The sequence below is a fragment of the Myripristis murdjan genome, chromosome 23 (assembly GCF_902150065.1).
Source record: "Myripristis murdjan chromosome 23, fMyrMur1.1, whole genome shotgun sequence".
Classification (NCBI taxonomy): domain Eukaryota; kingdom Metazoa; phylum Chordata; class Actinopteri; order Holocentriformes; family Holocentridae; genus Myripristis; species Myripristis murdjan.
Window position 1 is genome coordinate 24,070,618 of NC_044002.1, and position 50,778 is coordinate 24,121,395.

A 50,778-nucleotide genomic window follows, 5' to 3' on the forward strand; every position below is an offset into this window, starting at 1 on the left:
GTGACTGCTGAGCGACTGTTTGCCTTTCGCTAATTTATTCTGATAAGATTGGAAATGGATCGGGCGCCTATTGTACAGCGTTAACGCTGCGCCTGTGACTCATGCTGATAGGCTGCACAGAGTGTGTGTGAGCTGGGTGTTTCGTTCTCTAAAACACACACCGAGTACAACCTCACACAGGGACTGTGGTAATAATTAACCCTCTCCTACACTTAAATGAACTTAAACCTCTCCTTAAGTGTGGTAGCACTAAATCCTATCACTGTCATGTATTTGTATCAATTTTTCCACGTTTTTTTCTTGTGAATTTGTGAGGTTTTTCTTGCAATTTTTTTTTTTAATTTTAATCTCAGAGGACATCCAAGTATTTTTTCTCCTATATTTATGATTTTAATCTGGGAAAATCTAATGTTTTTTTCCGGTTTATTCCCCCTCCCCACAGTGGCCCTAATATGCCGCCGTAGCTTTTGAACACAAAGTCTAAAGATTTCACTGCATCTCTGTGATTCTCCTCTCTTCCCACTGAACTACTTCTATTATCTTCTATTATATATATTTTTTTGCTGTTTATTGCTGTCTGTGCTGTTGCAAACTGGAATTTCAGGTTGTTGTTTTGTCATTGTTTGTGATTACTTGACGTGATTTTGGGTTGTTGTTTTTATTCTGTATGTAATTATCTTACGGCTGCTCCATATGAAAACCTGAGTGTATTGTCTTGTGCGGGGACCTCAGCAGCAACAGCCAGTGCTCCTGTAATGGATCCAAATAAACTAATAAACTAATCTACAAAGGGGAATCTGGGAAAATCGGACTCAAGTCATAAATAAATGTTTCTTTTGAAAGCCAGTTTTGCGGCTGAGGAAAACTCAGGGGTCAGGGTGAAAGCTGCCTGCAGGACGTGGCTCACCGTCCGGCCGGGTGACTCAGTTTCCCTCTGATAAGAGCTGCTCGCCTGCTGAGCCGAGCCTGTCGTTTATTTCCTGGTGAACGGAAACTTCGGATCCTCACACAACCATGGCTGATTTCTACATCGCCAGATTCAACGGAGGGTTTCTTTTGTTGCTCCTGTTCCTGGCAGGTAACACAAGACAGTTGAAAAGATGCATATTTTTACTTGTTTTTTTTTTTTGAGAAAAGGAGTCACAGTGAGTCACATCCTAACCAGGAAATGCGGTCCTCTGGCACGGTGCATCACTGCCTTTCATAAAAGTTTGACGTTTATTATCATTAAATGTGCTTTTGCCTGTTAAAAATGTAACTCAATGACGATGTTGGAAGCAAATTTTCTCGTTTCTTTACCTTGACATGGCACTGTTGTCTGAATCTTTTGATTAACAGCTATAAACCAAAGCAGATATTCACCTTTGACAAAAAAAAAAAAAAAAATCTGATCCTGGCATTAATGGATAAATTCACAGTTACAAGTCAGGTTACAAAACTGTGTGCATTATAAAAATTTGGTTTAAGTTCAGGTAGGGAAATTCCTCCAAATATGAAGTTTGCAGTGTTTGGGAGGAAGCCAATTTAATTAAAACAGGCAAACTTAGTTATTTAAAAAGACAATTAAAAGCAAAGAAAAGAATATTTGACCCTGGTTTTAGACAGTGGAGGAAAAATAAAACTCAACGGTCCGAGTAAAGGAACCTGGACAGTCAATATTAACTGACCCATGAGGATTTGGCAGAAAGAACCCAATAATGTTGGATTTACTGTGGCAAAAAAACATTACAGCAACATCACACCCTATTCAAAAGTGAAATAATACACCAAGATAATACTGTGTGATGTTTTTATGGACCATACAGGCTTGCAGATGGCGCCTGTACTGTGTGCAGAGGAAGAGAACCAAGTTTCCCCAGAACCAGAAGACGACGAGAACGGTCAGCGATTTTTCTGTCTGCATTAACTGAGTTAGGTTTACTGTCGCTGGTGAATTAATGGTGGATATAATTCACGAAAACCAATGAGATCCCGGTGCTCTATCCCATGGTATTTGCATCTCTCCACATTAAAACCACATTTCCCATCAGCCCTGTCGCTTCCTCCTCCCCCCCTCCTCAACATGTTGGAAGTCATTTTGCCACAAACTCTGGAAGAACAGCGCCCTCTTCCTGCCGTGAGGCAACACAGCAGATTTCCTCACTGACAAACATCAGAATAATTATATCAATCATGAAGTTAAATACATCAGAAAACAGTGTTGGGAAGGTTAATTTGAAATGTAAGAGTCTAAAAAAACACTAGTTACCCTGTTAAAAATGTAATAATTACTTCACCCAAGTAATGTAACTTATTGCATTTGATTACTTGTTGATTATTTTTTTTTGATTATTTTTCTTGCTGGTAAACGAGCTGCACAGTGATGATAGAGCCTTGTCAGATTTCAGAGGGAAAACATCCCTGAATCTCCCAGATCTCGTCTGATAACATGGCAAGCTGCCTTGACGTGGCCGATGTGCTTTGATTTGATTGGCCGATGAAAAGGCGGTGCAAATCCAAACGAGAACCAATTAAAAATAAGCTTTTCTGACCTGCGATGTCTGGAAATCGGCCAAAAGAAAATGTTCCTGCACAGAGAAAAGATGCAAAGAAACAAAATAATATTGTTAGTATATTCATATAGAATAATATACTTTGGCACGTCATGTTTCTGAGTGTTGACAGTTGTTTTCAGACGGGCCGGAGGTGGACGTGGTGGGTCCTGACTTCGTGACGGTGGGCGTGCCGTGCAGCTTTGTGTGTGAAGCCCGCTGCCTCTCCTCCTGCACCTACGCCATGTCTCTGGACCGGCAGAGCGCCACGGGCCAGGGGAACGTGCTCGCCTTCACCGTCAACCAGTGGCTGGAGGCCCTAACGCTGACCTGCACGGCCACAGACGACGACACGGGGGCATCCAGCACAGTAACAAGGAAGCTGCAGGTGTTGGGTGTGTGCATCCGCTTGATTTGGTTGCATGCATTGTGGGGTTTCTGCTGCAGTTTTTCCAGACAGAATCTCAATTCATGATATTGCTTAAAGGAATACTCCAACATCTTGAGCAAAATATCCTTTTTCAGACTTTCCCAGACTTAGACCAGATGTTGGACACCATTTTCACCTCTGTACGTCCAGTGGTTCAGTTCCTATGGGTAGCATTTCCTGTTAGCTTAGCATAAACACTTGAAGTCTATGGGAGTCGTTAGCCTGGCTGCATTAAAGTAACAAAAAAAAAATAAACCTTACGGCAACTCCTAAGCTAAGATGTGTATTTCAAATCCACATGATCCTCTGTGTAAATATACCGGCTTTGGAGTTGCTGTAAGGTTCATTTTTTCATGTTGACAGAGCCAGGCTAACGACTCCCATAGACTTCAAGTCTTTATGCTAAGCTAACATGAAAAGCTACCCATAGGAACCAAACCACTGGACGTACAGAGGAGAACATGGTATCAAACATCTTGTCCGAAAAGGGGCGTTTTGTCCAAAACATGGGAATATTCTTTTGAGCAGCTTTACCTGAAATACATACGCAGACAAACATGTTTTCAGAAATATTATCATAAAGATTCCTTATGACTTGAGACATGTCTTTAAAGGTAACGTGCATTTTTGTCTTCTATAGCTGGACCCGCCAATGTCTCCGTCTCAGGTCCTGATCTGATGCACCCCGGGATGAACCACAGATTCAGCTGCCACGCCTACTGCCGGCCGTCGTGCAACTACAGCTGGCAGATCGATAAGGGCCCATGGATTCGGGGACAGGGCAACGTCATCTCTGTAACTTCTCAGGAGACAAACACCTACAAAATCCTCACCTGCAAGGCCACCCACAGCGTGTCGGGGCTCTATGCCATGGCAACCCGAAACCTAACAGTGTCATGTGAGTCACAGTTTCTGCAACAGTTCATCAGGGTTCAAGAGCCACATCACACACCTGTTTGGTAGAATTTTACACCCCCGTCTGAGATTTTCGTCCACGGCCAGCAGCTCTGTAGCTCTGTCTGTCTGTCGATCGGTAGGTCGGTCCACAAATGTGAAGTCTGAAAAAGTGGGTTTGATTCTGAATTCCTGAAGTTATATGTTGTTAAAAATAGTTCCTATCAGTTCAGAGCCGTCGCCAAATTCTCTCCTGGCCTTCCCTGACATGGAAAAAGTTATTCATGTGCTCATTTCATTACAACTACGACCTTTACTTTAGCCTCTTCCCTAGTCTGCATTATTTCACCTGCAGATGCTCCAAAGTGCAGCTGCAGGGATGTTGACTGGCACTAAAAAGCGTCACCACCTGACCCCAAAATCCCCTTTTTCTGACTTCCCCAGACTGAGACAAGATGCTCGATACCATTTTCTCCTCTGGATGTCCAGGGGTAGCATTTGGTGTTAGCTTAGCACAAAGACCTGAAGTCTATGGGAGTCGGTAGCCTGGCTCCGTCGAAATAAAAACAAACGAAGCTGTCTTACTTACACAGTGTACCATGTGGATTTGAAAGACGGAAAGATAAATATGCTCAGGAGATACAGTTCCGCCATCTAACTATTCCTTAAAAAGATTTAAAATATTTCAACATACTGAGATGACAATGGTATCGAACATCTTGTCTAAATGTTGGCGCATTCCTTGAAGGACTGTGCAATGAAAATAAACCCTGAGTTAAAAACATTTTGCTCACTAACGGTGTATCTTCTCTTCTTTCAGCCGGTCCGTCGCAGGTTCACATCAGGGGCCCGGACTCTGTCGAAGTGGCGAGAAAGGCCAAGTTTGTTTGCTCGACCGAGTGCACGCCGTCCTGTCGGTACCAGTGGTTCGTGGACGGTCAGACGGTGAAGGGCCAAGAGATCGAGCTGATGGTGGAGCATCCGCTGAAGTCCCTCACGCTCAAGTGTGAGGCGGAAAACACGGCGACGGGGAAGACGGTCGGGGCCTTGAAAACAGCACGGATCGGAGGTAGATCACCCTGAACTCACAGTTTAAAGTTTTGTTGTGTTGTGAGTTGTTGTTAACCCTCCTATTATGTCTTCAGTGTTTAACGTCTCTAAATAAATGATCAACATCATTTTTTTTTTTGCTTCATATTTAATGAGTTTTCCTAATGTAATGGGTACTACCGGGTAAACATGAAATTCACATGATGAAGTTTAGTAGTTCAGTAATTTTAGGCCAAAATTATAGGTTACTATATATATAGTAACCTTTTAATTCACTGTTTAAATATCTGTTCTGGCATTTATTCCTTATATTCCAATTAGCGCATATCAAATCAGATAATGTGTGATATGCATGTGTAAACAGAATAATTCAAAGAACTGGTAATTGACTTTTTTTCTTGTCTTTGTGTGTGTAATCAACTTGTGAATTTTTATAGTGATATCTGAAAGTAAAATGTTGACCCCCTTTCCCCTGTGTGTTAAAAACAGTGTTTTTTGGTAATATGTGGTCATAAATAGGTGAGTTTCAAAACTTTCCACCAATGGGATTCCTTGGGACTTTTTTCCCCTCACTCAGGACAAACTGAGGATCCAAAATCAGTTGAGTTTGCTTCTCTTGCATTTTGTCCTAGGTTTTTTCATAAAATGACTGGACTAAAGATCTTAGTAAAGATGTTAGTAAATTTGAACATAACAGGAGGGTTAAAGTGGCGTGTTGTGATGTGTTGTGAGTTTAAAGTGGCATGTTGTGATGTGAGTCTCAGCATGGTGTGTGTCATGTGTGTGTGTCATGTGTGTTGTGTGTTGCTGTCCAGCAGACGCAGCTCGCAGCACGGCGACTCGGCCCGGGCGGACCGCGGCGCTGCTGCTGCTGCTGTTGGCCTGCATCACGTCCAGAGTGACGTCACTGTGATCCACCTGTGGACACCTGTCCACCTGTGAGGTCAGCCTTTTTCATTTATGCATTTATTTATCTTTTATAAAGTTTCATTGTTTCTCTGTTCTCTTTTTTGCTATAGTATCAACAACATTTCATCAGCTATTCATCCATTCATGACTGCAATAGCTTTGTTTCTTTTTATTTTCTAATTAATGAATTAATGAATCAATGAATTAATGTGTATTTTATCTGTTTTTGTCTTTTTAAATTAATTTTGATTGATTTATGGGTAACATTAGTCTGTTCATTCATTAACCTTTACTTAACCAACTAATTTTTGTTTTTCATACATTTGATAATTTTTTTTAAATTTAATACTGACACCACTTTGTCTGTTTGTCTGTTTGTTTTTCGACTCCAGCTGTCAAGAACCTGCCATGATAAAAAAAAACAACGTAATTCTCCATGAAATCACTCACATGAAGTGACGTCTACTTTTAATTTTTTTCCCATGTGTCTCATATGTCAGTAATAAATTTGTTTGCTCTTGATAAGTGAAAGAAAAGGTCCAGTAACATCAAAGCATGTGAGTGTACACACACGATTATGATTTATGACTCAATTGTTTAACATTTTAATATATTTACACAAGATGTTTTTTTTTTTTAATTATCATTATCATTATTATTATTATTGTTCCCAGCTGTTTGTAATCTTTGACATTTTTAGTTGTGGAGAATTGAGAATTGATTGATAATGTCTGAACTTTAATAAAAATGCACTGAGACATTTTGACCCAAGGGACTCACATTTCTTTCTTCATCATTGCCAAAAAACAAAAAAACATGTACCATCTCATTCTTGCAACAGTTACAATATTTTATTAATATCGAACACAAGGTCTACACTGCAAAAACTCAATCTATATATTTATAAGAATATTTGTCTCATTTCTAGTCAAAAAATCTCATTACACTTCATTGGCAAAATTTGCCAGTGGAAAAAGTGAAAATTCACTTAAAACAAGTGAAAATTGTCTAAAAACAAGTTATTTCTTAGGTGATCATGTCTTATTTTAAGTGTAATGAGATATTTTGACTAGAAATAAGACAAATATTCTTGGTAAGATTTTGAGTTTTTGCAGTGTAACATTATAATTGCATGCGTCACCACCAGTGATATTCCCATTTTAAAGCGCTTGCTGTTGTAAGAATCTCCCTGTGAACCACAAGCATACAGTACATTGTTGCTGTATTATATTGCGGTTTTCTTTTCTTTGCGGCTGAAAGGCTCGGCCTGTTCCACGTGCTCCGCAGTTTTTGTTTGAAGGCGATTCAGGCGCTTGTTTGCTGAGCTCTTTTATTCGCAGTTAAAGACCCACCCGTCTTTCATATCAGACTGATGCAATTATTTAATTACACTGGTAAACACTTGTGGAGAGGCACTTCATCACAACTTCAGCAAACCTCTGTCTTGCAGTTTTGACAGATTTGTTGCCCCCGTGTTTGCAGGACTCACAGTTTGACGTCCATCAGGCCGCCCAGGTCCGTTTACTAAATCAGGGCCGGCCCAAGCCTTTGTGGGGCCCCATGCAGAATTTGATTTTGGGGGCCCCCCCCCCGCCAATACAGCTGATTGTCAATGCTCGATCATTCACACACCTGCACACAAAATAAAAGCTTAGTGTTACTTTAATAACCCAAATGCCGGGATGAGGCTGGGGGGTCCCAGGTTGGGTGGGTGTGATGTGACATGAGGTTGAAAATATTGACCGACAACAACGTGCGACCCGAAACTGAGGCTCAACTTTCTTTGCAGTCCCTTTCCATGCAGACGTGACCTGAGCTGACCTTCAGCCCTCTTTGTTCCAGCAGGAAACGGTAAGATGCTAAAAGCAAAGCTCTCACACACGCATTTCAACCCGTTCACACGCCACACCTTGTATTTCTCACGCAGAGAAATTACCAGGAAAACGCCCACCACGTTGCGCCGCTATTTTTTATAACAGTGGAACAGGTAGAGGAATCTGTATTTTCTGTATTTTAATATTTGACTGTATTTTCATTTTTGAAAATACAGTCAAAGTGGCATGATGAGAAAACCAGCAGACATCCACAGAGTGTAAACTGGTTAACCACTGTCGTTGCTTTTGGTTTAAAAAAAAAAAAACTGCCCATTGAACTAATTTTCATTGGGATATGTGCGAGGCCTTTTGAAAATGCTAGTTGTTCCCTCGACAAATGTAGCCCTGCTTTGGAGTGATTGGAGTGATGTTTAGCCCCTTTGCAGTTGATTCCTTCAGTTGTCCAGTTTCAGATGACACCAGTATCTTCCTGCTTTAAAACTGAGCGAACCCCTGAGCCCGACACCACTCTTGGGGGCCCCCTGGTGGCCGCGGGGCCCCTGGCAGGCCCTTGGTTGTCTTATGCGTAGGTCCGGCCCTGCACTAAATACAAACAAGTCAGTGTTTTGAGGTTCCTGTGGATTTATCAGTTGGTTGCTTTTAGATTATAATGTCTACAGCTTTGTGCTTGATTTAAATTGTGCAGCGTACCTTATTTTGATTTATTGTTTAGTTTTGTGCATGTAGGTTTTTGTTTATGTGAGTTATAGTGATATGCTGTGTGAAACCTCGGGAGGACCAGCTTGTCGTCTCAGCATTAGGATAACAGGCATCCTTAAAATAAAAAAGACATCTTTGATATGCAATATTTTGTATTTTAGACATGTATGATTGTCTCTTCTGTTGCTGCTGAGATTATCACAGAGGAATGGAAAACTGTGGTGTAAAATAGCTATTTTTACATATTTTCTTAATCAAGGAAACTCAGGTTATTTCAGTCCCAGAGAGTCCCGGTCCACAGTTTGGAAATCACTGGAACAAGTTTAATTACAGTCAGTCTTAATTAATTAAAAAAATAAATTATAATCTGCAGTAAATGACTCTGACTGCTCTGAACAGATTAATGGGACGGTTATGAGATCCTGTCAGTGATCTGGCAAATGAAATAAATCCACTCAAACTTTATAAGCTCAAATTAAAGACACAGTTCACCCAAAAATGAAGATCGGTAAACAGTTCACGCCTTAGTGTTTTGCTGTTTTTTCCTAGGATGGCAAAGTCAGCCTGGCCCGAGCGTAACCCTGACCCTGACCTGAACCTGAACCAACAAGCCCAAATGACCCCTCAGGTGACGCTGCCATCTTTGGAAAACAAATTGTAGAAATGGGAAGTTTTTCTGTGTTTCAGTCTCAGTTTGTGATTCAGACCATCAACACGTCTGTGGATCGTTACATAAAGATCCTGTAAGGGTGTAAGAAAGGTTAACACGTTCAACAAAACAGCAAAACAAAAGACGCTGCGATAAAGCGGGAGCGAGCTCTGGCGTCTGCGGGCGCAGGCAGATATGAAGAAGAAAAGAGGAACGCTCCTGAAGCTGAAAGAGCGGAGCCGGTACAAAAGAAACGAGCCCAAACCGCAGGAGAACGCCCTGCAGAGCACAAAGAGCCGGCTGATAACCCACAGCAGGCCCAGCGCTCTGTGTGTGTGTGTGTGTGTGTGTGTGTGTGTGTGCATGTGATGGATAATGCTCCTGCCTGCTATAAGAGCGAGGCCGGCGTCTCTCAGGTCAGTGCAGACGGTCTGACGGCAGCATCATGGTTCTTCTCCCCGCCTGCCTGCTGCTCACCTGCCTGGCAGGTAAGACTCCCTCCTGCATTCAGGGGCTTTAAACCAGAGCTCGGACGGCTGCTGGAAACCCTGGAAAATACTTGAATTTTATGTAATACTGTAAAGGTTTGAGGAGTGCTTGGATTTGGAAGAAAGTGCTTGAAAGTGTAACTGTGTCACTTCAGTAGTAAACGGCTGGGTCGATGACACATTTTGAAAATTTGTTGTTTTCCCTTTAATTCATCTCCCCTCACTACAGCACGATAACATCTGATTTAATGAGATAAAGAACTGAAATAATAATTTTGCATATAAAAATATAAATATAAATAAAAAGGCATACTGTGTGTATGTATATATTTTTTTCACAGCTGTAAGGTGCTGGAAAATGCTTGAAAAGTGCTTGAAGTGAAAAAACGTGCTTGAAATTGTAACTGCATTTCTCTCCTAGTGAACAGCTGGGTCGATGACACATTTTGAAATTCAAAACTTTGTTGTGGTTTCCTTTAATTTGTCTCCTTTCTGTAGAATAAACATAATTAAACATAATTTTGGTTGTTTGCAGCACAGTAACAACTGATTTAATGCGATACAGACATAATAATAGTCATTTTGAGCATATATATAAATAAATATACATATTGTATGTATGCATATAATTTACCACAGCCATAAGGAGCTGGAAAAACTTAAAAATGCTTGAAAAACTAATTTAATAAAAGTTGTAGGAATCCTGTAAAGTATTAAAATACATCATGGTTACTAAACTACCAAACTACAAAACAGTCATTTGATTGTTTTAAATTATTTAATTGAAATTGGCTTTAATTTCATTTTAAATATATATTTAGAATAATTATGAGTTTGCTTTGCCTCAGGGATTTTTTTTCCTTTCTTCCTTTTTTTTTTTTTTTTTTGCTAATCCGCTAATTGCTTTTTCAACCAACCGTGTGACTTCACTCAGGTTTCAAAGGGTTAAATTCATCTCCCCCATGTGGGATGAGCTGCAGGAAGTTAATACTGTGAATTTATTCTCTGTTTGTGTCTCTCTTCATGTCAGGAGTTCTTGCCAGTGAGAGAGAGCAGGGAGGAGCCGAGCTGGAGACACCATGTAAGATCCTTCAGTTGCTACTGAAAAAATAAAATTACAAAAATATAATTTGTTAACAAATGTTTCCTTTTTGTTACTGATCATCAGTCAAGAAAAATCTGCCTAACTTTGCTCTGTTTCATTCTCAGTATATTTGTTTTTTTTTTTGGCAAAAATCCAAACTGCAGCCACAGCGTGAGGCTGAATAAAGCCTGAGGTCTAGTCATCCTCATTCACTTGATCCAAATTGTAAACCGAAATTTTAATTCTCATAAAACAGAGCTTTCATTCCTAACAAGCTCATTCTGAAGTGGCTACAAAATCTGTTGAATTGGAGACATCAGCAGCAGTGGTAAGGCAGTAAAACTGATGGGATCTACTGTGTTGCATCATATTGAGTAAATAAAAAGCAAAACTCCAAGTGTCACTTAAATTAAAAAAAACAAAAAACAAAAAGCAAAACAGGTTAAACAACTGCAACGAAAACCAAAATGGAACAGGAAAAGGCACCAGGTTGTTTTAGGAAAGTGTCTGGTGATTTTTTAGAAGGAGTCGGTGTGAAAGTGAACGCTCTTTATTTAATCTTTTGCAATGTAAGAACTGATCATCTCCAAAGAACGACTTAAAGGGGCTCATCTCGTCGCCTCTGTCTCGTTTTTTTCATCTTCAGAAAGTGCCCCCGCTCATCAGCTCATCCCCTTTAATCCTTTATCCTCCACTCTTTTTATTGAAGAAATTAATATGTTGGTGTATTCCTCTGCAGACGGGCCGTCCTCGGTGCAGATCAACGGCGTGGACACGGTGACGGTGGGCGTCCCGTACGGGTTCGAGTGCGGGGCCAGCTGCTCGCCACCCTGCCGCTTCAGCTGGACCAGAGGCGGCCTGAGCTCCCAGGGGCCCGAGCTGGACCTGCTGCTGAGGGAACGAACCGCGCCGCAGGTCCTGAGCTGCACCGCACTCAACCCCGCCACCGGGAAGTCGCTCACCGTCCGCAAGACGCTGCAAGTGACAGGTGACGTTTCTGCAGCTCTGTTCACACCGCAGCGCTGAGCTGTCCTCTTACGGGACCCGGACCTCAGCTTTTACAACCAGCAGCAACAGTGAGAAGCATTACCACAAAACATGACCAGAAAATGACTGGGGAAAAAAAGGAAATAAAGATGAAAATCGCCATAAGAATGCCACAAAATGACCAGAAAATGAAAAAAAAAAAAAAATCACCTAAAAATATCAGAATTTAAAAAACAAGAGTACTACCTAATAATGACCAGATTATCCAAAAATTTGCAAAAAAAAAAAAAGAAGAAGAAAGAAAGAGGAAAGAAAGAAAGAAAGAAATTAGAAAAAAAATAGGACTGGAAAATTAGACCAAAAAAAGAAAGAAAAGAAAAAAGAAAATTACTAGAAAATTAGCCAAAAAAAAAAAAAAAAAGAAAGAAAATAGAAAAAAAACCAAAAGGACTAGAAAATTTGAAAAAAAGAAAATTAGTGGAAAATCAGCAAAAATGCCCCAAAAATAAGACAAAAAATGACTCAAAAATGTAAAAAAGTAATAGAATTACTAAAATTATATATTTACAACTATTGCAGTTCTTACACAAAGAAATACAAACACTGCAGGATAGGGATCACAGGCTAGAGGACAAATATGAAAAGTCATGGAAAACAATCAGATTTGAGGATGCAATCTGAGTTTAGCGTGACAGCCTGCAGTGTGAACGAAGCTGAAATGAGTTCCTCTTTGTCCCAACATTCCCATCGACTCACTCTGCTCCCAAACTTTCCAGCGGGACCGTCCCACATAGAGATCAGCGGGCCGCCCATGCTGACCGTCGGGGCCGAGTCTCGGTTCGAGTGCCGGGCCGACTGCTTCCTGCCCTGCAGCTACACCTGGAGCGTCACGTGGCAGGGCGAGACGCTGCGGACGGCGCAGGGCAACACGACCTCGGTGCTGCCGCCCGAAACCGCCAACTACGAATCTCTGATCTGCCAGGCTCAGAACCCCGTCTCCAAACTGTTCATCACCAAAACTCTGCAAGTGTGGGTGGCAAGTGAGTGGAAAGAGTACTACAAACTGCTGCTCCAGTAGAAGTAGAAGTACTGGTCCTCTGCTTTTATTGTGAAAGGCTCCACAACTGAAGTAAATGTAATTAGTTACTTTCACTGCTGGAAATAAATTACCTCAATTAGCTAGGTGAGCAAATTATATTATTCAAGAAAATCAACTAGACTTTGGTACATTTCCTGCAGAAAATGTGTATTTGTGTGATACCATTTTCACCTCTGTGCATCCAGTGGCTTGGCTCCTATGGGTAGCAACGACTCCTGGCTAATGACTCCCATAGACTTCAAGTGTTTATGCTAAGCTAACACGAAATGCTACCCAGTGCTACCCTGAGAAAATGGTATCCAACATCCTGTCTCAGTCTGGGGAAGTCAGTAAAAAGGCCCAAAATGTTAGAATATTCCTTTAAAAAAAATGAATGAATATCCTGCAGGTAGCTTTATAGCTCTACTCTTTGCTTTGCCCATCATAAGCTCTCCATCCAAATTATTTACACTTCCTAATGACATTTTTTTTTAAACTGAGCATTCTGCCAAGCCTGCAGTTTGCCACAGCTATTAAATTCTGATTAAATTCTACTGTACCTCATCTCAAAGCCCTCAGTCTGCTCTTTTTAAACTCCCGCTTTAGGGTTACTTGACATTTACATCACGGGCCCGAGCACAGTGACCATCGGAGACAAGTACACCTTTATATGCTTCGTCACCTGCACGCCGTCCTGCGACTACACCTGGACCTTCGACAACAAGACCCTGTACGGAGACCAGATCCAGCTGCCCGTCTTCCACAAGGGAGAGAAGCCCAAAGTCGTCAGCAAGCTGCAGATCAGCATCAGCGACTCCGCCAGCCGGAGGGCCCTGACCTGCCGGGCCAGAAACACGGCGTCCGGGGCGACCGTCAACACCACCAAGATCCTCACCGTCATCGGTGAGTCTGCAGTGCGTCTTTTACTAAACCCATCACTCGACTGTGGTGAACATGAACCGCTCTCTTTCTGAGGAAGAAACTGGAAAATTAACTGTTAAATTTGCAGCATGGACCAGCCCTGTTTACTAAAACTTCTGTTCCCATACAAATAAATCCCATTCTTACTTACATTTTGCGGTAAAGGGGTATTTTGTCGCAGATTACATTTGTTTCTGCCAAATAATTTCTAATCAACATATCTTGTGTATCATTTCAGGTGGCATTTTAGCCATTTTTGTTCCTTTAGCCACCAAAAAAGAAAAAAAAAAATCTCTGAAATTAGTATTCAGAGAAAAAAAACCTCTGAATTTCAGAGATTAAAGTCAGAAGTTCACAAGAAAATAAACTCGGAAAAGCAGTTTTCTCGTATATTTTTTTGGCCAAGGAACCAAATTCTGATTCTGGGCTCAAATCAGCAGGATTTTCTTGTTACCAAATCCCATAGTACAAGAACTATTTTTCTCATTTTTTTTCTCGCAAATTTGTGAGTTTATAATCTCAGAATTTCTATGTTTTTTCTTGCAAATTTATAACTTTATGATCCCAGAATTTTCTAGTTTTTCCATCATAAATTTACCAGTTTAATTTTGAAAATTCAGATTATTTTCTGAGAACATGTATTTTTTTTCCCCTTCAATGGCCCTAATACACCGTCGTAATCGGCTGGTGTTAAACTGACACAAGACAGATTTCATATCCACCCAAAGTGTCAGGCGTATTTATGAAATAAACAGACAAAGATGAAAAGTAAAGACATTTTCTCAATAATTTTAGTTATTTTGGAAAAGAATAGTTTCATAGTTATGTTTTTTTGTAAAGCCTTGTTTTTGTTTTTATTGCAGTTGATGAAAATGTTTTTTCACACCTTGTTTTTGCTATTTTGTTAACAATAGTGACTTACAGAACTAACTCTGTTTTCCTAACTTCCTCTGTCTTCCTAGACCCCATCTCTGTGCGTCCCATCTCCGAGGCGCCGCCGGTCGCAGGGCGGCCTCTCTCCCTGCAGTGTGTCGGCTCTCAAAACCCCGCCTCCATCAAATGGCTGCACAATGGCCTCCCCGTCGCCACGTCCCAGAGAATCTCTGACTCCGCCCACAACACCACGCTGACCTTCAGGCCCCTCCTGCAGGCCGACGCGGGCCTGTACCAGTGTGTGGTGTCAGAGGGCGGGGCCTCCATCACGTCCTCAGGTTACCAGCTCAGTGTGAACTGTGAGTGCATCAACCTGTGTTTTCATAAATCCATATCCTGTTGGCTCGTTTACTCAGCACATCTGACGTTCTGCAGGGAAAAGCCTCTTCTGCTCAGAGACTCCAGCCGTCAGATAAATGTAGAGCAGGAAAAAGTACAAGATTTCCCTCTGAGCTCCTCCCTCAGTTTAGTCCCATCTTCAGTGTTGAAATTTTGTTTTTCTTCATACAAGGTAAAATAAAATCTTTTATCCCACTTGCTTCCAATGCAGTGTCACTTGTTCCAGGATTTTTTCTGCGTGGGAAGAAGTATAAATGTGTTGAATCAAGGCAGAATAAGGCAGATGAGAACATTAGGATCAAGAAAATGACCCTTGATTCAAGAAAGTTCTAGAAACAAGTTAATCAGCGTCGGAAAGAATTGGGATTATCTCATCCCACTGACAGATTTTGTACCTTGTTTGAAGAAAAACAAGATTTGAACAGTGAAGATGAGACTGAATGACTTGTTAACCCTGAAGGTGTTGCAGTTTAATGTGAAAGTTCAACATCCTTTGGAAACCGCAGTGGGCTGAGGGGGCAGCCCTGCCTTTTTCCACAAAATGACGCTTCATTTAAGAAAACATGGAAACGAGTGGGATTATCTCATCCCACTGGCAGATTTTTGACCTTGTTTGAAGAAAAACAAGGTTTGAACACTGAAGATGAGACTGAGTGACTTGTTAACATGGATATTTTTGTTGTACTGTGTGAAATAATGAGCGCATTTGCTGTCCAGTCAGATTTGAGTTTTGGAAAGAAGCCGTCTGACACCTGCTCAGCAATATTCCACGTTATGTCTTGCAGTCGGGCCGGATCATGTGGTCATGGTGCGAGCCAACGGGAGCCTGGTGGGTGAGCAGCTGTACGTCCTGCCAGGATCCAGCACGGCGCTGCGCTGCTTGGCCGACTGTCACCCCGCCTGCTCCTTCACCTGGTGGTACAACGGCCGGCTGCTGGCCAACAACGCCTCCATACTCTTCTCACCTGCGAGCCTCCAGGACCGGGCGGCTCTCACCTGTGTGGCGTTTAACTCGGTCACCAGGAGCAACAGCACTACCGAGACTACAGTGGTACTACCTGGTGAGCCAACAGCAATGGTAGACGTCACAAATGCCATTTATAACAATAAGAATAATTTAATTGTTTTAAATTTTGGTGGAACCTAGACCAGCGACAGAACCAAACAGTCACAAGAACTCAGGATGTTTTTACTGTTGCTGTGTCACCAAACCCATATGGAACATTTCCAAATGATGACGCTATCCCTGTTCATGATTTTCACTGGATGGAGCTATAAAACAGCTCAGCTGTTTCACATGTGATCTCAGCCTTCTACTTCCGCTTAGTTAAAAGTCAGTCAAATTAAAATGTTTAGACAGGGACATTTGGACTGGTCTCTTTCCACTCCTGACCAATCTAATGGTGACGTTCAACTGTGAGCTTTTTCATGAACAGCAAAAGCTACTGTGAACGTGACAGAGGAGTGTAAAACACGTTCACCAGGCGTCTAAACATGTTGTCACTCAAATTGTCACAAATAGGACAAACCTCACACGTCTTGATTCGAAAAGCTTGGACTCTCGTCGCTGTCGCAGCAGGTTTTACGCTTTCGGCAGAAAAGTTGTTGCATTAGCTTTAAATTCAGAAATTAAAGGTGTACTACATGCAAAATTGCAAAGGGTCGATTTAAAGGCAGAATGAATAGTAAGTGACGATGCTTAGACTCAGCTGACTAAAGCACATAACCCTGAGTAGTTTGGTGTGATGCAACTTTAAAAAGGTAGAAAAATGGTGTTCGGTTCTTTGGTAAAGCTGTTTGCACGTGTTGCAGTGGGACCGGACAACGTGACGGTGTCGGGGCCGGGCTATCTGGAGGTCGGGGTCCAGGCCAGCTTCAGGTGCTCGGCCAGCTGCGTCCCCGCCTGCAGCTTCACCTGGAGTGTCTACGGCAGGGAGGTGAGCGGCAGCGTCATCGACGTCACCCTGAACCGCTACGTCTCCACCGAGTCCATCAGCTGCCGGGCTCAAAACATCGTCTCGGGGAGGACGGCGGCGGCCAACGAGACTCTCAGTGTCTCAGGTAGACTGCAGTCTGTGGTTTGGATAAAGCTGTCTCGCAAAACACTTTTCAATACAGCCATTTATTACCTCTTAACACAGTACGGTTTACTGTTTTTGCCACTGTACATGAGAGAGGCATGGTGGACATTCCTAAAGACATTTCATGATTTAACATATTTCCTGTTGAACCAGGAAGTTTGGGAAGGATCATTCACGAGTGCAATCCAATCTTGAATTCAACAGGATCTGGTCATGTCAAAATCAGAGCATTCAGTGCTTTTCCCACCTGTGGGCCAAGACCATTGGTCAGCTTTAAACCAATCACAGGAGGTTAACTTATTGAATCATCAACACTCACAACAACAACAGCAGCTTTTACACCAGCTAATTATTCATCTTTTAATGTATCAATATCATAAAATGTCTCAAATGGATGAAATCACCAAATTTCGCTCACTGTCTGTGACATTTCAACTCTTCTACTCCTCAAATCGCTACCCAGGTATACAGTGATGATATTTTGCTGCAGTAGAAGTAAAAGTACCGCTGTAAAGATCCACTGAAGTGAAAGTAAAGACCAACTCATTAGAAATGTAACCAGAGTAAAAGTTGCCGAGCTACATTTTTAAAAACAATAGCTTCTTTGTTTGATGTGATCTTCGCAGATGAAATTGAAAAAGGACGAGGGCACAAAGTTCGAACTCGATTCTTTTATTGGGAAAATTAAAAATAATGAAGTGAATTAAAAACAGAGAGACAGATTGATTACTCTTCTAATCTTTGCTGATAGTTTACAGTGAAAGACATTTAGTTTCTGAAACATCTCACAGAGACCTGCATTGTATTTCAGCTAAATCTGGTCGGTCCATCATGGCCTTAATTTCAAATTGGGCTGTGTTCAGTCCATCTGATTCGGACCTTATTAGCCCAAACACAGATGGTAGATGGTACAGGAAAGTCGTTTCAAGTAATTTTTGCTGGGTGGGAGTATTAAGAGTTTATTCTCTGTCATGGATGTGATTTAAAATGTCGCAAAGCACACTACTTCACAGAAATGGACTTAATTCAAAGTAAAATAACGGAGTGTTAAAACGTACAGGAAATGCTACTCAATTACAGTAATTTGAGTAAATTAATTACTTTCATCTTTGCAACTCCTCACCTGCGGCTGCCATGTTTGTGTGATTACTCCTTTGAAGTGAAGGCGTCATCACAGAATTTGTCAACCAGCCAATCAGAACATCTCACACAGATTCCTATCAGATCTTACATTGGTGTGTTTCCCTTCATGGTCATTAGTTTGTCAAGTTGATAACTGAGCCGTGCTGCCTAAAGGGCCACTTTAATGTGTGTTTTCATGCCGTGTCAAGAGGTAATAAGTGATGATGTGATGACAAAGACATTTTTGGACCCACCGGGCTTCCATACATGCAGGTCATATGCAGTCAATCTTCAGTTCAGGTCAAATTTTCCAACTCGATGTTTCTTCTTTTTCTCTTGCAGAGCCTCTCTGGTGTGGATGTTGAGGCTGGACGGACGACTCTGGGCTCAGTGCAATCTTTTTTTTTTTTTTTTTTTTTTTTCCTGTTCTACTCTGTAATGTGACGATGTGAGATGGCCACTGCTTTGAAGGGGAGGTCATATCCTGAGAAAAAAACCCTCAGAATTTCCAAGATTGAAGTCATAGATTTATAAGAAAAAACAAAAACAAAACAGATATTCTCTGAGATGAAAGTGGCACATTCACGAGAAAAAAATCTGGAATTCTGAGATTATAAAGTCCCAGATTTTGGAAAAATAAACTGGGAAAACTAGTTGTTCTTCTGCTGTGGGATTCAGTCAGAAGGAAATCCTGCTGGTTTGAGTCCAGAATCACAATCTTCTCCTCAGCATCTGGACTTTGAAGAGACACTGCTGTGACTTGAGCCGATTCAGAAGAAAACAATAAGAAAACAATACTGTGATTCTGGGCTAAAATCACCAGGATTTCCTTGAAGTGTAAGCTTCCTTAATTGGCAAAAAAAAAAGAAAAAAAAAGAAAAAAGAAAAATAAAAGTCCAGCTACTTGCCTAGATGTGACTATTTTTCTGAGTTATTTTCTTGCAAATTTCTGATTTTAATCTTGTACATTCTGGGTTTTTTCCCCCTCTGATTCCCTTCCCTCCCCCTGTGCTGTAATTTCCCCCCTTACAGTGGCCCTAATGCTGTACTAACACTAAGAAATGCTTTGGTAATGTTTTTTTCTTTATTCATAGTGTTCCTCCATTAATCCGCTCTCTGCTGCTCACCACACAAACTTTATCTTGTTTGCTTTGATAATGCAGACGCATTAATCTTGTACAGTACACACTGTAATCTCCAATAAAGAACCAACCACCTGTGATGCTTATCCACATCGTTTGTCATCGCTGTGGCAGAAATGTGGTTACCTTCGTTCATTGTTCTTTTTTTTTTTTTTTAAACTTTGATAGCAACTGACTCGACGATAAATGTCAAAATATGCCCTTTGTAATTTGTAGTTTAGGTTTTCTGAAATAAAGCCCACATTTACCAAAATGTTCTGGGCCCATCCCGTCGTCATGCGGTCCTGTGCAGGCATTCAGACGGCGGTGTGTGTGTGTGTGTGTGTGTGTGTGTGTACAAAACAATTTGAATCATCTTCTTATGTGAGGCTCTGTTTCACCCCCTTGACAAAATTCACTTTATTTCTTTTTATTTTGAATTTTTTGGAGGGTATTTTTTGTCAGTTCATTCCAATTTGAAAAGAAATCAAGGTAATTTTGTACATTATTTGATTAGTAATATATATTTATAATTTTTTGGGGGGGCTACTTTTAGTTTATTAGGTGTGTGTGTGTGTGTGTGTGTGTGTGTGTGTGTGTGTGTGTGTGTGTAAACATCTAGGTCCAGCTATTTGCCTAGATGTGACTGACATTATTCCCATGCAACAGAGAAACTGAGTTAACAACAGGATGGTGTCGCCTCCTAGTGGTAGAATCAGGAAATATAAAAAGCAATTCCTTCACAAATCTGTCCACAAGAGACGTTGCTCATTAGTTATACATAATGCACATACTTTATTTTTTATTTATTTATTTTTTACAACTGACGTTAATGTAAATATTTATTCATGCATAATGCACACACTTCAAGTCTGTAATGCACTTTTTTTTTTTAAATTTATTTTGTATTTCTTTTTCCATTTCTTATAATTTCAGTGATGCTTATGATTTAATTCTTCTCTTGAGAATTTGAGCAACTGCAACTGACCCAGTTCCCCTCGGAGATCAATAAACTATTTCTGATTCTGGATTCTGGGGGAAAAAATGCATTTGCAAGAGGGGAAATCTGTGCCGAAGAGGCTGGAAGGTTGAGAAACCGCAGCCGTGCTTATGAAAGCAACTTAAATGGCCTTAAATGACACTGAATAAGCGCTTTCAATGAATGTGATGCAGCTGAAATGAGCTGTGTGATCAGTGAAGTGACGGATAAAGAGAAACGTAAAATCAATAAATAAACCAACAAATCTGGGAATAAATTGCCTATTATAGACACGTGATCTCATATGTATTCAGTGTTTATATATTATTTATAGCTTACGCAGTATCTAGCAGATGTACTGCCTTAATATACTTTTTTTTTTTTTCTTTTTTTTTTGGAGATGAATTTGCCCTAACAGGCAACTCAAATGAAGTCCTGCGCTTCGCCCTCTGAAACCTGAATGACATTCCCTTTATTTTTGTTCAGAAATATGTTTTTAAAAACTGCAACTTTAGCCGACGAAGACGCATTTTTTTGCCAGAAGGCATAAGGCATACCGTCTTGCATTTTAAAAAAATATATTTTTTTTATAGATTTTTATGCTTTTATGGCAATATTATAGGTTCGTATGTTTCGTATTTCGTTAATATTTTATAGCATTTTTATATATTTTGTTTATACTTTCTTTGACTTTTTCTTACTGTCGCATAATACATAGGCCAGAGTAGGGCTTTTTGTTTTTGAAAAGACACATTCAGGATGCAGGGAGTTTAACAAAACCAGCCGCTCCTTGTGTCTGCGGGTTGCGGGTTGCGGGTTGCGGTTCAGCTGGAAGCGCCCGGATCTGTGATCCCCGGTGATTTAAAGGCCCTGCGGTACCGGGACAGCCTGTCCAGCACCAGAGCTGGACAGGTGTCTCTCACCTGGACGGGGATAGAGCCGCTGGCAGCGGACTGGACGGGTCCACAGTCCCCAGCTCCTCTGCCGTCTGAGGTCTTATGGGGCTCCGGTTTAGAAAAGTTTAAAAAAAGAAAAAGAAAATTATTTTATCATCATCAATCATCATCATAATTACTTCAGTTGTTGAGGACGCGGTTGGTCTGCTGGTGATCTCAGTGATTCTGAATTCTCGATGTTGTTGCTCTCGAGTGGGCGGAGCTTATTTGCGCTTCATGTCAATTCTAAGTTCGATGCGCTTACGTCATCAAGTCTATGACGTCAGAACAGGGCATTCAGAACAGTATAAACAGGCAGCTGATGCAGCAGACACCGCCCCCCAAACCATCAACAAACAAGTCACACTAAGCAGCTTTCCCTCCTGCGCCTCCAGATGGACGAGGAGGCTCAGCCCCAAACCAGCTCCCAGGGATGTGGAAACCCCGCCCTGCTGATCAGACCGGAGACCCTGCTTCTCCTGGTCCAGTCCTTCCTCCAAGAAATCAGCGACAGCCAATGGAGCATGATCGCAAACGGCACCGTTGATACAGAGACAAAGTTAATCCTCGCCAACATGTGCATGAAGATCATTCAGATGGTGTCCACAGAAGTCCTGGAGGCCGTCCTCAACTCGCCCAACAGGGTGGATGACTCCGCCCCGCAGGCCGAGAGGAGACCCAGCACCTCCGGGTGCATGGATCTCTCCGTGCCGGAGGAGCACATCCACGCTATGCTCGGCAGCTCACCTGAAATGTGTGGTGCTGCTAGCCTTGGCGTGCAGGGGGAGACCTCTGCACGCTCTGATAATATCTCCGAGCTGGTTTTCAGAGAGGTCACACAGAAGGTCAACTCTGCGCTCTCTGTTGCCAGCCAGACCTCGACCGAAGGCCCAGAGGCTCCCGTGGTCTACGTAAGTAGTTGTGTCTACTCAAAGAGCTCTCTGCACAAAATGGTGCATGAAATCGCGTCCATGCTCAAGAACTGCATGGTTACAATGAAGAGCCGGTACACTTTATGGAAGGGCCTGAGGGCCAGACGTAAACTTGACAAGGCTCCTGCTTCTCTGCAGAATGAAGAGCAGGTCGAGATACTGATGCCTGATGAATCTTACATTGAACCCACTTACACTGAAACTGACTCTGTGAGTGACTTTACTGCGGGTTTCCACAGGGACAGTCCCATCTCACATGCCAGCCACATATCAATACCTCATACTGTCTTCCCCGACACTCCTCCGAGGACTGACGCTGCAGAGTCTGACACGGCTCAAAGTGGTTGTTCAGGCCTGCAGACTGAGGCCTCTGTTGACCTGCTGCTCCCTGCGTCAGAAGAGGCTGCTCTGAGTCACACACAAACACAGAAAAGTAAACTTTCCCATTTTGCAAAGAAGCACATCAGCCGCATGGTGAAGACTCTCAAGACCAAGTGTCGTTTGCTCCTCAAAGGCGAGAGAAAGGGCACGGCGACTGTTGCGTTGAAAGAGCGAGATGCTAGCCCACGCGGCAGCGCCCGCGCATCCTCGAGAGCGCCGAGTCGTCGTGAGGGCGCAGGTCCACTGGAACTGGAGAGCACATTGCCAGGTGCTGTGCCCGAGTCCACCGTGACCGAGGCAGCACCTGAGCTTTCTGCCTCTGTGAGCAGAACCACCATCATTGATGACTCTGAGGAGCAGCTGACGGACAGCATGCAGGCGGTTTCTGAGACGGTGGAGAGCCTGGCGGAGGTGATGGCGCTGCAGGCGGCCAGAGAGATGCCGGCGCAGAGAGACACTGACGCATCACCTCCCCACACAGGGCCGGAGACGTTCGTTCACAGTGATGAGCTCCAGAAAGTTTCAAAGAACCTCACCGATAACATCTACAGTTTGATGAGCGGGCAAGCCGATCAGATTCCCGCAGGCCCGCTGAAACAGTGTGACGCTGACTCGGTCGTCGTCAATGGAAACACAGAAGGATCTGAGCTGCTTTACGCAATGGTCGAAGACGAGGTCATGTGTTTCGTGCAGCAGAGCGTCCTCCTGTTCACCCCAGATTTACAGGATGAGACCGGCTCCCTGCACAGCGGCACTCAACTCTCGTTCAGAGTCCGGGACGCCCCTGATTTACCCGCAGGACCGCAGGAAGTCTCTGAGGGTTTGATGAGTGGGATGCCTGCCGAGGAGTTTGCCTCAGAAGCCCAGGTGGATTCTTCCAAAGCTAAGGGAAAAACCCACGGTGTTTTCTGCAGACTTAAGAGAGGCCTGAGGAGCCTTTGCTGTGTGCCGAACAGCACGGGAGACGACGGGCCTGAGGAGAAATCGCCCTCGGACAAAGAAGCCGTCGGCGCTGAAACTCCCAAAAAGCACAAGAACCCGTTCAAAAGGTTCTGCTCCCGCGTGGGAAAATGTTTAGCCAAACCCTTCAAGAAGGACTGATCTTCCTTTTTGCCCCCATCCCCTTTCCCTAAGCCCCTTCAATACCTGCTTTTTTTTTTCACCTTTTACCCTGAAGTACCCTGGTCATGTCCAATTACAGTGTTTGAAGTGCATTTTGGTTGTCTTGGTTATCTCTTGTCACAGAAAGATAGAAGGACAGAAATATAAGGAAACAGAAAAAGCTATGTATAAAATATTAAAAACAAAACAAAACACACAGGATATCATAGTGTATCAATTCAGCAAGTGTGCAAAGTTACTAAAGTTTGAAAAAAAAAACAAAAAACAAAACCCAATGAGGTGCAGTAGAGCAGGAAGATGAGCAAAATTACCAACAGAGTCAGAAATACTTTATTGATCCCTGAGGGGAAGTTGGGTCAGCTGCTCAAATTCTCAAGAAGAGACAATAAACAAAACTTAAATCACAAGAAATGGAAAAAGAAGTAAGAACTATAAAATATGTGCATTAGACATTTGTTTAATAAAAGTATGTGCATTAGGTATACGACCTAATCCTAGTTGTAAAAAAAGTGTGTGGATTAAAGTCTCTCGGCATCGTTTTCTATCAGATGTAGGGAGTTCTGCTAATTAGCTCATTGTTTCCGTCAGATTAATTCTGCTTGTATTGAAAACAAGCGGCAGGGGGTGAATCTGCCTCTGTCTGCTTCAACCACTAGGTGGCGACTGTTAGCCATCCTTTGGCAAACTGTCATAGTTCACTCTGTAGCATGCACACACACACACACACACACACACACACACACACACACACATACGGAGGGGGGTAATATCCTGAGAAACAAACTGAAATTCTGAAATTTATGAGAAAAAAACTTGTGAAAACTAGTTTGTTCTTCTGCTGTGGGATCCAGTCAGAAGGAAATCCTGCTGGTTTGAGTCCAGAATCCCAATCTGCTCCTCAGCATCTGGACTCTGAAGAGACGTTGCTGTGACTTGGGCCGATTCAGAGGAAAACAATCTTGTGATTTTGGGCTCAAATCAGCAGGATTTCCTCAAGACGTGTGCTTTTTTTTTTTTTTTTTTAACTTCCATAGCAACTGACACGACCACAAATTTCAAAATATGCCCTTTATTATTTGTACTTTAGTCCAGGTTTTCTGAAATACAGACCAAAGTCCACATTTACCGAAACCCTCCGAGCCCATCCCGTCGTTCACACGGTCCCGCGCAGGCGTTCAGACGGCGGCGGTTCAGCCCCCGTGGCCGACACGCAGCTTTTCTGACGGGTCCGATGATGAGAACAGTGAAACAAGGCCTCGTGCTCACGGAGGCCAACTCAGCGTGGTCATGCTGCGCTCAAGAGACACCGCAAGAGTTGGAAATTCTCACTTTGCCGTCGTCAAAAACAGAGCTGAGAAGGGTTTACCGTTAGCTGACGTCGTGTCGTTCACAATTCTCACATTTGAACACTGAATTGAGACTCTGCCGGTCCAAATGTTTGCTCATAAACACATGAACTGTATTATTTGGTGAGTTGAATTCAGTGTGCAAATACTTTTCCATGTTCCACCAACTTTTACCATCATTTCTTTCATGTGTAGTCCTCAAAACACAGTAACTTCCAATCCCAGCACTGCACAAACTTAAATGTATTGAAAGCAGCACAATGAGTTGTGAGCATTACAGATTAATAACTATCTCGATAACATTTCCAGATATCACAGAATGGACAGTCGTGAACAGGATTTTGGCTCGTTCAAAGAAAAAGTCGTTGAAGCGCACAGAGGTTGTAATCGTAGAAAAAAAAACAAAAACAAAGAGCAGCTGGGAGTTTCCCACCTCCGACGCTGAATAAACGCAGCGTTAAATAAGACACGGTGCCTTGGCGAGTCCCCGGGTCACCAGGCCCGCTGCCGTGGCCGTCCAGTCTGATGGAAGCGTCTGGGATTTACCTTGAAGTGATGATGTTTTGGCGAGGAAGAGGTAATTCAGTATTGGAATAAAACTACAACAGTTTGGTTGGCTTTTATAAAATCCACTGCAGCTCCTGGGAGTCGACATTCAAAAGCCTGCTGAGCTCGCAGAGGTGTGTTAAACTCAGGCTCGGGTCACACGCCGTATTTCTTCCGTAAGGCTGCGAGGGACGAGCGGTCCAGGTCAGCCTCGCCGAGAAAGTCAAACAGCTCTTGGAGAACTGCGGGAAGAAGAAGAAGAAAAAAAAAAAAAACGCACATACTGTAAGAACTGATGGAAAGAGACAGAGAGAGAGAGAGAGAGAGAGAGCTGTGTTAGCGAAGTGCTGCGTGGAGTGTGACGGCACCTTTCTTCTCGGCCGGCGACATGAACATGACGGCCATGTCGAAGCGCCTCACGCTCGCCAGGCTGCTGAGCGTCTCCATGGTGACCGTCGCCGCCTCGTTCCTGCAGGACAGCGGCTGTTAACACACGACTCTGCGCACCTGCAACCGACTCACACGCCGGCTTTTACCTCCACAAGAACAAGTGAGACAGCCACAGAACTAGAGCCACGACTCGTGACCTGCAAAACCCCGGGAGACATGCAGGTGTGTGCAGGTGTGTGCAGGTGTGAAGTGTTTTCTTAAAGGTCCATTACGTGATTTTCTTGTACCCGATGTTTTGCCTCTGTTATTTTTGAAATTTTCTTATATTTTTTAAAATTGTTGGGTAATTTTGCATATTATTTAATCTATCATATATATATTATAATAATTATAAATAGTTATTTTTATTCTATTTTTTTTATTTCACCCTCTTAACAAAATTCATTTTAAGGATTTTTTTTTATAATTTTCTTGTTTTTTTTTTTCTTTTTTAATTTTTGGGGTCATCAGTCATATATGTATTGCAATTTATTATAATAACTCTATAATTTTATAGTCATGTCTTTTGCTAGTTGGCCTCAGACTGAGAACTTACTTTGTGTAGAAATCATTTAACGTCCTCAGGATCTGGTTCAGGATATCCGGTTCCAGAGAGTTCTGGAAAATCTTTGCGTATTCGTTTGGCTTCACTTGCTGGAAGAGAAAAAAAAAAAAGAGTCAGACGTGATAAAAACAGACGGTGTTGGTGCTGCACGCAGACATGAAGCTCCAATCTGAGGTTTTCACACATCAAATACAAACACAGAGATTTTTTTCTAAACTCTGAATAACTTTAAAAACCCAGTATGGAATCTGATTTTTTCCATATTCTCGTTACAGCACATTGGCAGGTGACACGTGATCCGGTCCGAAAACTGAGGGGTTTCTTTTCTCGTCCCTCCTCACGTAAATCCTCTGAAACCAACAACCCCAGGACAGGCCAAAAACATCCAAACATGTTTTTCTTTTTGAAAATGATTAAATGTTGGCTGACTTGGTCTGTCAACATCCATTTATTTTATTGAAAAGTGCAGACTCTTGTCTGAAAAGTTTTTTAAAAAGCTAGTCATTTGTAATAGGTAATAAAAATATTTGAAAAAAATAAATTATAAAAACACCAAATTTAACAAGTCCTTACAGAAGTAAGAACTTGTTAAAAGTAAAAAAAAAAAAAAAACAGTGAAACTAAAATATATATATATATATATTGAAAAAATATAAAACAAACAATAACAAAAAGTTAAAAATATGTACATGCACACGTAATGTTTAACAAATATTTAAAAATTGCTTAAAGAGTCTGCACTTTATAATAAATGAATAAATAAAAATAAGTCAACAAATAAAATAAAATAAATTTCATCTTCATATGCCAAAGAAGTGATTTATAAAAATTCTTTAAATATTTATAAATAGATAAATGTGATGACCACTGAGCAACAAACACAGGAGAGTAAATAAATAAAAAATAAATAAGGTGGTGCTCACCCTCAGGTATCTGTAGACGCTCTCAGGCTGCTTTCCGATCTTGCGGAGGTCGGCCTCCAGCTGGAAGCTGCTGGTGGGAGGAGGCGGCAGATCGAGCGCCGCTGCCGCCACCGAGGCCGACGGTTCAGCCGGAATCACAGATCTCTTCTGTTTTGGTTTTTCTGGCTGTTTAACAGGAACGCTGGGAAACGGGACATAAATAGCTGTTAACCAGGACTGATGAAAAAAAAAAAATCCCAGTGTCAATGTGTGAAAGTGAAGCAGAGCATTAAAAAAAAACAAAAAACACGCACTGCCAATTTTCCCTGGATGCATAAAAGTTAGAAAGAAAAAAAATCCTGAACGAAATTCAATTTTATACAGCTAGTGTAAATGAAACATGGTGAAAACACTTCAGAAATATCAAAAAGAAATGAAAAGAACAACTAAGGCTGTAAGGACTGATGATGAAATTAATCTATTTCAATAAATGAGTCACCACTTGAGCCGTTTATCCTTTAAAAAACTTAAAAATCAACTTTAAAAATCTCTCCCTTCATGTCTTTATAAAATTAGCCGACATCACTTTGGCCTCTGATCACTCCCCGTGTGTCTCTGTCATTATTTTTCACACTTTAGATGATAAATAATTGACTGACTGAACAGAGAGGAGAGGGTGCAGAGCAGCAGAGCTCGTACTGTTCAGGTGAGGCTGAGGGAGCCTCTGAAATCTCCTCGATCTTGATCATCTTGGCGCTCGGCGAGGTCGACAGCGGCGACGATTCGTCCTCGGCCTCCCTCGGCTCCTCCTGGACGTTTGGGTCGGACCGGAGCGGCTCCCGCCCGCCCACCTCCTCGATGTCGATTCTCCTCAGAGGTTTCTGACGAGACAGAAACATTCCATCACCGGGAATCACATTTTTCACAACTTTTAATGTGAAGAGTCAGACCTTGTAGTGGCTTTTTTTGGAACGGAAGAACAGAATATACTGATATTGCCGACTTCGAAGAAGAAAAAAAAAAACTCACATAGGATCGTTCTAATCCACATACCGCAACGTTAACATTTAAAAATCCAAATTTAGTCTTCAAAGTAAAAAAAAAAATACTGTTAAAAAATACTTTAAGATGTTGTAAGGCCAAAGAGACATGAGCGAACTACATAAAAATGTTTTTTTTGTTACTTTAATTCACTTTCCTGCACAAATATAAGATATAACTACCAAATTTAAATGGTTTCTCTTCAGGAACAGTGACAAAAGGACCAGTTAACGGTCCTTTATCCCAGCAGCCGTATTGTGCTGTGTTGTTGGGTATTTTAACTATGTTATGATTTTTTGGTATTGAGTGTTAAATGTACTGTGTTTGTATGGCACTATAAATCACTGTAAATCACTTTAAATCACCACTCAGGATGTATAAAATGTATTTTCCTCACATCACAGTTTCTCTGTGATAATGACCTAACAACTAGACTTTGTAAAGTTTCTGAAGAAACTTTGATGTGCTTGCCACCCTTGCGACCGCGTGGCCATGTGGTAAACCTCCAGCCCTGTGCTGTTTGTAGGTTGTTTAGCGTTGTTGGAGGGCTAGAAGGCAGCTACCGGGTATTGCCCAGGCAGTTGTGATCATATTTTGAGTGATCACTAGGATGTCTCTGGGCAGCTGCTATGGTATATTGGGTGGTTGCTAAGGTGCTGATAGGCGGTTGCTATGGTGTTCCTGATGGTTGCTATGCTGTTGCTAGGCAGTTGCCATGGTGTTCTCGATGGTTGCTAGGCGGTTGCTATGGTGTTCCTGATGGTTGCTAAGGCCTTGCTAGGCGGTTGCCATGCTGTTCCTGGTGGTTGCTATGCTGTTGCTAGGCAGTTGCTGTGGTGTTCTCGATGGTTGCTAGGGCGTTGCTAGGCAGTTGCTGTAGTGTTCTGGGTGGTTGCTAGGGCGTTGCTAGGCAGTTGCTAGGTGGTTGCTATTGTATTCTTGATGGTTGCTAGGCAGTTGCTATGGTGTTCCTGATGGTTGCTATGCTGTTGCTAGGCAGTTGCCACGGTGTTCTCGATGGTTGCTAGGTGGTTGTTATGGTGTTCCTGATGGTTGCTAAGGCCTTGCTAGGCGGTTGACATGCTGTTCGTGGTGGTTGCTATGCTGTTGCTAGGCAGTTGCTATGCTGTTGCTAGGCAGTTGCTATGGTGTTCTCGATGGTTGCTAGGGCGTTGCTAGGCAGTTGCTATGGTGTTCTGGTTGGTTGCTAGGGCGTTGCTAGGCAGTTGCTATGGTGTTCTGGTTGGTTGCTAGGGTGTTGCCAGGTGGTTGCTATTGTATTCTTGATGGTTGCTAAGGCCTTGCTAGGCAATTCCCTCCTTGCCTCTAATTTACGATTTCTCGCTCCCGCTGGCATCAAGATCATCCTGATTTTTTTTTTCTTGCATCAAAACTTTCTGGAGCTCAGCTTTACTGACAGACAAAACAGAAACTAAATTAAATTGTATTCAAAGTGCAGAGTGGATCATGCAATCCTAATCCCAATCTGAATGATCAGAGTCTTCGTTATTAAGCGATCTGCATCCTGTTGCTGAGCTTTGATTGGAAACGATTTGAAAAGCAGCTGATTCAAACCACAAAGCCCCGGGCAGGAGGAGTTCAACACGAGGCTGGGGGACTCACGGTGGACCGCAGGTGAGGCGGTTTGTCCACGGGCTGCACGATTCTCCTCGGGGCGTCATTGTCGTCGTCGGCCGCAGAGCCGAGCTCCTGCAGAGACGACAGCACAAGGACAAAGTCAGCGTTTCCAGATCGTTCCTGAACTCTGAACGCTTCGCCGGCCGAGACCAAAACACTTCAGTCCATAATAATAAAAAAAGAAAACGTACGATCTGGAGTTTCTGCAGCTCGTTCAGCGCCTGCTTGTTCCCCGGCTCCAGTTTCAGCACCTCTTCAAAATCTGTCACACACACACAGACAAAATTAGATTCAATTAAAAAAAAAAACCTCAAAATTAAATAATCTAACATGACATGCATGACTGGAAAGGCAGAGTTGGCAGGACGTGAAATTGTCTCCTCTAGCAGAATTTTACTCTCTTTAAAAACACCTCTGCTTTTATATTTTCATGTTTTGATTCAGTTTAATTCCATATTAACTCAGAACTCATGAACATAAATTGAGCCCCAGCTGAAATAATAATAAAAAAAAACAATAGATTTATCCCTCTGCCTGATGTGAAACCATACCTGCTTATATTCAGGCGCGTCATCATTTTAAACATGAAACCAAACACCAATATTTACTTTGCTCTCTGACCACAGAAAAAAAAAAAAAACTTGTTTCACACACAAAACCTCATTTGTTCGTCTTTTATGACACCGGAAAATAAAGCAGAGGCTCTGCAGGGTTCAACCAGTTCAACGTATTAAGATTTTTTTAACCGTTTGCTTTGCATTTCCACTGAGAATTAAATGTTAAACGACTGAAATGGAAACAGACCAATCAGAAAACATCTTGTTCTGTGTAACCAGTCGGATTTCTCTCTCAGAAATCAGTTCAGAGCTTTTATTATTTCAATTACTGATCAACCCGTCGATTATTTTCTCGATTAATCAATTAGTTTTTGTGCTTTTGTTTTATCCTGACCAACAAAACATATATTTAGCTTACTGTCGCAGAGGACCAAAGAAAACAGAAAATATTCACTTTTGAGGAGCAGGAATCAGAGAATTTGGAAGTTTTCTTTATAAAAATGACCCAAACCAATTAATCAATTATCAAAATAGTTGGCAACTGATCGATTATTCGACTAATTGTTGCAGCTCTAAATCATTTTACTAAGAAGCTGCAACAACAAAGCTTTATTTTACTGAACTGAGGACCTCATAGGGCCTGGGGTTCATATCATATCTGAAGACAGCTGTTTGTAGGACGAAGATCTTTCATCTGATCTCTGGTGTTTGTGCAGACAGGCTGCGGTTCCTGTGGTTCACCACTGGGTGGCAGTGTTGCAACACCTTGTTTGGCCTCTGCCAGCTTCCGTAGCGCCACTCTGGCCGTCGCTCTGCGGGCGAAGGCCTTCGAGTAACTCCTGTCCAGACAAATCGCTTTACTGCAGTCATCCTCTGCCTCTTTATACCTGCAAAAAAAAAAAATATATAGAATTATAGATAATATTAAATCCATATTTCCATGGGATTATTATATTAATTTAGTCTTCCAATGTATTTAAAATATTTACAGGATTTTTAACAATGTTGTCCCTGACCATATTGTGATTTTATATATGGATAGAAGACTTCAGAACAGCTGTATGGTTTATTTTTTCACTTTGACGGAGCTAGGCTAATGATTCCCATAGACATCAAGTCTTTATGCTAAGCTAACAGGAAATGCTACCTGAACTGAACTGAACCACAGGGCGTACAGAGGAGAAAACGGGGAAGTCAGAAAAGGGGGATTTTGCCCAAAACGTCTGAGTATTCCTTTCACACTGGTGGGAAATACTCTGTGTTTTGAATCAAAAAAGGACTTTGGCTTTAAAAACAACGACTGTTCAGGACAGTTTTTGGCCAGAATTCGGTTTTGTCACCCTGGTTGGTCCGACAGTGTGTGCGCTCACCGCTCCAGTTTGAGGTAAGCCATGGCTCTGTTGGCGGGCAGCAGGACGTTGCTGCTGTCGGCCTCCATCCCTCGGCTGTAGCACTCGGCCGCCGCCTCGTACTTCCCCTCCTTGAAGTAGGCGTTCCCCTGAGAAACACAGCAGAGAAACACGACCGAGACTGACTGAGTTTATGCAGCCATCAGCTCAGTCTGCTGCAACAACCTACAAAATGATTTAAAACACTCATGAATGAATCACAGGGTTTCCACTTTACGTCACATTTAAAATCCCTGACGTTTGTGTGACTATAAAATGTTTAATTCTCACAAGTATCACGTTTTTCCACATGAACCAAAATTTTACACCAAATTCAGGTTCAGAGGTCTTATTATACTTTAATTATTCAGTTTAATTCTGCAGGGGAAGTGAACATTATGTGAACACCATGGAAAATAAATACCACATTTAAAATTAAAGCTGTCAAAAGTTGTGGATTTTTTAAAATGTTTTTCATTTCATGGTTTGTCCCAAGAATTAATTAAACTCCCTGACTTTTCCAGGACCCGTGGGAACCCTGTGATTGTGTCTTCGTTCAGTTTTCAGCGCCTCGGTGGGTGAGTAAACTCTTGGTTTGGGACGCTGCGGGGCGTCTGTCCCGTCGGCTCAGCTCACTCTGTCTTTCTGCACGGCCGCCTCCTGCCTCCTCTGCTGCTCCTCCACCTGTTTCTGCTGCTCGGGGTCGGGAGCCGCCGCCTCCTCCTCCTGCGTCTCCTGCGAGGCCTCGCCGTGCTCGCTGCCGCCCGGACGCACAAACACCTGGACACAGGAGGAGAGGACGGAGGGAGGGAAGAAGGGAGGGTGAGTCGGCTGAGGGATGAAGGAGAGCCGAGGAAAAACATCTCATCTCAACTCACGGCTTTTATCTTCTTCACTTCGTTCTGGGCTTCCAGGTTCCCGGGGTCGAGCTTCAGGACCGTCTCATAATCTGGTCGGAAACACGTTTCAAGTCATAATCAGCAAAGAGAAGCAGCGAAGCCTAGAACTGCACTCAGATCAGCACCGAAAAAACAAGATACTTCATCGAATAGACGACCGACATTCTACATTTTGTGTTATTTTCTTGCAGTTTCTCATTAATTTGTTGGCTGCTGATAGGTGGATTTAAAAAAATAAATCAGCGAACACTAAAATATCCATGTGTCGACTCGGGTCATACTGATGTTATCAAAATGCAGTGAAGTCTCATTTGAATTGATGTGAGCAACTCATTGACACCCCTGGATTGATCTACTGCAATGAAATGAAAACAATAATTAAATACAGACTCAACTAAAATGACAAAAAATAAATAAATAAATCAATCTCACCCTCTAATGCGGCTTCGTATTTCTTGAGGGCGAAACGTGCGGCTCCTCTGCGAGCGAAGGCCTTGAAGTAGCTGCTGTCCAGAGAGACGGCCAGGTTGCAGTCCGACTCGGCCACGGCAAACCTGCACACACACACACACACACACACACACCGTCAAACCCCCCACGCAGGAGTTGTGTTGTGAGCTGTGTTTTGCGGCTGAGTCGTGCGAGCGTTTACTTTCTGAGTCTGGAGAAGCAGGCGGCTCGGTTGGTGGGCAGCACCGGGTTGTAGGGGTCGGCGCTCATCGCTCGGCTGTAGCACTCGATGGCGTCGTCGTAGCGACCCTCTTTGAACAGCCTGTTGCCCTGCCAACAGGACACCGACACGCTCAGTCTCACTTTCACTTTTTTATTAAATCGTTAGAAGCATTAGTGGGTCAAAAACACAGCGGCATGTTAGGGCCACTGTCGGTTACCAAAAAAAAAAAAAAAAAAAAAAGGAGACAGGGGACAAGGAGAGACAATATTTACAGGAAAAAAAAATCAGAATTTCTGAGATTAAAGTCATAACTAAACTCAAATTTATGAGAAAAAAGTTCTGAGATTATAAAGTCAAAGAAAGAAAAAAGCAAAGAAAAAGGAAAAAGATTTTTTCTGAGTTTTTTTCTTGTCAATTTGTGACTTTATAATCTAAGAATGAGTTTTTTTCTCATAAATTTGAAAGTTTTTTCTAAGAAATTTACCACTTTAATATCAGAGAATATCTTAGTCTCTGTTTCTCTTATTATATTATATTTTGTGCATGAATCCTGATTTGTAAAAAATAAATAAATAAATAAAAAGTGTGTGCATTAACATTACAACAAAATATATAGAAATATGTAACTAAGAATAATAAAAAGTACACCTACATACACACCATGTATACACCGGGGTACTGCACTACTGAATTATTGTAAAGTTCTACAGGTATAAAATGATTGTACATTATATAATATTGTATTATATCATATCAATATTATCAACATTATATGCATATCTTTTTTTACTGCTGGGACTCCTTTCTGACTCTAAATTGCTTAAAACTGCATATCACTGCACGTTATCACCACAGGTTGTAGACGTCTCATTAGTATTATTATTTTTTTAATAATCAAACCAGCCTTTCTACATACCCAGCTGACAGCATGTAGCTTAGTTAGATAGTTAGTAATAGTAATAGTAGTAGCTTTATTTGTATGGTGTTAGGAATGCATGAAAATATCAGCATGACACCAGTATCACCTGATATCGGCTTTAGAAATGAAATATCGGTATCGGCCTGAAATAAAGGTGTGCAATCAGTTAGAATCATCCAGAATCATCCAGGCCTGTTTCAGCAGGATGAATCTTACTGTTAATTTGAAAGAAAATGTTATACAAAAATAAATACGGCGTGTTCTATGTAGCCGAAAACGAAGTAGTTTTCTTATTTTGCCCGGTGGAACGTGCGCATCTTGAAAAGCACTGTGCGTCTGCTGGTGGGCCTTCACAATAAGAGCAGGCATAATGACATATTAATTAATCCCACTGCAGGAGAAACTTGATGTTCTCTGCAGTCGTGAGGAAAGAAAATTAGAGTTGGAAAACAAAAGAGCTGGAAAATATCAGCATATCAGATATCGGCAAAAACTCCAATATCGTGCATCCCTGTGGGTTATTGTTGAGAACAGCTTGCTGACATTATTACAGGCTGGGTGTCTGCTCTGGAGAAAGAATAAATGCTCAGGAAGTATTAAATTATAAATCTCCGTTGCACATGTCCAATGTGTTTCAGAAAGTTTAGATCAGAGCGAGTTACTAGAGTTGATGATCAACACGTCACATTTACCTTTTCCTTCTCGGCCAGCGCCGCCTCCCGGTCCACGGCTTCCTCCGAGTCCGACTCGTTCGACTCGGCGGGGCTTTCCTCCTTGTCGATCGCCGACAGAGCTTTGTCCTGCCGCCGGGAATAAAGAAGGCACACCTCAGTCGGATCAGCCCGTAAAAACAAGGCGAGCACATACCGAAAGCTTTCTCAGGGGGAACTCGGCGGCTACCACGTCAAACTTGTCCCACGATCGGTAGTCGTACGACTTTATCCGCTCCGTCTTGTCGGCCTCGTCCGTCTTCGCCTCGCCGTCGTCTCGGCTCTTCTTCTTCTTCTTGTCCCTCGTCTTCGTTTTGTAGTCTCTGTTGCGCACGGGCGGCAGGGTTTTCTGCAACACAGAGAGACGGACTGACTGACAGAGCGAGGAGGAGGTCGCCAGATGGACACACAGATGAGAGACGAGCCAAAAAACAACTTTAAGTGTGTTAGGAAGATGGGACGGAGCAGGTAATGCAGGTAAACTTTGGATTTGACGGATAAAGAAATTGGGGTCACCGACTGAGTTTAATGTGACCCTCACCGTCCTCACTGACCTATCCCAGCCATCAGCCAATCAAATCAAAGCTGCTCGCTGCTACTTGGTGCTTTCTAAACCACGTCTGTGTTTTTGCTGTTTAAAAAAAAAAAAAAAAAAGCATCTGTGTTACATGTCATTAGAGATGTGGTGACATATTTTCGGTTACGCCCCCAAAAGACAACAAAAACCAAAACATGGAGGTGAAGGGAAAAGTCTCGGAGATCCTGGCTACAATATGAAGCTCAAAAGCGCAGAAAATTAAGACCCTACCCTACCCGGGCCATACTGGGCCAGCCCGAGGCCCTACCCTACCCTTCCCTACTATTTAGCCGAACTTTAGGCCCGACAGCCCGATAAAGCCCAAAAAAAAAGAAAGGAGAGGAGAAAAAAAAAGCCAAGACATTCATTTTGAACTCTTCCAAAAGATCCTGTCCACTCAGAGGGATCTCATGGCCGGGCTGCGGTGCATAAACTCCTCATTACAAAGACAAATACACATTTGGGAGGTGGGTGGGACCCGTCAGGATCCAACAGGTCGAGCCGGGTTCGGGCAAAAATTTAGAAATGATGTTACGTCGGTGTTATTTTAGTGAATAATGACGGACCTGCTGTCTGTTCTGGGCAACTTCCTGTACAGTGCCGGAGTTTACGACGACACTGAAGGCAACATATGGGCTATTTCAGGTGGTGAATGTGACCCGGTGATGGAGGACAAGCAAACTCTGGGGCTCGGGACGGGTTCAGACACAAAAAAAGAAGGCCTGACGGATTCAGGTCGGGCTGACAAAAATATGCGGCCTAATGTGCGCTCTGCTGAGTGACACCGGTCTTACAGAAACGTGGGAAAAAGTGATGAGTCATCCTTCACCATATTGTGGAGAAGTTGGCGAGTCCACCAAGAGAACGCCACAGGAATGAAAACCTGCAGCCTCTTGGTCCTCCGTGACCCCCTCCACCCCCCACCCCACCTTAGAGGCTCAATGCAAATCAATACAAACCTATTCTGCATCACCACCTTTATTCAATAATGAAACATTTCTATCCTGATGGGTTTACACCAAAGATTCACGACAAGACTAAGCTTCCTTTCTTTTCAACCGCTCGCGAGCAACATACAGGATAACACTATGAGTCTGCTTTGCTTTAAGTTTTGACATTTAACAAAATTCAGGTTATTTTGATGAGGGTTTGACAGCTGCATCCAACAGTATCTTCTGCATGATATGGACGAGACTGTATACCTCGATATTTATGCCACATATCTCGGTTGCAATACAACATACGATATGACTATGGGTTCACACTTACTTGACATAAATCTAACAACAGTGTAAATTAAGTATTCTTCAAAAAAAAAGCGTAATAACACAAACTGGACATGGAAAATGCGGTTCCTTCACTGAGTTTGTTATGGATCAGGGCAGAGCAGTCACTTCACTGGTGGGCTTTGCTGTCACTGGTCACACTGGTGTGTGTGTGTGTGTGTGTGTACCTGCTCCTCCTGCAGGCCTCCGGCTCTCAGCTGCTCGTCCCTCCTCCTCATGTCCGCCTCCCAGGTGTCCAGCTCCCGCATGAAGCTCTGCAGCTCCTCGCTGTTCTGCCGCAGCTGCAGCTGCAACTCGACGCTTTTATTTGCCGCGGACATACTGCCCTGCCAAACACATGTTGCTTTTGAATTTGTTTTTCTGGCGGTGGGTTAAAGAAAAAAGAAGGAAAGCACGGAGAGAGGAGCGCCGGTCCTCCGTCACGCTGCTGTCATGCCGGCGGCTAACTCAAGCTAGCAGGCAGACACGCCACACGGAAGAGCCGCTAAACGAAGAGACAGACACAAAACACGGCCAAGTACCTGGAAGTCGGTCGCTCTCTGTGGGAAAGTTAGACTTTATTCAACTGTGGCGGCGGCCAGTGCGGCTAAATATTGTTGTTGTTGTTGTTGTTGTAACGTGTCGCCAACGGTGATTTTCTGTTTGTGTTCGGCGCCATGACAGCCGAGTCCCAGCAGGCTTTGCGCCACCGCTGCGGCGGTTCACTGAGCCGAAGATCGTCTCTGTTGAGGAAAGACGTTCTGCTCGAGAGGAGGGGCCGGTCCGTGTCTCTGTAGGTCATTGGATCCCCCCCCCAAAACAACAAACAAACAAACAAACAAACAAACAAACAAACAAAACAAAAACAACAACAAAAATAATAATATAGTAGAAAAGCAAAACAAATAAATTAAATAAAATGGAAATACTACTCCTACTCCTACTGCTACTGCTACTACTACTACTACTACTACTACTAATAATAATAATAATAATTCATTAGAACATGAAAACAAATAAATTAAATTACATTAAATATAAAAACATACTACTACCTTTACTACTATTAATAATAATAATAATAATAATAATAATAATAATAATACAGTAGAAAATCAAAACAAATAAATTAAATTAAATGAAAAATAAAATAAAAAACAAAAACAAATAATAATAATCATAATCATTAGAAAATGAAAACAAATAAATTAAATATAAAAACACACTACTACCATTACTACTACTACTACTACTACTACTACTACTAATAATAATAATAATAATAATAATACATTAGAAAATCAAAACAAATAAATAAAATGAAACAAAAATAAAATAAATATACAAAACTAAAATTGAACTACATGGTGTTTTACTTGTTTCATGGCCAACAAGGGATGAGCATTTTTTAGTTTTATTTTCATAGTCTATTTTGAATGACAAAAAAAAAAAAAAAAAAAAAAACACACAAGAAAATATAACTAAAAAAAGGACATTTTAATTCTTGTTTCTGCAGCATGCACTCCTTTCGTATGTCAACATCCTTCTTCCAGATGTAGGTCCCATTTACAGAATAACAAATTAACATGATTTCCACATTACAAAATCATACTGGCTGAGCTTTTTTTTTTTTTTTTTTAAAAGTTATACATAATGACAGTCTGAGTTAAAGACGTAGAAACGTTGCTGAGATCAGACTAGTTTCAAAACAAATAAACAAACATCGTATGTTTTTATTGGTAGAAGGAAAAAAATACGTCCAACACAAATTCACTTCGTTCGCAGTAATACAACATCTCACTGCACGTTCCGTATAGACGATCTTTGAAATACGCGACGGTATCTTTAAATCGTTATTAATATTTAAAGTTTAAAAATACACCATCTCAACGTGTTATCTATAAGACTGGTTCAGATTACGATACATGTGCATTTAAAAAAAAAAATATTTTCCTAAATTCCTAATTAAATTACACGACCTTTGACCTTCGGCTGATCACGTGACGCAGCAAACAGCGATGACCTCTCTGGCGAGCTAACGCTAGCGACAACACCGAGCAACTCAAATGCGAAAAACGTCGCCGAGTCCCGGACAGAGTTCGCCGACATGGATCAGACTAAGCAGGAGGAGGAGTACGGATACGACCTGTTCCCGGAGAGGAACAAGGGCAAGTTCAAAAAGGGATCTATAGCCGAGAGTCTGTTCACTTTCAACCACAAGTGTCAGGTCATGCTGCAGTTCGCCATGGAGACTAGTAAGTAGCCTGTTAGCTAGCCGCTCTGCTAAACGGGACTGTGTGTGTGTGTGTGTGTGTGTGTGTGTGTTTTCTCACTCAGATACACAATGCCAGCTGGAAGCATAAAGTGTAAAGACAGTGTGTCAGCTGGTTTATCTGGGTTAGCCGGGCTGGTTGTTAGCAGCTGAGCTCATGTCCTTGTGTCCCGGCAGGTCCGTACGCCAAGCTGCTGCTGGGGGCCATGCAGAGCTCCGGCTGGTGAGTCTGCATAATACACACACACTCACACATAATGCACACACTGTCTACACAACTGTCAGTGATACACACACTCACATATTAAGCACACACTGTCTATACAACTGTCAGTAATGCACAAGTTGTAGTAATGCACATACACTACTCACAAAAAGTTAGGGATATTCGGCTTTCGGGTGAAATTTCAGGATGAACCTAAAATGCATTCTAACCTTTACAGGTGAACTTAATGTGACCTTCTGTAAACTTTTGAATGCACATGTCCAACTGTTCAATGTTTCAGTACTTTTTGCACAAGTTGCTGTTCTCTAACAAGGAGTTTAACGGCAAAATTCACATCAGGTTGCACTTTCTCAGACCTGAATCCCATAGAAAACCTATGGGATCAGCTGAGTCGCCGTGTAGAGGCTCGGAGCTCTGTACCCCAGAACCTCAATGTCCTGAGGGCCGCCCTTCAAGAAGAGTGGGATGCCATGCCTCAGCAGACAATAAGTCGACTTGTGAACAGCATGAGACGTTGCTGTCAAGCTGTAATTGATGCTCAAGGGCACATGACAAGTTATTGACACTGACATTTTTTGTTGTGGTATATCCACCACTGTTGTTGGCTTTTGTTTCAAGAAATTGTTTGAGATGAGGAAATCACCAGTGTATGCTTCTACTTAAATGCTCTACTTTCATGATATAATATCACTGTAGCGTGAACATTTTACATTTTCCATAAATTTCACCCAAAAGCCAAATATCCCTAACTTTTTGTGAGTAGTGTATTTATGCATGATGGACATGCTTGTGTTTTTTTTTTTTTTTACAACTATAATTAATGCACAAATAGTGTTAATGCATATATTTATGCATAATGGACATACTTTTTTTTACAACCATCATTAATGCACGAGTTGTATAAATGCACATTTATGCATAATGGACATACTTTATTAGAAAACTATCATTAATGTACTACTTGTAGTAAAGCACATTTATGCATGATGGACATGCTTTGTTTACAAAGTTATCAATGCACAAATAGTGTTAATGCATGTATTTATGCATAATTCATGTGATGTTTATATTTTTTTATAACTCGCATTAATGCAGATTAATTATTATTATTATTTTTTTTTTTTTTTTTACAAATTTATAAGGCACATATTTTCATGTTATGTCTTCTTTCTTTTTTTTTTTTTTTAATTTGTTAGTTTAATTCTTCTCTTGAGAATTTGAGCAACTGCAACTGACCCAGTTTCCGTAAAACATTTCTGATTTTCATTCTGATTATGATTTAAAGAAAAAAAAAAAAAAGTTAACTGAAAAAAAAAATGAAAGTTATACTTAAAAAAAAAAACAATCTGACAAACTGAAAAGATACTGTATACTTCCAGAATGTATTAAAATAAAATAAAAATATGCAGAAAGTATCTTTATCATTAAGAACGGTGTTTGATGGCAATAAGAAGAAGACATTTTTCTAAGAACATAACATCACTTTGCAAATAACCTGCCAGGACATGAGATTTATGACAAATTAAAGGGACGTTCAGGAGAATTTGGAGAGATTATTTGATGGAGAAGCAAGACAGCTATAGTGAGTTTTGCTTTTCCTGCCTGTGCAGTTTAAATGATAAAATTTTGATTTTCAGCTTTCACTTTGTCCTGTGACAAACTTCAGACATGGCTTGTAAACGTCACCATGAGCAGAAAATACCACAGCATCTTTATTTTAATCTGGCAGGGCTCCACTGTTTTCTCGCCTTTCTCTGCAAGGTGGCTTTTTGTTGTAGCCGCTGCATTTCAGGCAGAATTTTAAATGCTCACTACTGGTGATGTTATTAAAACGAAGTGAAAGGTGTGTGTTGTCGTCTGCACGCAGCACGGTGTTCAAAGACCGACACTTCTCCTGTGAAGAGTGCGACGGGACCGTGAGCGGAGGCTTCGACGCCGCGTCCTCTCAGATCGTCTTGTGTCAGAACAACATCCACCAGCAGTCCCACATGAACCGCGTGGTGACGCACGAGCTGATCCACGCCTTCGACCACTGCCGCGCCCACGTCGACTGGTTCAACAACTTCAGACACCTGGCCTGCTCCGAGGTGACGGCCCACACACACTCATGCTGTCTATTTATTATATCTGTTGGGTATTCTGGTATTTTAGTATATCACTTTACACTCTTTATATCCACGCAGTGTCACTTTATCCACCTGTACAGTCTAATACAGTTCAATACAACATCTCCGCCATAAATTCTACATTTTAACAAAGTTTATCATGTTCAGTTTGTGTTGATGTTGTGGAGAATGTGTCACTTTAATTCTGTGTTTATTATTGAGGTTGTAGTTTGCAGAGGTCTGCTATTGGACTGCATTATGTTGAGAAGTGTTTCTGATTTTTTGTCCCTCTTATTTATATACAATGAGGAGGGACAGAATAGTGGAAACAGCTGTCAGTAAAGTGCAGCACTAACTATGAGCCCAATGCCAAACATAGAAGTGAATGAACACCTCTGTTACCGTGACAACAAGACAAGCTGAGCATTATAGGCAGCAGGAGAGGAAACTGTATGGCACAACAGTTGTATGATGATTTAGAAACCTTAAACAAACAAGATATTCTGATGTCATGTACAATCCCCAGCCTACTCTTTCGTTTTTTGTTTTTTCTTTTAATTAAAATGAGTCAAAATGAGTCACCTGCAGTTTTTTTGGAAGATCATGGCACAACTGAAGAAGAAATAAACAACAGAAACCCATATTGGACTTTGTAAATCATATCACATTCATAATACTGTAATAAACACTGAATGTCACTATCATGTAGTTTTATGGAGCATCTGTAACCGCTTTTCCAAAGTTTTTCTGATGTTTTTCTGTTTTCTGTTGTTCTTGTCAGATCCGAGCTGCTAATCTGAGCGGAGATTGTTCCTTTAGCAACGAAGTCGCCAGATTCAACTTTGGCCTGAAGCAGCATCATCAGGTACGTGGGGCAGGGCCAGGGGTGGGGCGGGGCGGGGCGAGGCCTTCACAGCAGGCATTAGCTCTGTCGGCTCTCGCTCTAACAGTAACTGGGGCCTCTCTCCCGCCTGGCAGGAGTGCGTTCGAGGCCGGGCGCTGCGCTCCATCCTGGCCGTGAGGAAAATCAGCCGACAGGAGGCGGAGAAAATCGTGGACGAGGTCTTCGACACGTGCTTCAACGACCACGCGCCGTTCGGCCGGATCCCGCACGGCAACAAGGACGCCAGGTTCGCCTACAGAGATTACAAGAACAGAGATCGATACTACGCCAACCTTTAGCGCCACCCTGTCCGACTGAACTCCCAGGGCGCCTCGGCGTTGGCCAGTCAGCAGAACGACTGTGTGTCCAAAACCGTCATGAAAACCCCACTGAGGGGAGTTTTCACTGAATGTTTTGTCTAATTAAAAGCTAATCTGGTGAAGCCGAGGAAGGAAAAGCTACACTTAACTTCCCACCTTTCGGACATTAATTCAGCATAAAGGGACGGTAGGGAGTCATTTCGCTCAGCAGAGTTAGCCAGGACGCCAGTGATTGTCATTGTTTTTTTAAAAAAAAATAATCAGTGGATGCTGCACCCAGTTTTTCCTGTTTGACCGTAAATGTTTGAGCTGCTGTCAGGCCATAAAAAATCATCCGACGACCAGTGAACGCGTGTTTCGTCCTCGTCTCATGTTGCCACATCGACCTCCGCCGACTGAGAACAGAAGGTTCTTGTACATAGAGCTTATTGTGCTTAACTTAAATAGTCAATTTTGTTTGAATTAAAGTTTGATTCTTATGAAAAACTGATTTCTTTGGTGCATTTTTTTTAATTCCAGTTTTGCTTCTTGTGCCTCTGGTTCAGCTGTTTTCAATGTTTTTCATGTTCTGAGCCGCCGAGTCGACTCCCAGCGAGCCGCGGACCCCCGCCTGAAATCACTCAGCCCCCAGGACTCTGGCATGGGAAGATTTAATTTGTGTTAATGTCTAGGTGTCATTCTTGTCATATAAAAGACTGTGGTGAGATTAAAATGTAGTGTTAGAATAATCACACAATACATATACATATATATTTTTGTGTGTGTGTGTGTGTGTGTGTAGTGATGTCCAGTAAATTAACTTTTTAAAAAGTTTTTTCAAAAGGGAAACTCAATTGATTTCTTTTGAAAAACATGCAAAAACAAAGCAAAGAGAAAATGGGCAAAAAAGGTTACTGGAACATTAGTGGGAAAAAAAATGCAAAAATGAATCTGGATGTAAGTTAAAAAATATAGAAGGTTTAAAAGGCACCACACAATTAACAAAACACTTGAGAAGTATATATTTATATCTATATATATTTATATCTATATATAAATATCTATATATATCTATATCTATATATATCTATATATCTATCTATATATATATATAGATAGATAGATAGATAGATAGATAGATAGATAGATGGATAGATAGATATAGATATATATATATATATATATATATGTATATATTATAATCATTAAATTATGTATTTAACCCTTAGATGCATGGCTCACCAAACCCTACACTCTCAACCCAGTATCATGGCCAAGCGTGTAATTCACACGGTGTGCCACTTTTTGTAGCGTATCAATGTCACGGTGTTCCTTTCTAAATCGTGTAACTGACACGCCTCTATGAGAGTGTACTACCAGCAGGGGGCGACAATTTTCTCTGTACTGCGGACAGCTGCTGGAAGCATTTAGTTGACTCCATCCCGCTTCAGCGCAAGGTAAGATAAAGATGCATGACCTATGAAATGTATTTTTTAAACTAGTAATGTTTTTTGTTAAACAACTTTTAGGTCCCCTTGGGGTGTAATCATGTTAATTACATTTTATTTGTCAGTGCAGAACCGCAGGTGATCGACGTTTGATGAAATCAAAGGAGAAATTTAACTTTGCTCCGTTAGCATTTAGCTTTACAGCTAACGTGAGCTGAGAGCTAGCTTAAATTTAATGTTGCTGAGTTGGTCATATTGCAGTCAGATCAGTCTTTTGAGCCGACGGGATACTCCAAAACCCACCGGAGTCAGGCCATTGATATAAGAAGCATTTTTTTTTTTTTTTTCCAAATGTCGGGTTGTGTTTTTATCATTCTAGCGCAGCTCAGGTAGGGCACGGGGCATTTAGAAAACCTTAATGTGGCTTGGTGGACTGTGGAGCTTTGTTACTGACGCCAGTATTTGAAGAATTGTCATTACTGGCAAAGTAGGGCCAAATAATTCTCCAAATGGCACAATGACGGTATATAAATGCTATGAAGCTTAACTGAAGCCTAGCTTCTGGTCGCCAGGTTTAAATATTAAACTTTAGGTAGCGCTCGTCAATGTCACCTTTACTCAGGCGTCCAATCGCAGTGGAGGAAGGGCGGGACGGGCGGGACAAACACCGCAAAGACCAAACGTCACATCCTGCCTGTACCGGGATGCAACAGCATCAGCATCCGCGATGGAGAAATGAATGTTTGTCTTTGTCTTTATCTCTGAATATCCAGAGATAAACAGTGCATGTTCGGGGGCGGTGTCCACCAAAGCCTCTTGTCCCAGCTCCAAAAGCTAGGCGCTTCTCCGAAAGCCCAGCTGGGAGCGCGTGAGAGCGCTTTGAAGGCGCAGCGCCTTTCAGCTGAGACGCTTTGGTTGCTAGGATACGGACAATCCGCAAAAACAACGTTCACTGCGTTTGTTGCAAGCTCGTAATTTTCCACTTGTTTTAATGGTCTTCAGAATATTAGTTGCCAGCCCTTGTTGTAATGAACTGAGGGCTTATCGCTAAGTTACCTCAGTATCTGCTGGCTAGGTGTGCAACTGTATTTTCTGCATCGATAATATGACAAATCTAGGAAGACTTGCCTCAAGAGAAATAGCTTAACATTTTTTTCTTTTGTCCAACAGCCCCTGTCAACAGTCCCACCACCTCTCTCCCTGTTCCTCCACCTATTCCTTCTTTTTTATAAAACAACCCAACGGCTCTTTTAAGAGCCACTCCTACACCCTCATACCACCACCCCACACACAACCACTCCCCCCACACACAGACCACACACACACACACACACACACACACACACACACAATCTGTCTGTCTGTCTCTCTCTCTCTCTCTCTCTCTCTCTCTCTCTCTCTCTCTCTCCCTCTCTCTTTTTCTCTCCTTGAGGACCCACTGTCTTGAGGTAAGTTTTTTTTTTTATTCTATTTTATTTTTTAAAGTCTTTGTCACCTAGGTCTCTGCCCAAATCACTGAGTCTTTGCCTTTTTTTTTTTTTTTTTCTAAGTATTAACGTACCTAATAGCCACTAAGCCTGGCAATATTGTGTAAATTAGCAACATGAGAAAAAAAATAATTACAGCAATGACAATATGAGTTTTGAGGTAAAAATATTTAAGTGTTCAGGTGTCTTGCTGATCCCTTTTAGTTTAAGTTTTTGCAACCTGCACCAGTTTATGTGATGTGCAAATAGTACTTTTTTTGGCTTAATTAGCAAAATTATTTGGCTGTTAAAAATCTACAGGTCAGACTTGTGTTGAAGCTGTGTTATTAATGTGATTTCAGAATCCAGAAATATCCTCACCAAAAAAAAAAAGTCTTTGATGCACACATGTCAACACTGCGGCTTCAGGAGGAAAAGATCGTCTTGATGACGGAGATGCGGCAGCATTGCACCTATCTCAGAGGGCTGGCTGGGGCCATCAGGACTGAGATATCAGAAATATCCCATGGCAGAAACAGTGGTAAGAAGGCAATTTTTTATTGTCTTGCTTCATTGATGTTGATTTTGCATCACTCACTGAGTACAAACACAATAATATGCTTAACCCTTTTACAACTTCAAGTGTTAAATTATGGCTTCTTTTGGCTCTGTCTAAATGATTTGCAGTTCTTCTGTCAAGTGTCTTAGAAACATCTGAACAACACTGAGTGGAAGTATTGTTATGCCCCTCATTTTTCATTCCAGGCAGTCTAAGTGAAGAGGGGCAACATGGGCTATTCTGTCTTCTTCATAAAAGCCTTGCAGATGTGGAGAAGAAGTTCCAAGTTGTCTGCTTAAGTTACAGCCAGGCTTTGGGATCAAATGCTGCTGATGCTTTGCTGGAGGACAGGCCTGAGGAGATACTGGAGGACCATAAAGAAATGGACTGTGACAGTTTGGATGACAGTGATGTGGAGGCAGTGTAACCCTGCATGTCCACCGCGTGTCATGTTGTGATTGTGCATAGTGTTTCATGTGTTCCTACATTGATGTATTTGTTTTTTTGTTGTTGTTTTTTTTTGCTTTAAGGCGGGATCAAGATGGCGCCGCTCTAGTGGCAGCTTGTTGCAGCAGCTCCCGTTCCCGTGAACTTTTTTTCCCTTTTTTTTCTAGTTTAATCTTAACTTTTATTTCTATTTAATTATTTATTGGTTTATTTAACTGATCAGTGCACTATGGAGACCAAAGTCGCCTTGTTTGTTCTGGTCTTTCTTCTGTTTTTTTCACTTTTTTCGTCCGTGTCTGGAGAGCGCGTACGGGACCCTATTGTTTACAGTAGGGATCAGCTGTTGGCCCTCCGTGGCACCGCGGTGCTGCCCCACGAGAGGCCCGACGTTCCCCGGGAGTTGAAGAGGAGGAGACGGGGGAGCCGTGCCGGAGCTGCTCGCCGCGCTAGAAGGAGGAAATACAGACCCGTCCTCCCGTCCATCATCATGGGGAATGTAAGATCTATTCCCAATAAGATGGACGAGTTAGCGGCGCTGACTCGGCACCAGAGGGACTACCGGGAGTGCAGCATCATGATGTTTACGGAAACATGGCTGACTGAGCTGACCCCAGACACGGCCGCGGACCTGGACGGATTCAAACTGGTGCGGGCGGACAGGACGAGGGAGAGCGGTAAGAGGAAAGGAGGAGGGCTGGCAGTGTTTGTGAACGACAGATGGTGTAACTCGGGGCACATCACTATTAAAGAACAGCTCTGCTGCAGGGACATTGAACTGTTAGCGGTTGGTATGAGGCCATATTACCTGCCGCGGGAATTCTCGCATGTTATCGCGATAGCTGCGTATATCCCCCCCTCCGCTAACGCTGATGCAGCCTGTGATGTTCTCCACTCTGTCACAAGCAGGCTGCAGACAGAGCATCCACAGGCCCTCCTTCTTATCTCTGGGGACTTTAATCATGCCTCTCCATCCTCCACTCTGCCCACTTTCACCCAGTATGTTACATGTTGCACTAGGGACAGTAAGATACTGGATTTGTGCTATGCCAACACCAAGGAGGCATACACCTCATCACCCCTCCCCCCCCTGGGAAGATCTGACCACAACCTGGTTCATCTCCTGCCTGTGTACAAACCTCTCGTGCACAGGCAACCAGCTGTGTCCCGCACAGTGAAGAGATGGTCCGACGAGGCTGAGGAGGCTCTGAAGGACTGTTTCGACACAACTGTGTGGGAGGAATTTTGTGATTCCCATGGAGAGGACATTGACAGTCTCACACAATGCATAACGGACTATATTAACTTTTGTGTGGAAAACACTGTACCCACCAGGACTGTACGGTGTTTTTCCAACAGTAAACCGTGGATTAACCCTGACATAAAGGCTCTCCTGAAGGAGAAAAAGAGGGCCTTTAAGTCTGGAAATAAGGACGAGCTGAAGGCTGTGCAGAGGGAGTTGAGAAGGAAGATCAGAGAGGGGAAGAACACCTACAGGAGGAAGATGGAGGATCAGCTGCAGCAGAGAGATGTCTGTGGAGTCTGGAAAGGCCTGAAAACCATCTCTGGCCACAAGAAACCTGACTCCCAAGCTACGGGGGACCAAAAGTGGGCTGATGATCTGAACTTATTCTTCAATAGATTTGATCAGTCATCTGCCCCTCCCCCAGCCCAGTCCTCCAGGCTGCAGCCCCCCCTCTCTGCACCCAGTGTTAACTGCCCAAATTCCTCCCCCTCCCCCTCTACAACACTCAGCTCACAGCCACCCCCCACTTCTCACCTCATCAACCCAACTCCCCCACTCACACCCTCCAGCACACAGCCCCCCTGCTCCAACCTGTCTCTCACAACGACCCAGGTGAGAAACCAGCTCCGGAGGATCAAGGCAAGAAAGGCTGCAGGTCCAGACGGCATCAGCTCCAGACTCCTCAAGTCCTGCGCAGATCAGCTGTGCGGGATTGTTGAGCACATGTTCAACCTGAGCCTGAAGCTGAGCAGAGTGCCACAGCTGTGGAAAACATCCTGCGTGGTACCTGTGCCCAAGACTCCGCACCCCAAGGATCTCAACAGCTACAGGCCGGTGGCGCTAACATCCCACCTGATGAAGACCCTGGAGCGGCTGGTCCTTGTTCATCTCCGCCCCCTGGTGGGACCATCACTGGATCCACTTCAGTTTGCCTACCAGCCTGGCATTGGGGTGGATGACGCTGTGATCTTCCTCCAACACCGAGCTCTCTCTCACCTGGAGAAACCTGGGAGCACTGTGAGAATCATGTTTTTTGACTTCTCCAGTGCTTTTAATACCATACAGCCTGTACTTCTGAGAGACAAGCTGGAGCACACCGGGGTGGACCACCACCTCACACACTGGATTCTGGACTATCTCACCAACCGTCCACAGTATGTGAGGACCCGGGACTGTGTGTCCGACACCGTAGTCTGCAGCACGGGGGCCCCGCAAGGAACGGTCCTGGCTCCATTCCTCTTCACCCTCTATACTGCAGACTTCTCATACAACACACCCACCTGTCACCTGCAGAAGTTCTCTGATGACTCTGCAATCGTCGGCCTCATCACAGAGGGGGACGACAGAGAGTACAGAGAACTGACGCAGGACTTTGTGGACTGGTGCCAGCGGAACTGCCTCCAGATCAACGCGGGGAAAACCAAAGAACTGGTGGTGGATTTCCGCAGACGTGCACTCTGCCCCTCGACACCGGTGAACATCAAGGGAACAGATATTGAGATGGTGACATCTTATAAATACCTGGGTGTTCACCTGAACAATAAACTGGACTGGAGCCACAACACAACTGCACTTTATAAGAAAGGCCAGAGCAGACTCTATCTGCTCAGGAGACTGAGGTCTTTTGGAGTGCAGGGGGCACTCCTGAAGACCTTTTATGACACCGTGGTGGCATCAGCCATCTTTTATGGAGTGGTCTGCTGGGGGAGCAGCATCTCGACGGCTGACAGAAAGAGACTTGATAAACTGATCAGGAAGGCCAGCTCTGTCCTGGGATGCCCCCTCGACTCAGTGGAGGTGGTAGGTGAGAGGAGGATGATGGCTAAGCTGTCATCCATGATTGTGAACGACTCCCACCCCCTGCAGGACACTATAACTACACTGGAGAGCTCCTTCAGCGACAGACTGCTTCACCCAAAGTGTGTGAAGGAACGCTATCGCAGGTCCTTCCTTCCTGCAGCTGTCAGACTCTATAACAAGCAGTGCTCCCAGTAGACCACACACTCTCCAGGACTGCACTGACTGCACTAGAATGCACATTCTCAGCACCTTAACTACCCCCCCCCCACCCCCACCCCCACCCACGTACACACATACACACACACGCACACTGCACTACTGCACACACATAAAGACGGGAGGGAAGGGGAGATCCCATAAGGCAGGATCAAGTGTGACAGTTCCTGAGACCCAGTCCGGGAGTCAGGTTCTGCCACTTGGTCTCATGGGTTCACACTAACCCTGAACCTCCGGAGTGTGTTGTCCCCCAGGTTTTGGGTTTTTTTCTTCTGTGGTTCAAATTGTTCACAGAGTATTTTTCTCATTCCTTGTTTACAGTGTTTATATTGCTCATTCCTTGTTTACAGTGTTTATATTGCTCATTTCTTGTTTACAGTGTTTATATTGCTTTATTGTGTAAATTGTGCTTCGTATCTTGCTATCCACTTTGCTGCTGTGATGCGGGAAATTTCCCCACCGTGGGACTAATAAAGGAATATCTTATCTTATCTTATCTTATCTTGATTATTAAGGCAGACACTCCCAATATACCTCTGCATTAAACGCTAAGCAATTCTCTGCCAAAACGCTACTGCTGTTCCTGTTGTTGTTATTTTTAAAAGGAGCAGCAGTAGATCCAGATCCAGCATGATCCAAACTTTCCAAACAATTTGAAATCAATCATGTGTGATTACAACAGCAGTTCTTTTAAAGATGACGCTGCCAGCACAACAACAGGATGTGACGCCAGAGGGGCGAAATGCCGGAAATGATGTAATTCAGCGGACCAATCACAGGTCTTGTTGTCAGTGGGGGGCCTACGTGGGAGCTACGTGGGGTCTGAACCATAATCTGGCCTTTATACTGTATATTTCAG

The 50,778-nt window shown here is 42.7% G+C and overlaps 2 protein-coding genes across 3 annotated transcripts; one reads left to right on the forward strand and one right to left on the reverse strand.

Moving 5' to 3' along the window:
* Nucleotides 1-24,553: 24,553 nt before the first annotated feature.
* rpap3 (RNA polymerase II associated protein 3) lies at nt 24,554-37,680 on the reverse strand. Of its 2 annotated transcripts, XM_030046139.1 has the most exons (18): nt 37,498-37,680; nt 37,144-37,302; nt 35,304-35,462; nt 35,096-35,203; nt 33,464-33,591; nt 33,244-33,365; nt 32,791-32,861; nt 32,549-32,692; nt 31,895-32,022; nt 31,290-31,411; nt 30,159-30,229; nt 29,953-30,039; nt 28,128-28,169; nt 27,988-28,094; nt 27,310-27,490; nt 26,378-26,475; nt 25,761-25,861; nt 24,554-25,634 (listed from the first exon to the last, which is right to left on the reverse strand). In XM_030046139.1, the coding sequence occupies exons 2-18, from the start codon at nt 37,294-37,296 to the stop codon at nt 25,549-25,551; spliced, it is 1,908 nt and encodes a 635-aa protein (XP_029901999.1). In that variant the 5' UTR covers nt 37,297-37,302; nt 37,498-37,680; the 3' UTR covers nt 24,554-25,548. The 2 variants fall into 2 exon arrangements, with proteins under 2 accessions (XP_029901999.1, XP_029901998.1); XM_030046138.1 differs by having other exon boundaries at nt 27,988-28,169.
* A 1,382-nt stretch (nt 37,681-39,062) lies between these two features.
* On the forward strand, nt 39,063-43,251 carry atp23 (ATP23 metallopeptidase and ATP synthase assembly factor homolog). The gene is made up of 5 exons (XM_030046151.1): nt 39,063-39,210; nt 39,405-39,450; nt 41,321-41,540; nt 42,340-42,423; nt 42,537-43,251. The coding sequence occupies exons 1-5, from the start codon at nt 39,063-39,065 to the stop codon at nt 42,738-42,740; spliced, it is 702 nt and encodes a 233-aa protein (XP_029902011.1). The 3' UTR covers nt 42,741-43,251.
* The last annotated feature ends 7,527 nt before the right edge of the window (nt 43,252-50,778 follow it).

What these genes read in the sequence shown, in the direction of transcription:
- atp23 (XM_030046151.1), top strand. Translation starts at nt 39,063, where the DNA reads ATGGATCAGACTAAGCAGGAGGAGGAGTACGGATACGACCTGTTCCCG. An exon ending in GCAGTTCGCCATGGAGACTA is followed by an intron (nt 39,211 to 39,404) that starts GTAAGTAGCCTG and finishes GTGTCCCGGCAG; the next exon opens with GTCCGTACGCCAAGCTGCTG. An exon ending in GACACCTGGCCTGCTCCGAG is followed by an intron (nt 41,541 to 42,339) that starts GTGACGGCCCAC and finishes TGTTCTTGTCAG; the next exon opens with ATCCGAGCTGCTAATCTGAG.
- rpap3 (XM_030046138.1), bottom strand. Translation starts at nt 37,296, where the DNA reads ATGTCCGCGGCAAATAAAAGCGTCGAGTTGCAGCTGCAGCTGCGGCAG. An exon ending in CGGCCGTGCAGAAAGACAGA is followed by an intron (nt 32,023 to 32,548) that starts GTGAGCTGAGCC and finishes TGTGTTTCTCAG; the next exon opens with GGGAACGCCTACTTCAAGGA. An exon ending in GCTTACCTCAAACTGGAGCG is followed by an intron (nt 31,412 to 31,894) that starts GTGAGCGCACAC and finishes TTTTTTTTGCAG; the next exon opens with GTATAAAGAGGCAGAGGATG.